Consider the following 70,588-nt stretch of genomic DNA (forward strand, 5'->3'; position numbering starts at 1 on the left):
AAGCTAAACATGACTGTCAGTCTCCCTCGGACTGGGGCTCCATGCAAGATCTCACCTTGTGGCGTATCAATGATCCTAAGAAAGGTGAGAAATCAGCCCAAAACTACGTGGGAGTAGCTGGTCAATGACCTGAAGAGAGCTGGCACCACTGTTTCCAAGGTTACTGGGGGTAATACACTAAGACATCATAGTTTAAAGTCATGCATGGCACGGAAGGTTCCCCTGCTTAAATCAGCACACGTCCAGGCCCGTCTTAAGTTTGCCCATGACCATTTGGATGATCCAGAGGAGTCATGGGAGAAAGTTCTGTGGTCAGATGAGACCAAAATAGAACTTTTTGGTCTTAATTCCACTCACCGTGTTTGGAGGATGAAGAATGATGAGTACTATCCCAAAAACACCATCCCTACTGTGAAGCATGGGGGTGGAAGCATGCTTTGGGGGTGTTTTTCCGCACATGGGATAGGACAACTGCACTGTATTAAGGAGAGGATGACCGGGGCCATGTATTGCAAGATTTCCCTCAGTTAGAGCACTGAAGATGGGTCATGGCTGTGTCTTTCAACATGACAATGACCCAAAGCACACAGCCAGGATAACCATGGAGTGGCTCTGTAAGAAGCATATCAAGTTTCTGGAGTGGCCTAGCCAGTCTACAGACCTAAACCCTATCGAAAATCTTTAGAGGGAGCTCGAACTCAGCCGCTCGCGACAGCCCAGAAACCTGGCTGATCTGGAGAAGATCTGTGTGGAGGAATGGGCCAAAATCCCTGCTGCAGTGTGTGCAAACCTGGTGAAAAACTACAGGAAACGTTTGACCTCTGTAATTGCAAACAAAGGCTACTGTACCAAATATTAACATTGATTTTCACAGGTGTTCAAATACTTATTTGCAGCCGTAACACACAAATAAAATATTAAAAAATCATACATTGTGATTTTTTTGGTTATGTCTCTCACAGTGGACATGCACCTAAGATGAAAATTTCAGGGCGTCAGGGTGTCTTCTACACTTCTACACTCTTTCTCACCTGGAGAAGCCCAGAGGCACTGTGAGAATCACCTTCTTTGATTTATCCAGTGCTTTTAACATCATACAGCCAGTGCTCATAAGGGCAAGATGGAACATAATGGCGTGGAGAGTCACCTGTCAAACTGGATACTGGACATCTCACTATCTCTCCTTAGGACTTTCTTTAACACAGTGGTGGCATCTGCCATCTTGTCTGGAGTGGTCTGCTGGGGCAGTAGCATCTCAATGGCAGACAAGAAGAGACTGGACACACTTATAAAGAGGGTCGGCTCTGTCCGGGGAAGCCTCTTAGACCCAGTGCAGGTGGTCGAAGACAGCTTCACTTTCCTGCTCAGCAAACATGGGCGGGGTTACCCAAACAGGCATTTGAAGGGTGACATGCCCAGTGCCAAATGCCAGAGAGTGTTATGAGTGTACTCAGCCCAAGATGACAGTGTTGTCTTAAGATGGGGGAAACTCGTCACAAAGTCCATTGATACATGAGACCAAGGATTGGCATTGGAATAGGTAAAGGGTGGAGGAGCCTTTAAGGCCGAGACCGGGGTGCTTTGCTTCCTGCTTATACCTCACAAGAAGCAATAAAGACATAGACAACGCTCTCTATTTCCATCCACCAGAAGCACTGGCGGAGGGTCCTGGTGATATCTGGATGCCCAGAGAAAGGGGAGGCATGCCCCCAGCATATAACCTGCTGGCGGACTACAGATTGGACATACTATTACTCAAAAGGTCCACACCCAATATTAGTGTCCTGCCATAGGACCTCCTGAATGGATTCCTCAATTCCCTAATGAAATGGAGCTAGGATCTGGGAAGTGGGAATGATGGGTTCTGGCAAAAGATCAGAACCCTGGGGTTCCCCCTGCCTTGACAGGGCATCATGTTTTAGTATTCTTTGAACCCACCCTAAATGACAACAGAAAGTTAAAGCCCCCCTCCCCCCCCCCCCCCCCCCCCCACACACACACACACACCCTTGGAAATGATGAAGCCCAAGAAAGGCCACAGAGTTAGCATGAAACACAGATTTCTCCAACTTTATGAACAGGTGGTTTTCCTACAGGAGCTGGAGAAGCCGCCTGACATGTGTCCCATGTGTTCCTCAAGGGACTGGTTGAAATTAGAGTCATTGAGGTACACTTACACAAACCTGTCTCCCTAACACCTCATTAATAAAACGTTGAAAGATGGCTGGCGCAGTCATGAGTATTACTTGGTATTGGTAATGCCCAGAGGGCGTGATGAATGCCGGCTTCCACTTGTCCCCCATTCTAATGCGGATGAGGTTGTAGGCACACCGCAGGTCCAACTTGGTAAGTATGGAAGCCGGCTAGAGTGTCTCAAAGGCAGTGAGCATAAGGGGAAGAGGGTAGCTGTCTTTTACTGTTCTTGCATTGAGACTGCAGTAATCAATACAGGGGCGAAGCCCTCCATCCTTTTTCCTACTAAGTAAAGGCTCACCCCTGCAGGAGAAGTGGAGGGTGTTATGAAGCCTCTCTGACATAAGCCACTGTCTGGCCTTCGTTCCCGAGCTCTCTGTCAAATACCAAATACCAATACCAATGGTAGAGTGGAGGGCAGGTCACATGTGGCCAGTTCATCATTAAGCCTTTTATTAAGTCCTTGCTGGCCATCAAGGCCTTCTGTTCTCTTCTCTTTACCTGTGTACCGTCTGCCCCTCTATAAAGGTAAAGCACTGAGCCACTGTTTGTGAGAGCTTTTATGCAGAGTTCAGAGTGCAGGAAATGGATCCCAGCTTTACTCACACATTCAGTTCAGAATGGCCTTGATTATTGCCTGATACATTGAGTAAGACATGTGAATGCCCTTCAGTATATCATCCTAATCAGCATTTTTGAACAATGACTCTATATAATATTTAGTTTAGATCAAGGTCAGTGGTTATTATTTACAAATTTGTGGATCTGCTGAACTGACACTATTGGGCCCTTGAAAAGGGTCCTTACCCCTCCTTTATTTATTGTGCTGTACTGTAGAAGTGTTGAATGCCTATTCTTCTTCAGTAGCTTTTGTTCATAATAATATGAATTGCTGTAATGGTATTTGTATGTCTATGTTTATATTCTCTTCTTGTAGGAGCAATCCTAATGATCCGGTTTTGGAGTGCTGGTATGCGTTGATACATGTGAGTAGGTGTGTTGGCAGTTGATCAACAATGCTGATATGAACCTCTTCCTCTTTGGATGTGGTTTCCAAACAAGCACACATGAGTTCTTTAGGAAAATATTATAGCATTTATTATATTTAGTTTGAATAAATTAACAACAGGCATATACAAATATGCAAAGTGGGTATGCAAATCGCATAAACAATATATTCTTTATAAAGAATAGCACATTACTACAAAAACATATTAAAGTTATTTATGAAATATATATTCTTGAAAGAATGTTAGCTTCAGCTTCATCTGATGTCTTTCTTCAGTTTTTTCTTTGTTGTGATTTCTTCTTCGTCAAAGTCTCAACTTTGTGCCTGAGAGAGGAAAAAAAAGAAAATTACAGTCAATTCAAGAATGTTTCTCAATAAATGTCTTGATAATTTATTATTATTATTATTATTATTATTATTCACATGTACTTAAATGTCAGTACTTACTTCAGCATCTGGATGCTCTGCATCACCCAAGTTTGAGAAGGATCTGCACACACATTCCGGCCATAGCTGGTGTGGAAACTAGAGGGGGGGAGGGGCAGGAGTTTATTAATTTCATAATAAAAATTTCAGTGTAAAGTTTAAATGCAGTGAATGACAGGTCGAGTGTGTGGGATAAATACTCACATGATGGCATCGATCTTGCAGACTGTTTTGATGGTCTGGATGGAGTATCCTCTGATGTGAGAGAAGGGGAGCACGCCTTTGGAGTATTTCCTGCAGCAGGCTGAACAGGTAGAGAAGGAACAGCATGCTGTTATTGAACTTCAAGCAGTTTCTCTCTTTTCTTCTGTCTGTTTGACCCTTGCATGTTGTTTAATGCAGCCATATGCAGAACAAATCTTCACACAATGCATTCATAAACAGTGTTTTCTGATTCTAATTTAAATTCCATTTTACAGATTCCTCTGAAATTCTGCTTACAATTACTGCAGGTCAAATTCGACTGTCTCAGTACATTATTACTCTCACTTCTTTAAATTGAAATGGAATAATTCCATATAATTATTAAACATGAACAATCTGTACATTAAGGGGGAAAATGGTAAAAAAAAAAAAAACAATCATAACTTTTAGAGCATCATAATTTTGTCACAACAAGCACCGGCAGACAAAATGTTAAGAAATGTTTAGTCATTTCCAGGTGTGTTAATGCTGTAAAATGCAGCTGTTGCATAGCCGCTTGACTATTAATGTATTACATAGATTTCAAGAATGTAGCTATACAGAGTGATTCTTACCCAAAGCTGTAGTTTCCTGACAGAACAGACTGACTGTCAGAACCAGCAGAAGAGTGAGTGTTGTTCCAGAAAGCTGGGCCATAGTCTCTGCGTCTCTGTCGGTGTAGGGAGCGTGTGTTTCTCAGACTGAGTGATGCTCACTGTGTGACAGTTCAGTCTGTCAGTAGTGGCTTTATACTGTGCAGGAGGGGAATTACCTGACCACCAGTGGATTTTCCAGAGCATACGTCCACATGCAGCACTCTCTTTCCACAATGTGGAGGAACTTCAGGTTTGGGATTTTGTTTTCAGTGATTTTTAGACTTCTATATTTAGAAGTTCAGTGGTTAGAGAACCTGGATGCCCTTTTAAAATGTCATGGATGAACATGGAATCATTGCATGAATGGATGCTTAGTTGTTTTTGTTTTTTGTTTTTTTTGTTTGTTAGTTTGTTTTTTGTGTATTGTTTTGTATTGTTTATTGTATTGTTTTATTGTGTTTTAAGTATTGGAGTAAAGTTGGTAAGCAGGGGAAATTCTGCTGAGCTAATAAAGTCAGCCAGTTGACATACACTGTTATTCACTTATTCTGCTAATTTTCTATAACTTTAAACACTACTATATATTTTTTTTAAATTACCTTCCATGTATTAGTTATTAATAACTTACACAATGTAAATAGAAATATAAGGTTTTAGTTCATAATTCATTTAATTCATATTTTGTATATATTTGCAAGGAACACTAAATACTAAGACATTAAAAGCAATTATCTACTTAGAATTATTATTCTGTCAAGGTATCTGCCTCATTGATTTGCCCATCATATTTATAACTTTCTTACAACTTACACGTGTTAATTATTATTATAATTATTATAATTATTAATTTCCTAGACACTATTTAAAAGGTGGAGGGAATCATATTATGATATAAAACCATTATTTCAATATACATAATATATATGTGAAAATTGTATTTGTGGCAGATCTTTAAATCCTGGGTCAGATTCTTATGCTTGCTCTTATTCATTATTTCTTACATAACTCATATTATCATACTGACTTTATCTTTACATATTCACATTAATATGGCAATCATATATCTAATCTACATTCCCCCTTGTTAAACATCTGCCATTTAATTTCTGGTTTCAGTAGATGAATTTAAGTACCCTTGTGAAATATTAAGCTCTTTTTCTTTACTACTTTTTCATCTCGTGTATTTCTGTATTTCATACTTTTGCTGCCATTGTTTCTATCTTTGTTTTTGTAATTCGTGTCGACCAGAGGACGATGGGTTCCCGTTTTGAGTCTTCGTTCCTCTTAATGTTTTCTTCCTCTTGCTTTGAGGGAGTTTTTCCTAGCTTTGTGACAACGTCTGTTGTTTAAAGTGTTAAATAAAAAACAAACCTGATCTGACTTTAGGGCAATTTTATGGTGGGCTAAATGAAAAATCTCACCCTTTTGACAGCAATGTAATAGAGATTTTAGTGAACTGTCATCACTTTCCACTAATAGCTCTGCTATCATCTGGTAGACTGAAGTTCAATTCCATGCCTGTGTAAGAACACTGTGTACCAGTAAGTGGCCTTGGGCATGACCCCTAGCACTGCATTTACCTACCTGTAGCATGATTATTCTGGGCAGTGCTTAAAAATAAATTTTGGTACACTATCTGAATTATTTTTATTTATTTATTTGCCAAAATCAAACTTTTTTTTTTTACTGAAAACTGGAGTAAGGCAAGTAATTGTGCTCAAACATTGGCATCTCTTTCTTTTATATAGGTTAGTATTTATTATTTTATTTATTTTGTTGTATACGTCTTTTTTGAGTGACAGCTTTAAGTCATTCATGGAGTGTAAATGTTGGTAAAACTGATACTCAGTGAGGCTTGGGTTTTCTTTTTTGGCTGCTTTTGAACAATTCCCTTTTGCTACATTTTTCACACCTTTTTACAGGCAATTTGTTAGCAAGATATTTTAAAGATGAATTCAAATCAACTCAATCTTTTTCTAAAGCAAGATCTTTTCAAATATTAAAGAAATTTTAAATATGGTGTGTTTAACAGTGACTTTCTACACTGTAATTTAATATAATAAATTAGACTTAGAGTTTGGTCTACTCAAAGGTTTTAATCAAAATGTTTCTACTAGCTATTGTAAGTCTCTTTTCACGACCCAGCACCAGGTATTTTTTGCAAGTCTAGCAAGGCTAGTAAGTTGGCTGTGCCATCACTGGAGTTCAGATTCAACTCTTGACAGTTGTGACACTTGGAGGCCTTGGACTATACTTACATGTCTGTGTTTGAAAAGATTTTAAGTAAATAAGAGGGTTGACATAAACACCTAAAAATAATTCAAATCAATTTAACCTAAGCTTGTGTATTTGAAAAAAACTAAGCTTTTTCTGTAAACTTTATTTTTTCACATGCTCATAGTATTAAAGAAGGCTGTGACTCCTCAATTTTTATTATTTTCAGATAAAAATGCCATATAGGTCAACATAGTTTGTACAGTAGCTGAGTAGCATTGGAAATCTAAGGTTTGAATGTAGTTTGTGCATTTGGACTGATGTCCCAAAATTTATTTAGAGTAAAATTAAAGGTAAGTGAAAGTAGTTATTGTTCAGTTGGAAGTGTTGATTGTCACATTTTAATCATGTATTTTTGAATATGGAAAATAAGGAACTGAAAAAACACGAGGAATGAAAAAAAAACATTGTGGGTTGATATTTTGTTACAGGTCAGTTCTGTAACAGTATTACAACCATTCCAAAAATAATTAATATCAGTCATATCATAACACAAACTACTGAATCATAAACAGCATAAGATCATAAACATGAACTGTGTAGGTTCAGATGTAGTCTTTAGCTGTGTATTTTCCATTTCAGTGAATGTCTGAAAGAAATGCTGACAAATGTGTAGTGAGAACCCCTTTTGCGGCCTTATCTTTATCACCAATCTGGATCTAAAGGCCTCAGGGGAAAACCTACAGACAGTAATATAGTAGTAAAGTAACTGATACTATGTTGGCGTTTCTTTTAATGTAACTACATTAAAGACTGACTTTACTTTTATGACATTTCTATTGTTTAAGTATCGTTTTAAAGGCAGTTTTGTAGACAGGTTAAATCTAATCTTGGACCAAATTATACTGCACTTTGTATTCATTTCCTATTCACTGGTAGCCTGGGATTAAGCATAATTTTTGTTGGGAAAACTGACGCCTTCTGTTAATAAGACTCATAAGGCGTAAAGTGGTGGGACTTGTAGGCTGATATGTGGGCTGCAAAGGATTTGTGTTTATTTTCTAGGTCAAAGGGAGACATTATGCATCTGCTCTTTAAAATCAAAGAGCAAAATGCGTCTTCTAACCCATTAAGTAGGTCAGGGCGGAGACAGGCACCTTTAAAATGTTTCTGTTAATTCATCATACTTCCTTTCCAAACCCACAGAATTTCCTACATCTTTAAGCATGAAATGTTACAGAATAGAATAGAATAGAATAGAATTATTATGTGAATCTTCTCATTTTCCAAGTTCTTTTTTTCCAAGTGACCTTTACATTGTGTGAACATTTCATGATGAATGGGCCAACAGAAGTGATCCAGAATCCTGCTAACATTAATGTACATCTTGGTTTTATTGCAGTTCAAAAATACATAATCAGGATAGGGATGAACATGGAGAACACAAAACATTACATTTTCTAGCAAAATGTTTGCTAAATAAATTCAACACTTAGTATTTTAGAAGACATGATATCGGTATGTCTTTCAAGCCTTAACAGGAGAGTCAATAAACAAAATCAACAGAGATATTAAAGGTAAATAAAATCATAAGTAATTCGGGACCACCAAATTTGAACGGATTTCTTTTTGTTTGTTTTTACCATAACGTCATTCAGAGACAGTTCGTATTGGGCTGTTTCTCTGTGGCATTAAGATTTCTAGATATCCTGTAATCAGATGTAATCAGAAGATGGCAGTTATTGATATATATATATAGTGGAGTTGGGTTTTAACTTTGATATTTTGAAATGATATTCCAGTGTTTCACCAAACAAAGTGGGAAATACAGTTTATTGAGACGCAGCACAATGTAAAAAGTGATACAATTTGAATTTAAGTGCTTTTAAAGTTTTTACTCAAGTAAAATGGGGCAGTGGTGGTTCAGCGGTTAGAGCGCCGGGCTATCGATAACAGGGTTGTGGGTTCGATTCCCGGGCTCGGCAAGCTGCCACTGTTGGGCCCTTGAGCAAGGCCCTTTACCCTCTCTGCTCCCCGGGCGCTGGAGTTGGCTGCCCACCGCTCTGGGTGTGTGTGTGTACTCACTGCCCCTAACACATGTGTGTGTGTGTTCACTACCAGATGGGTTAAATGCGGAGGACACATTTCGCTGTACACTGTACAGTGACAAATACGTGCACCTTTAAATGTTGCTTTTGTTCATCTGGCCTATTTATTATGTTTTGTATTGTTTAAATGTAAAAGACAAAACTTGTAAAATCAGTTAAAAAGCTGAAATACATTAAATACATTTTCAAGCTGATCTGAAAAATGACACTGTATAAAGAAGAAACTTATTATAATCACAAAAATTATTTTGCTAGGTTTATGTACAGTAGTGTATTAAGTATTTTTATTTAATAAAACTTGAATACTGTCCTCAACAGAATTTACACTGTAGTAATTTACACAGAATTTACACAAATTATAATTAGATAGATTTAAAATAATACAAAAACTTACTTAACAAAATTCTCGGGTTTAACTCACCTCATCAGCAAGTTTTCTAACACAAACTGCTTATGTTGTAAAAATGATTCATCAGTTAAAAAATGACTTAATGTGGTATTAAACAATATAGCTAGTTTCATTCAACTGAAATGGAGCCCATTTAATTTTTTTTCAAAGTACATATTTGAGTGGCATAAATTCAGTTCAGTTTTTGTTACTTCATGAATTACTTATTCAAGCTACCTCAGTTAGGTAAACACTGTGGAGGGCACAAGTACTGGTCACCTTTGACTTGAATGGAACATCTCCTGATGGGGCAAATACTCAGAGAGTTGCACTGTTTTTAGGCTTGGCAAAAAATCAGTTTTGCAGATACAGGACAAGTGTTGGACTAAATTAAACTAAAGTAAAAGTGAAAGTATTTGTGTACATTAGAGGTTGTTATATACATGGTAATAGTTAATTCTCACACAATTTTCATATCAAAGATTCCGTTAAATAGAAATCCGAAATCCCATCATCATCAATTTGGTTTTTTAAAAAAGTCTAGCTTTTGGCACGTAATGGCATTCTAGGAACGGAACATTCACTGGTTGACCCAAATGCAGCTTCCCCTTCATCCGAAAAATCCCCCCCGCTTCCTCTACCTATAGAGCAGTCCCAAAAATTTCCCCAAGTTAATGTATAAAAGCAGAAAATACAAATGCCTGGTGTTACAGCGAGTTTGGCAGATTTTGAAGTGGATTGATCTTCACCTTAATCACCGCTGCCATCATCTTCGTCACCTTGTTTGGTTGCTCTCTACATCATCGACTGACTCATTTCAATACACAATGACCAAACTGTTCCTCGTCCTGCCTACCGTACTGGTGCTGCTGTGTATTTGGGTGTCTCTGGGAGAATCCAGTAAGTAGACCATGACTTTTGACTTCAGTCACTACTGTACAGAACTCCCTGGCTGAATGTGAATGGCCTAGTTTAGAATGAAGTTACGAAGTTCTTACGCTGTACCTTCACTTTGATGAAGCATTCTCGGAATTACAATATGACCCATTTGTAGCCATATGGGCATGAGGTGAAATGTAATAGCTTAGTTATTTTTACATGTATAGATTTAGGATATGCAACATTCTGCTGTGAACTGCTACTCTGAATATATGGTTGATTCTGAGATTTCACTGCAGGGTTTTACACCTTACTCTGTGGTTTTGCCTGATGGAAGCTAGGAATCACATTTCTTTTCTTTGTTTTGGTTTATTACAATATGTCACGGTTTTAAGTGTAAAATATATACCTTTATCTGACCATATGCCTCCCTAAGGTCTAGCATCTATAGAGCTCTCAGAGCGTGTGTAGAATTCAAAATTTAAACACAAAAACTTTGGTATGACTAAAATCAAATGTTAAAATATAACCGTTCCATGCAAGGATGGAAAGACAATATGCATACAAGCATTATTTTTATTTATTATTATTTATTTTATTTAAGTATAAAAAAAAAAACCATAAAAATACACAATACATCTCATCAAACCCAGGATGACAAACGTGACCAATGTGGCAACAAAAGCCTTAAAGTACTCTACTAAATATTATTATGTATTAATTTTATATTATCCTATTAATCATAAATGTATTTGATCAAAATGTTTAGATTACTATTATTAATACCATTTCTTTATATGTATTTCAAAACATAGTAAAATAACCCAGCATTGCATAAACACAAGTGGTTCTACAGGCCTTAAACACAGCTGTATAAACCTTGGTCTTAATCAGTGAGTGGTCTGCATAGAAAGCTAAACAGACCTGGATGGAAGTGACTGTTGTTTCACAATAACAATAGTTTTGAATATTAAAAAATGTCATCACCAGCTGGTACACATCCTTAGTTGGTGTCTGACTGTGGGGTGGATAGACGAATAGATGGATGCTATGATGTAAGCAGATGCTAGCAGTGCATGTCCACTGTCCTGTTCTAAATCTCTATTTTTCTCACCCTTGGCATCATGTAAGCTTTCCCAGTATGATGAGATATTGCGTTCAGTTAATGTACAGCATGTTGTTCTATGTGCAGGTCCAGTGAAGTGCTGTACAAACTTCTCCCCAAACCCTCTTCCTCTCAAATGGGTGAAGCATTTCAGCATACAGGATGCCAATGGGGTGTGCCGGCTGAGCTCTGTGATGTAAGTAAAGGATAAGTTCAGCTCTCTTAACACTTTGCAAATGCTGTGCTATGGTGGCTCGGTGCTTAGAGGGCTGTGTTATTAAAAAAAAAAAAAAGTAAAGGTGCACGTATTTGTCACTGTACACTGTACAGCGAAATGTGTCCTCCGCATTTAACCCATCTGGTAGTGAACACACACACACATATGTGTTAGGGGCAGTGAGTACACACATACACCCAGAGTGGTGGGCAGCCAACTCCAGCGCCTGGGGAGCAGACAGGGTAAAGGGCCTTGCTCAAGGGCCCAACAGTGGCAGCTTGCCGAGCCCGGGAATCGAACCCACAACCCTGTTATCGATATCCCTGTACTCTAACCGCTGAGCCACCACTGCCCACTCACAGGGTTGGGGTTGTGATGGGAGTGATTGCAGATGCCCTCATCCGTCCTTTTGGGACGTTCATATCATTTCATTTAATAATCAGTTCCGGCACCAACGATCAACGTTGGGCCGTCTACTAGTCTACTAGTCTACTCTAGTCTACTCTTTTCTGTTGTTGCCCCGAGGAGAAAAGGATCCCCTCCTGAGTCTCGGTGTAAAGATACATCTTTAAGAGATATAAGACCAATTTGTGTTCATCTGGAAGTGGCCGTTACGCTCGTAAAAGTGGATGACAACATGTTAATTGGACACTGTTGACGTAGCTTATTGATGGATGTTCTTGATCATTAGCATTTAGTTAGTATTAAGGTTTTAATGACCAATCATAGGGGTAAAGTTGTTGTTGTTTCATTGAAATTTGAGTATAACTGTTAATGCGCAGACACTTAGGAGTTTTAGGACTTGTAGGACTTTTAGGATATTAACACATTTAAAATTAAAATGATCTTTTATATTATTAAAACAATATTATTTTCTAATTTTGTTATTTTACTTTGAAAGAAATAACAAAGAATAAGTAACTTTGTAATTAATTCTTTGGTATTGAAACAGGCAAAAGTTATTATGGCCCTATATAGAACTACTGAATTTATTTTTAGAGTGCATTATATAAGCTTTAGTCTTATTGGATAATGCGGTGGGTTAACATGCAATGGAAAGTGATAGTAATGGTAAAGTTGATGCATTTGCTTCCATTTCCCTCTCTTTGCAGATTTACAACAGTGAAAAACAAAAAGATCTGTGCCAATCCTGACGCTCCATGGGTTAAGAATACTATCAGCCACATCAGTAAGTTCACCACTGTAGAGATGGCTACATAATAGCATAGCTGATAGTTTTATAAATTAAAGAACATAAGCATCTAGTTTCAGCAAGAACATCAAGAACTATGGCTGAATAGTGACTGATAGTACTAGCAATACAAATAGTTTTTCCATCTTCTGCTTTGAACTGGTTGACTAATGAAACCATGTTTCTTTCAGAAAATAAGAACAAACAAACTGAGCAGCAGTCTGAAATCTGAAGAGTGTCTGATCATCAGCTGGGCTTCCGCCTTACAGTTCAACCATCTCACCCAGTTTTAATTTAAATTTCGATTATCTATTGAATGTACGATTGTGATTGCACTTATCAGAAGTACGACTGGAATAAAGGATGTTACCTCAGAACCTGCTTTTGTGGTTTTGTGATCTTAAGATGTGATGAGGAGCTCAGTGCAGACTCCTCCTGTAGTCTTTCTCTGTGGTTACAGTACTGCTCAGTACTCAGGGCTGCAATACCGCTACCGCCCTTCAGGTGGCGGAGAAGACACCATGTGACGTCACTCGGTTGCCAGTACCACAGGAAATAAGCGCTGCTGGTTTAAAACAAATGGTTATGTTATGGTTAAAATGAATATAAAATTATGCAGCCATGTTTTTTTTTTCTCAGAATATTACTCCAGCCCTCAGATCTGTACACATGCTACTACACTAAAGTAAGAATAATTATATCCCTGTTAAAAGAACATGGGGTGCAATGTTGCTGGACAATTCATATCCCTAGCATGATGCAGAATATTTACATTTACATTTACATTTACGGCATTTAGCAGACGCTCTTATCCAGAGCGACTTACAAGGTTACTCGTATTACAGAAGTGGGCCAATGTAGTGTTAGGAGTCTTGCCCAGGGACTCTTATTGGTGTAGCGCAGCATAGTCACCCAGACCGGGAATCGAACCCTGGGCTCCCACATGGTGTTGTTGTAACGCAATGGTAGGTGGTGGTGTTATCTGTTGTGCCACACCAACCATATATCTACAGTAAAGCTAGTAAAATTAGATATGTGGACCCCATACTTGTCATTTCCAAAGGCTTATATGGTTTGTCTTTTTGCAGCATCAAAAACAGTGAATCTATAAGATTGAAGGCAAATGTACAGTTGCATACAGTTGTATCTTACCAACAAAAAAAAATATGGTAACAATAACCTAAACACACCAAAACATTACATTAATGCAAATGCTTATTTACACATAGTTACAACTGACCAGCTGCAATCAAGCTGCATAGCCAGATACTTCAGCTTCTGGCAATGTACTTGATGAATCTTAGCTTATTCCTCATGGACAGTGGCCTCCAGCTCACTACAATTCTTGGGTTTGCGTGATCACACCAAAGATTTTTTATAGGGTTCAGTTCAGGCCACTGTGATGACCTCTCCTCCAGGACATCTTCTGAAACCAAGCCCTGGGTTAGATTCCCGGGCTTGGCAAGCTGCCACTGTTGGGCCCTTGAGCAAGGCCCTTTACCCTCTCTACTCCCCGGGCGCTGGAGTTGGCTGCCCACCGCTCTGGGTGTGTGTGTGTACTTACTGCCCCTAGCTCACTAGTGTGCGTGTGTGTGTGTTCACTACCACAGATGGGTTAAATGCGGAGGACCCATTTCGCTGTACAGTGACAAATACGTGCACCTTTACCTTTACCTTGGTGGACTCTGATGCTTGGGATCACTGTCCTGTTGGAAGGGCCAATGATTCCCAGGCTTCAGCTTCCTTAAAGAAGGCATGATGTTATCTCCTAGGATTTCCTGGTACTTGGTTGAATCTGTCTTGCCCTGCACCAGCACTGCAGGTTTTCAGTGTTTTTCAGGTTTTCCAAGTATTGCATAAGTTCAATAAATGATATGTGCTTGTAAAAATTTGTTTTTTGTAGTCAGATGGGTTGGACAATGTATTATTATAAATTACTTATTTGAAAACATGTACATTTGAGCATAGCAAATGTTGGAGTTTTCTTATTTAGTAATTATTTTTTATACTTTTATAAACGTAAAACGTATAAACACACATATATAAATATATTTACACTTACAAATGTATTTTAAACTTAAAAATCTTTTAACTGTTCACTCAAACCTTTAGCAATTCTCGCCACCATAAGACTCGACCTGCCTCGACCTGCTCGTGCTGCTCAGTCAGTGCTAGGGGTGTCCTACAGGAAGGCATCTGGCAACCCTGGCTCAGAGCGGGGATGAATGACAGCGCTGTCTGCGGAGTGCGTCTCTCCGGAAGCGACGCTGCTGCTGCAGCTGCAGCTGCAGAAAGTAACGTTTGTGTGCTGCACAGTGTACTGTCTTAATAATCGTTGTTTTCTGCGTTAGAAAGCGACTGAATAGTCAGATTTTATTCCGTGCCAGTTAGAAGTATTGCCAGGGTTTCTTTGCCACATGAAAACTGTCGGCATCCAAGCAGTTAGCTAGCGAATTAGCAGCCCAGCTAGCTCTGCCCGAGGTGGGCTCAGTCATTTCAAAACACGAGGCTTATCCCGGAGCCTGTTCGGTGTTTTGTGGCTATTTTTGAATGCATTTGTTCTTAAAGTAATGTTTAAGGTTGATAAAGTTGATATCTCACGACAGGGCACAAATGGAAAAGTGTAGGTTTCTCTACATGGGTTTTTATAGGTTTGGGCAGCTGTGATAAACTGTGAGACTGGGCTCTTCTAGACGGTTCTTCACCCACAGTACGCGATAAATATACCGTGAGTGGGCTTAGATGAAACCTGTACTGCCTCAGATATGTCATTTTATTATTTATAGAATTATTTATTTCTATTATCTAAAGTCATGCTCCCTAAAAAAGCGCGAGACATTTTATAACCCAGGGTTTTTGACCATCATTGATTGACAGGTCTGGTTGTCATGGAGATGGAGACTGAGGAGGATGCACTGTTTGAGGATGCTGACTTTGCTGCTGTTGACTCCGCCCTCTTCGCCGACTATACCACGCCCCTGTCCAGGCTTGTTGGCCAGGTCACCTGGCTTCGCCCACAGGTATGATGTGGATTCCAAAAGTATCATGAACCTATTGGCATCGTGCATTAATGTCAGGTGTGAGCTATAACGTTATAAAGCTCCCCAGCAATTAGCTGTGGAGCAATGGATCTGTGTTTTCTGATATGATGGTGGTGCTCCATCCAGTCCGTTTGGGATGAGTTGAGGAGCAGGAGATTTAACATCCTGACCTCACTAATGCTCTTGTCGCTGAGTGCAATCAATACTCCAAAATCTAGCGGAAAGCCATCGGAAAGCCGATACAGTGCATTATAAGCAGTACAATTAAAGCATAATTACTCACACACAGCAATAACACAAAAACTGCCCAGCACTGGAAATAACCCAGCAAAACCCCAAAAGAGTCTACACTGGGGTTCATTTTAACCAATAGAGGGGCTAGTTGTAACAATACCGTAATGGTGTATTGGTACCTTATTAAAAACTCAAGTGTTCTTTTCAGTGCTGTGTTGTTGCTGATTTTCAATCTAAACACTTTTATTAGAAAATAAAATATTTGCATTCAGATGTGGTTTGTGAAAGATAGCAGATATATATATATATATATATATATATATATATATATATATATATATGGCTGTAGATATAAAATGTTGATGTAGCATCTGATGTCCAGTAAACATACACAGTCTTGCAATGCCTAATCCATTCATAACAGTACAACACACATGTTACTATGCCACTACAAATATGTGGTTGTCCAGTGATGGTCTTTTTTAATTGATGGATGGAGTAAAGGGGGCTGGTAAATTGTCCAGCAACAAATAGGGCTACAATCTATATCTGTAAAGCTGCTCAGTGCAGCTATATGGTATAGCTAATACACAGGGATGTATGAAATGAATTGAGCAGTTTGTACACTGATGTATTTACAATTTTCAGTGACTGTGAATATTTAAATTGCTGTTGTACAGAGTTGTTTCTGTGTTTGTACACAGCATATCTGTAAGCATCCACAACTCTTCCCTGATAACCTTACTGACGCCTACCCAAAGCAAGGCATTCTGGGAGACTGCTGGCTGCTGTGTGCATGTACCATGCTGCTGAAGAGCCACCATCTGCTGGCAAAGGTAACAAATACGTATTTGACTGGTTAAATTGGTTTGGCCCTAATTCACTCATGGGTGCCAGCTATGTGGGGATATAGAAATCACAGAATGTTTTTTTAAACTAGTTAATAGTTAATATACACTATTTGTCACCCATTTTAATTGGTGAATTCATGGCTACTGTAATGTAACTTTAATGTGGCTGAATGCAGTCAAATGCTTAATGTTCCATCATCTAGTGAAATAGCCTTCACAGCAGACTAGAAGCAGCAATTGGGGACATACTCTCGATTTATACCCTTGATTTCAGAGGAAATGTTGGATGAGCTGGTGTCTACAAACCTTTGGACATATGGTGTATCTAGCTATATTTAAATCTATCTAGAAAGGAGCAAGTGTGCCTGTTAAAGCCACCTGCCAAAACAGCAAACAGTATAACAGTATAAAGAGCTTATAATTGAAAAGAATCCATTCACATCAAAGACTGTTTAATGACTCTGATGCATTAATTAGTCATTAAATCTCCAAATTAAGACCTTTATATCACCCCTTCCCCAAAACAAAGAAATGTTCTTTCACTTTTCCTCAAAATCTGAAACATACTATTATACATTCAGATAGAGATCATAACACAGGGTGCCTGGAGAGATACGATTCTGTGGTTTTGCTGATCTAATATGCTGATACCAGCTGGATCAGGAAGAGTTGGAGTTGTGTTACTATGTTTACCCCTAAGTGGAAGATTGGAGATAGGTAATCAAATGGAAATGCCTCTCCCAGAATATCACCTGTTACAACTTTCAAATCTTTTTCCAAGATTCCTGCCGTGGAGAGTTTTGTTGTTTTGCTAGCTTAATCTTGACGGAGAAGTGTTTTTCCAAATGGAACATTAACATTAGATGATCTAATGTAAATTCCTCTTTTGGATACAAACAAATTCACATACGTTCACATACTGTCCTTTAAGGAGCCTTGGGCATCCATAACCTTGTCACAGGTTCACCAGTTATCCTCCCTTGGAACACCAGCAACACTTCTCAAGACCTACCAGTTTTGGAGATGCTCTAACCCAGTCATCTAGTCATCACAAACTTTGAGAACTGACTGTTTATTTACTGTCCAATTTAGTCCACCCTTGACAGGAGCCATAGCAATTAGGGATGCCCCGATTAGGTTATTTTGTGCCCCCCAACCCCAAAGTGTCGGTTGATCCAGCTCAGACTTTGTGTTTGTATAAATTAAACAGTCATAGGGTTTAGATAAGATGTGCTGCAGATTAATACTGAGATAAAATCAAGCAGTTCTGTAGTCTGCAGTCTGTAATGAGACATTCTGCACTGATTGATTGAGCTTAGTGGAGACGTTTGGAGTGTTTAATATCCGATAATCCAGTCTGACTCATCTCCCTCACCATTCAGCACCTAGCTCATTAAAAACACTGCAGTCAAGTCACTTTGTGTGTGTATGCTGGTACACACCTTGGATTGTTATCTGTTAGAGTGCATTAGAGTGGATTTCGGATGAACCAATCTTATTTAAACCTCAGACATTTAGCTTGGTTTGCTCTTGATTTGTAAAGTGAGTGTATTTACCATGGTGAGATCCAAAGAGCTTTGTGGGGCCTTCAGATGCAAATGAGTCTGGGGAGGGACATAAAAAATCTCAGAACAATTAAAATTAGCTGTTTCATGACATGATTTTAAAGACATTACATATAATATAATAAAATATAACGATATAATAATAAAATATATATGTTATATTACATCCATATCCATCTTATCTATCCATCTTAATAATCTTTAAATGAAGATCAAATATAGATCAATATATTTTAATATATTTAAAAAGATGTATGCACATAAGCACAGTTAAAGTTAAAGTATAGCCCTAGACCGAGGCAAAGTTTGATGTTGGTAAAAGCTGTGTTGTGGTTTCAGGTGATGCCACCAGGACAAAGTGTATGGGGGGAAAGCGGTTACCGTGGTGAATTCCAGTTCCGGTTCTGGAGGAATGGACACTGGGTGGAGGTTCAGGTGGACGATCGACTGCCTTGCATCAACAACACACCCTGCTTCTCCCGCTGCCACAGTCCTACTGCATTCTGGGTGGCCTTGCTGGAAAAAGCATATGCAAAGTAAGTTATAAAGGGATGTCTCATTAGTCGGATTACAATTAAGACAATTTCAGATTATTCCATATTTGGTGTCATGGTCTTCCTCAGTTGCCCTGATGATAAATCTGGAGCGTCTGTCCATTTTATTCTCGTAGGAGGTGTGCAAGGAGAAAACTGACAAATGATAAAAAAAAAACATCAGGTCAATATTCAGGGCAATAGGACTCAATATTCTTCTGTCCAAAGCACATTAATCCAGAAGTACCTAGTCTTGGTCTGTGTTCTCTGGCAAAACATTTGCTCTGATTTTTTCATTTTGGCAGCAAGGGTTTCCTCCTTGCACACCTCCCATGTAAATGTCTCTTTCTGATAGTAGATGCTGTACTTTAACATGGACTGTGGCAAGAGCTTACTACAGGTCCTGTAAGGACATTTTAGGGTCATTGGAGACTTCTTTACACATCTTGTGATCTGCTCTTGGCCTGAACTAGCCATGTCCAAAAGCTTAATGTTAGCCTGCATTTATTGATTTCACAACCACCTTTCATATGTGTTGGGGGTCGGGTTTATGTTGTAACACCCAATTGTGACCAAGTTTAACTGTCTAGCTGAAGCTTCGATGTTATGCAGAAGAATTCTGAGTAATACTTCAAAACACAATACTTGGTTCCACTGACAGCAAAACAGACCCAGAGCTTGATTCTGCCACCACCATGCTTAGCAGTTGGTGTAGTATATTTGGGGTGGAATGTCTGTTCTTTCCTCCTACAAATATACCTATGGGTCTAACAACTTAGTCTTTGTATCATTTGTATATATGCTGTACACTTATTTTGCCCCAGAAATCATTGAAAGCCCAATATTGCCATCACATGCACTCATGTCCAAGATGAGTGTATGCAAAAGTCGTAGAAAGGCTTTTACTTTGTTTTGTAGCATCAATACATGGAAGATCTAGCCTAGCTCTATCCTGACATACGGATAGCAAGGACAAAATGTTGGTTAATATGTGAGCTTATGGAACTTGTTTGTTGAGTTTTTTTGTTTTCTTAACAAAATGAGAAGCTTTTCCTTGAAGGTAACTAGCTGTCAAATTCTTGTGCTGTATAACCGGAAAGAACATGAAATGATCCTGTTCATTTGTTTGTTTTTTCTCAAAGGCTGCATGGTTCGTATGAGAACCTGTGGGCAGGGCAGGTATGTGAGGCCATGGTGGACTTGAGTGGAGCCATGGCTGAGCGCTGGAGCTTGAAAAGGGCTACTGACACACCTGCTGGGAAGAGCTTGTTCCCTAAACTTTCAGGAGCGATGAGGAAGCGCAGTTACATCAGCTGTTGTGTACACAGCACCCCTGCAGGTGAGGGACAGAGAACTGCACCACAGCATGTGCTCTTGTGTGACAAAGTTTAAGTAAGGGCACAGACATATCAAATCGGTGAACAGAAGCCTGACTTATTGTGGATTGAATATTATTGTGCTTGGTGTATTGGGTTAGTCATTAAAAAAAAACAAAGTGTCAGGACAATGTCATGCATTGTGTTGAGGCTCAGGTTAGCGTTAGGGTTCAGATCACTCTGGAGCAGGATAGCAGTAAATATACAGAAATAAATGTACAAAATACGTATACCTATACCAAACATACTGAAATGAGAGGGCCTTTATGTATGTATGTATTAATTCATTAATTCATTCATTTATCTATTCATATTTGGACAAAAGGCAGCAGTTGTGTTACTATGAAAGTGCAGAGAGAAGACTACAACATCAACAGAATGAGAGCTCTTCTGTTCTGTGACTGATGGTGTGTGTCTGTACATTTAAAGTTCTTGGTGATAGTGTTCATAGTAGTGATATCATATAGTATAATAACAAAGTACTGAGTGACAGAGGGACTAGGGTATTGGGTACTGGTGGACCAATCTCCAATCATTTGTAGTGATCAAGGGCGGGGCTGGATTCCACGTTAACATTTTCAGGCGAACTCAGTAATGCATGATTATGCAGGGCTTCTGTAGTTTTCTCTGCCCTATCTCTCAAGATAAAAAGTGCTTTACTTTTTTTTAATCATTCTCATTTAAAATATTGTTGAACTCTGGTCTTTGCACCTCTGCTGAGTGCTGAGTGAGGTCCATATTGCCATCCAGCAATTGAATTCTGTGATCTAGGAGTCTCGCGCAGAGCTAAAGCAACTCACGAAACGTGGATCATATAATCCATATAACAGCTCTCAGGATCGGATAATTTAGAGAAATATTGCAGATTACATAGCCAGTCAATCTTTTCATCTCCAGTATTGGGGATGGATTCACAGCTTCACGACGATCAGTAGCTTAATAGCCGGTGAGTGGATTTTTTTTGCCCATTATTTGAAGTTATTTGAGGTTTCTCATAAATCCTTTCAAAGCTGTCAGGAGTTCTTTTGGTATAGTGACAACACCTACCCTGCTTAGAAAGACTAATGTACACGGACTGCATAAATGGTGCTGGAGCCTGTGAATTTCAGTGCTCAGGGTTCACTGACTGATACGTTGTAGTTACACGCTGTGCTACTGAACCATGAATTGCCACAAACATGACTGACACATTGTTGGTCCTGTTGTTTTTGTAGGTAGCTGCTGTATAAATTACTAAATCCTAGTTTTGAATAGGGCTGTAAATGGGGTGTACACAAGCCAGAATTTCCTTCGTTGGACAGGTCTGACAGGATCTGTCACCTGTGTGTGCTGGAAGGAACAGCCTAAGGAAGTAGTCTCTCACTTCCCCCTGGAAGACCTTGCGTGGTAAAAATCTGGTTTATGTAAGCACAATGCTGGCGGTTGTTTGTTTAGCCAGACAAGAGATCTGAACATACCATAGCGTGGGAAAAGGGGGAATTTCACTTCTGCATTTTATTTGATCAGTTTGTACTTTTTTGGCCGTGGAATTCACACTCTGTCCTTAACAATGGTATGCATTTATAGCATGTACATCACGTCCTACTGAACATGCATAATGCATGAAGTGAAAAACTTGAAGGTGCACATCATAGTACAAATTAAGTATTGGTGGTAGGTCAAGTTTATGTTCTGTGTTATGCCTGTAGTAATTAAGTAATTAAGAATACATAAAACTGAAATGTCATTATGCATCATAATAAACCACTTTCCCATGACATGATATAACACAAGTAAAATGTCCCAGCCAGCGTGTGGGAAAATGTAACAATGATTTTTTTTGTTTGTCCGTTTTGTACTTATACTTTAGTACTTTATTGATTTATTATTTTATTGATTTATTTATTTTTTAAGAGCACAACAGGCTACCAGGGACCAGAGAATAATATAAGCAGACCATAGGTCACTAGTTATCTTCCTGTAACAGCACAATAATAGTATTCAATAAAAAATAAACCAACAATAGATGAATTCACATACCAAATAGGTAATGAACAGACATAAAGTATAGACAAGGGGGAAAAAAGAGACCAGGACTGGTAAGGTATCCTTTTACATTTTTTGTCATTATCTTTGTTTAACCTCAAGGTAAATGTGAGGAATTCCATCTAATATATCGCATTGATAATATCCTTCCACAGATCTATAGTTAGGAGGATCTGTCTGCATCCATTTACGGGCAATTTCTTTTCTTACTGTCTGCTAAAAAGACCTGTATCATATATCTGTCTGCAAGTTCCCTAGCTAAGGCTCTAAAACTCCTTAGGAATATCCAGACATAAAACTGCAGTAATGTGAGCTCAGGCTTTGTCCTAATTGCAGTGGACTTTGTCCCACAAAATCACACAAAAGGTCAGATGGCCTTACCTAGCAGTAATAAAGACCAACAGAACTCACATCATATTAATTTCCAAATATTCCCAAAACCACTTGTAGTTCTCTTTCCCCACCCCATCTAAACATAATTGGTTCACTCATTTTTCTCAATATTTTTAGGTTACATGAATTGTTTTATTATATATATATATATATATATATATATATATATATATATATATATATATTGGTATATTTAAATATGTACAAGTGGAACACAGTTTTAGTCATCTTCTATTCGCACAGCAACATGATTTGTGGACAGAGCCCATGTTTGGACAGACTTTTTTATTATTATTTATAGACATTTGTAAGTTGTTATTTTACTTTGGTGGCTGGAATGGCTGGGATACCTTACAGTGAGAGCTAACCACATGCTAAGGTTAGTTTTAAGGCAGTGTTACAATTAAACCTCCCAGAGAAACATTGGGTAAAGTCCATATCTCATATAAATGTATCATAGTTCAGTGATAGTTGTTTGCAAGTATTTAATGCACAGATTCACCAGAAATTCAGTTTTAGCATGCTGAGATTAACTGTTACAAGACAACACAAATGCAGCTAGTATCTACCACAACATCTAAATAAAAGCACTGTTCAAAATAAACACTAATAAACAGAAGAGGGTACTAGGCAATACATTTGAGAATAAATATATTAATATATAACACAAGACAAAGACACCCAGTTACCTCACCGGAGAAAGTAAAAATGGTGTTTAAAAAAAACTTTAAATGAAAGTCAATGTAAAATAACAGTTTATTTCAAGAATTTCGAGTATTTCTATTGGTCTATTTATCTAGAATTATTACCAGTGTAAAGAGCAGCTACAGGGGTTACTAAGAATGGAAAAAGATGGAGACATTCATGTATTTTTTTATTGATCAGTAGCGATATACACTAGTGATCACATACAAAGTGATGCAGTGGGCAGGCAGGCAATGCTGTAGGAGCTGGAACTATTTTTCACTTGTAGCAGATAGGAGGTGGTTTGTGTGAGAGAAACTGTGCTGCAAGTTTATCTGTAAGGTTTTCAGTAGCAGTGGAGTTTTATTTCCTCCCTCTTCCAACAGTTACACCTGAGCTGGGTCAGTTTCATGCTCTGAGCGTAATGGAATGGACAGATGTAAAAACCAGTGATGGACAAGAAGTACAGCTGCTGCGGATATGGAATCCCTGGGGACGGATGTGTTGGGGAGGGGCCTGGACCAAGAGGTGGGTACCATTTCAATGAGGTCATTACTAGGACCTGATAGCAATTTTAAGGTATCAGTACTACCTTATGAACACGTAGTACTGACTGCTATCATTTTATATTTGCACTGTATACTCTATTTAAAGTTTTTTTGTGTTGCAGTGTGTTCTCATTAAAAAAGGTTAGGTGAGGTAGACCATATAATGACGTTCTTGTCATTGTGCCACACTATTCTTTTCATGTTTTAGTCTGAATCTATGTGCTTTGATTAAAAGGGAGCGTAATTAGTCCAGGTTAATTAGATTTAGTGCATTGCTGTATGTGAATCGTTCAATAAAAAACATTGTACTCATAATGGTGTTATTTAAAAGGCCCATTTTGTATATTTTAATTCCGTCTTATATTTTAAACTGGGGTTAATTTGAACCATTTGTGGTTTTATATACTAATAATAAATCATTTTTCAAAATGTATTCACTTTTAACCTGTCTCTAGCCTTAGAATTCAGACAGTTACAAAGGGAAATCATATGTGTGGTGCACAACAGATGAAAGCCTTACTTCCTTTCTGTGTCTTTTACCTCTTGCTTTCTCTCTCTAGTAGAGCCGGGTGGAGCTCTTTGGATCCATCGTGTTCTATGGAGCTGTTGGGACGCACCCAGGAGGGGGAATTCTGGGTTGATGAGAAGGAATTCCAGCTGGAATTTGATGAGCTCACTGTAGGTTATCCAGTGAGTGATGTTGGCCATCTTCAAAGCATCTACACAGGTAATACCCAATGGCCCAAAACCAATATGTGGAAAAATGAACTATAAATAGTATTTTTAGCATATACACTGTATAACAGTATACAGTGTCAGAATCCACATAAGCATATGTAAAATTACTTAACTCAACACTCTTTTAGGCTTTGCACGCCATCATGAGGAGAGCTGTGGTACCACAGTCATCCATTGCTAGACAAGAAAGCATAATTTTCCTTGCTCTCTCTAGGTGGGTAGGATGGCTCTTGCTCTACCCTGTTACTCAGCATAGGCATCTATGAGGGGAGGGTACCTAACTAGCAGGTGGGAATTGTACATGACTGAAAGTGGGGATAGAACTGGGTAATAAAGTGACACTGTTGCTGTGTTTCCTGCTCTTACAGGATCCTTTCTAACTCACACCCAGCAAATAAGGGGCCGCTGGGTCAAAGGTCACTCTGCAGGTGGTTGTCGTAACAACAGTAGCTACAGCAGCAACCCTAAGTTCTGGTTAAGAGTTGAGGAGGGTGGGGAAGTGCTGCTTTCGGTGCTGCAGTGTGGACCATGGAGAGCCCAGAGGAGTTGCTCACAGCAGCCACTAGGAGGCAGCAGCAGCTCTCAACAGCACCCGCACTACCAGGCCATAGCACTGCACTTATGGAAGGTGAGAGGGGGAAAATGACACCTAGCTTTTATTATTGTTTGTAATAAATAGTTGGTTTTTGGTTTTTGATTTTTGTTGTTTTTTTGGAAAGTTGTGCAGAAACTTAATGGGACTGTCGACTGATTTTGCTTAAGTTGTTTTTTTTATTTTATATCTACAGGGTCCTGCATGAATTTAGTAAAACATTTTGTCATTTTGATTTAAAAGTCACCATAGTCTGTAATTTTCTTGTATTTTATTTAGTTCACTTGACTATGTTTTTGATACTGTCCTTTAAAAGCCCTATTCAGACAGGATTAAATTTACAAGCAAAATCAAATCAGCTGTTTGTTTTTCTTTTGTTTTTTTTTTACAGGTGGAAAAAAAGCGTTTTAACCTCATGCGGACGCTGAACTCCACACCCTGTGCTTCCTCACGCACACACGCATATGAGCGGGAGATTGTGGTACACACTCATTTAACTGCTGGGTTCTACCTGCTGGTGCCCAGCACTTTCCTACAGGGAGCAGAGGGGAAGTTCCTGCTTCGAGTGCACTCGACCTGCCCGACCAGACTCAGGTGTGCACACATGCATGCACACATTCACAAGAAGACATACTGTTATTATATACTATAAAACAATTGTTCAGATGTTATACTTTTTATAGAACATTAGCTCTTAATCATAACCTATGATTTTGTTCTTTATTTGATGATGATGAACTCTAGTACACAAATTTACATTCTCAACAGATGGACATTTAGCAGCACTGAAGTTCTAATAGAAGGATTGGCCATAAATAAACACATAATAGAGAGACTGAGTTATACAGTTATTCGGGAGACTGCATTAGTATCTTTGCCTGTTGCTTTACTGTACGCAGCTCTTCTACACCTTTTTTGCTCTAGTTCTGTGTAGCACTATATTGGCATGATTATATGTAATGATTACGTTTATTTATTTTTTTATTGTTTATGGTAGGTGAGTTAATAGCAGATAGAGAGGCTTTATACATTCCTACATACATTTATTGTGTTTCTACATTCATTTCACAATGTGACGTAAACTGTAAATGTCTACTGTCAGTTCCGAGTATACTGTACACACAAGAGTACCATTTGAAATTCAGTTTCTATTATTCTTAACTTTCTTTCTCTCTCTTTCTCCTCCCTTCACCTCTCTGCAGTGAAGTAAAGGTGAGCGTACAGCAGGAGTGTGTGGGTGGAGAGTGGGAGACTGTCAGTCTTTGTGGCAGCTGGATCGCCGGCTCTACAGCTGGAGGGGGTCGGAACTTTTCCTCACACAAACAGAACCCTCGTGTACCCTTTACTGTGACCTATGACCCTGGAGGCACTAATACTATTGTCACCCTACGGCAGCACAGCCCGGAGAACAGCCTCCATGCCATCGGCTTCCATATTTATAAGGTCAGGACAATCAAATATCATGTTAACATGTCATAAACACCATAAAATATGTTTAACTGGCAGCTCATGGCAATCTCAGAGGTCTAACGTCATACCAAATTGGCTCTAGATTTTTTTATTATTATTATTATTATTATTATATGTTTTTATTATAAATAGTTTTTATTATATGTTCAGGTTTATGTCATGCCAACATAATTTACATTCATTTAAATTGTGACTTTTCAAATCAGTGCATTGCACATAGTACTTCATAACTTCATAACACTCATTGTCTCAGTGCGGAATCTGAATAAAATATTCAGATAAAAAATGAAAAGGCTGATTTTAAATATAAGCATGCAAATAACAGTTTAAAACTATTAAATGTATATTGTACATCCAAGCTGCTGATTTAGTTGCTAGATGTGAATGGGTGAATGACTTTACAGTCTCTTGCATACCAATGTATTTACACATACTTTGTGGTGTGTGCACACAGGTCCCTGACGGCAAAGTGGACTCCATGGTAATTTCCAGTGCAGTGTGTCCAGTGGTGAGCTGTGTTCCTCACTCTCACTCTCAGGAGGTCAGTGTGCAGTGCAGACTGCCCCCTGCTGTTTACACCATCCTGCCCTCCACTTACGAGCCTGATCACAGTGCAGAATACACAGTTACTGTTGCACGCAGGATACACAGGTAAACACACACGCTAGAACTGTATGTATGACATTCCAAATTAACAGATACAATTACACATACTAAGAGGGTGTGCACTGTTTGTGTTGGTTTAACTGTAGTTCCAGTTTTTCATTTAAACTTACTTGTGTTTTAAACCCACTCTACATCAGATCTGACCTCCAGGTTCATTCCCTGCTCTCTTGTTCCTTGATTCTGCCTGATCTGTAACTCATGGTTTCAGTGTATATATCCATATAGAACAACGCCCTGTGCACAGAGTAGCAGATGTCATATAAATTCTAAAAATTCTATTTACATTGTTTTGGTATAATCAAATTTACTTAAAGGGCATTTAAATGACAAATTAAGCACAAACCCTAAACTTGGTTCAGCCTCAAAAGCTTCTGGTTTAGAAATAAATATATATATATATATATATATATATATATATATATATATATATACAGATAAACAGATACAGAAACAGTGACATTGTGTTACACTCCATATAAGATTCAGCACCAAAGTCTGCTGGCATATAAGCTTGTTTATATCTTTCCTGTTTTCTCTTCCCAAACAGTTTAATCTCCTAAAATGCAGTAAATATTCAATAAAATATTCAGTAACTACTGTAATATAATATAACTGCTAATTTTGTACACTACAAATAAGGGTTTTTTTGTTTGGTTGGTTTCCTCTTTTTTCCTCTGACCATAAAACCTTTGTGCAAAAATTATGTTGGTTTCAATAAAAATAGGCCATTTGACATGACATGTAACACTGCTGGAGGGCTGAAAGATAGGGACAATAAGGCAAGTTGAACTCCTTAAAATGGTTCTTCAAATGGTTTAAAACAGCAGTCTACCAAACCTGCCAGTCAACGGTGAAGATTTGTAAGTAAGTAAGAAATCCTCCAACTGTGCTGGGCAATAGTCCTCTACAGCCAGCAGAGTTCAACACCCTGCTTAAAAGGACTGAAGTAACTACTGCTTTTTCTGACTAGTTATTTTCTTTAAACTCCAGCAGTCAGCAACAGAACATCCATTTTTTTCGTTGCAAAAGCCAGTGGTCCTTAACTTGGACAGATCCAGTTGTACAGGCTGAAAGTAATGGGTTTTGATCTGAATGAAAGGGTTCTAGTCTGGTCTCTGATGTTGACACTAAAAGTGCATGTTGTAACAGGTTCATTAGTTTTAATTGCCGTACATTTAGTATTTTAGTCCTTTGTGAAGCGAATGTGCTAAGTATAGCCTTTTTTGTTTGTTGCTTTTGTTTATGCAGGAGAGTAATGAGCAGTCAGGAGCGTTTGGGCCAAGTGGTTCAGGAGGTGAGTTTGGATCTCTCATTGATTTCTGCTCAAACCTTACAAGATAAATGTGAGACCTTTATTTTTGCTGTGTGGCCAAAACTTGATTAAAGAAGAGTTTAGCAAGTCATTAGCTGTGTTTCCTTCGACTTTCTGCCCAATTTACACAAAAAAAATCTATAAAATAAAAATCTCTTTCCAGCAGCTCTTTTCCATTAAACTGCCTTTTTATGATAAAAACGCTTTACATAACGACGTAAAACAACAAAGTTGTGTTGTGTGATATTTTCATCTCTAAGGTTTTGAAAACATTTTTTGGTACAGACAAACTGCTTAAATCTGCTAAATCTGCCCATGAAATAGGTTTGTTAGCTTTCATTAAATATACAGAGATATTTCTTTTTGCTGGTGTGTTGTTTATTGATTGATTGATTTTTATTTATTTTATTTAGTGAGTGAGGTCTCACCAGTACAGTGACAAAACATGCAATCTAGGTCCCTCACTCTCTTCCCACTGTCTATCGCGGTTAGAGAGCAAACATCTGAGTTCAGATTCATGCCATGACTGTCCTACCTTTAATTTTGAGACTGACAGACCTGGTTGTTAGCTGGTCACAAAGCAATAGTAAGTTAAGAAGGTCAAAGGAGTGTAATGAGAGGTTGCAGCCAGAAGGTGACAGTGTGTGATGTCATGTCTGATCCAAACTAAATTTGTCTGCTTAAAGGAGTCTGTACTGTAAATGAAAAGCTCATTTAAAATGTTCTTAAAATTACCACTGTCATTAGCACTTACACCCATAACATTGGCATCACTGCCAGGTGAAGTGAAAAACATTGATTTTCTTCATCTATGGTGACATATTAGCCGGCAAGTGAACAGTCAGTTCTTGAAGGTAATGTGTTAAAAGACAGAAAACTGCAAGCATAAGGATCTGAGCTTCTTTGACAAGAACCAAATTGACACCTAGTTTAGAACATCTTCAAAACAACAGGCAGATCTTGTGCCTGGACAAACGGTGAACCAGCAACCAACAGTGTCATGTGCACCTAAGGTTTATTGATATGATCCATTGAGGCCCCACCTCACAACTTACAGTCTGAGGTCCAGAGTTGGAGTTCATGCCTTTTTTCTCTTTGCATTGCAAAACACTGACAGAATTACACTCCTGATGTTCTATTGCATGTGAGCCTTGTGTGTGTATATATGTGTGTGTGTGTGTGAGACCACTACATTCTCTGGTTTTACTATTTATAATCAATGTGTTTACGGACATTAACATTTGCGGTGTATTTCATAAACCATGGACAACATTTCCCCTAAATTGGAAATGTATTTGCATGTATTTGCAGAAATGACAACTGCTTAAAAAGAACTGCTCAAATAATGCAAATTAATAATAATAATAATAATAATAATAATAATAATGCAATATAAACAACAGTACTAATATTTGAACTTCAACAATTCAACAATCACCATGGTGAAATAACCTTGGTTGCCAGTTACAGCTTTCATGTCTTGGCAGGCTCTCCACTAGTCTTTCTCATTGCTGTTGGGTGACTTTATGCCATTCATAGTATGCAAATTCAGGTAACTCCTATATAATGTCTATCTCAGGTTAAATCTCTCTCTGTCTATGTCTCTACTTTCCTAGATCTCTCATGTCTCTGTGATGGGCCTTTAGTTTGGGCAGGGGGCGTCTCTCCCCACCCGAGGCTGACGTGGGTCTCTGTAGCTCTGGCCGGAGATGAAAGCAAGCCGCCCTCCTCCAAAAGCTGGAGGAGCAGAGGGCTTTGGCTAGCGCACTGGCGTAGCCTTTAGCACATCACAGTCCCGTCCAGTGGCCTGACTCTAATGGAAGCCGATGGCGCCCAGCCCCGCTGCCCAACGGGAGCTTTTGAAGCTGCCGCCCCAGCCACGGCCTGTCCCACCAGAGCGAACAAAGACATCACTCAGAGAGAGAGGGGCCAGCCTAGCGGTCGACCCGTTTGGACCCGGTGTGCCAGCCAAGCCGCGGCACAGCTAAGCCAACTTTCAGGGGGAGGGAGGCACTCTGTCCCCTCTAAAGTGGCCGACGACGGCTGTGTTTTGGCTCTGCCCTCAGTTGCTGCTGGTCGGCCCCGTTGGAGCGCGTGCTCCAGTGCGTGGCTCGAGCAGCAGTTAGCGCGCTCAGCGCTGAGCTAGTGACGAAGCAGGCGCACCGCCGACACACAAAGAGCCATTGTGAGAGCAAAGTACTTGCTGTTGTGACCTTCTCTTTGCTCTGTGTGCGTGTGGCCTGTGTATTTGGCTCTTTTTGGGGACCAAATGTGACCAGGATGATGGAAAGCATGAATGATTTTGACACAATGGATACAAACTTTTATATATATATATTTTTTTCCCTAAATATTTCCTTTTGCTGTTTGAGGTTAAGGTTGGTTTAGATGGGGGTACAGCAGCATTCAGCAACAGAAGACACGATTACAATATTGCTGTGCTTGTATTTGTGTGTGTGTACAACTTCTGTATGCTTTCAGACTGAGAACCAAATAAACCAGTGGACTAAAAATGGGCATTCATGATTTCACTCTGCTATTACACTGTAATTTGATTGCCTTTCAAACACGCTCCCATACGGTACAGGGCCCCAAGCCACTAGGGGGCACTGTGACATTGACTGTGAAGAGAATAATTTGAAAAATTACATTAAGATATTACAATAAATTAATATAAATACACCGTTTGAATTTCTAAGAAGGTTAAGGTTTATTTATTTATTCATTTATTTGTTATTTTTTCCCTGCAGGGTAGTGGAGGGCCTACATGCAAATAGCCCCCAAGGAAAGGTGAATTTCAGATTTACTGTGGTTTTACCAGTATATAAAACTTATGCATAAAGTCACTGGTCATTTTGCATAGTAAATAAAATGGCTACATTTGCATTGTGGGCACCACAGTGCATGGTTCCCATTACTACTACTACTATAAAGAAGTCAGAGGCGGTAAGTTTGGGGTGTTGAGAGCTCCAGTTACCCACCAACTTAGTCTAGGGTTATGCATTTAATCCAACCATTTAGTCAAAGATCCTAATGTATGTGTATGGATTCATGCTATATGTACAAATGTTTGTGGACATGCCTTCTAATTAATGCATTAACCCATTGCTGACACAGATGAGTAAATGTGCACATACACACAGCTTGCCTAGTCCCTGTAGAGAAGTATTGCCCGTTAAATAGGATACTCTTTGGGCTAGAGGGGTATAAAGCCTCCCAGCACTGAGCTTTGGAGCAGTGGAACTGTGTTCCCTAGAATGATGATGCTCCATCCAATACTTTTGGGATATAAGTCTGTATTGCCCCACCCCTTTTTGGGTGAAAGCAGTCCTCCCATTTGACTTAAACATTTGTAAATAGCATAAAATAAGAATAGCCAACTGATTTATATCTAGTAATCCAAAGTCAGGCATATCTGGTATATCACATCGTTGTATCATTTACAGAAAATGAAATGGTCAAACAGTTAGACGTTCAAAGATGATTTGGGGTTGTTTTGCTGCTTCTAGCACTGGTTGACTTGACCGTGTACATCTGAAGACCACCAAAGAGCTTTGGAGCACTGTGTAGGGCCCAGTGTCAGAAAGCCGGTTCTCCATCAGAGGTCATGGGTCTTCCAGCAGGACAATAACCTAAAGCATACTTCAGAAAGCACCCTGAAACAGTTTAAGACAAAGTACTGGAGAGATCGGCCGGTAATGAGTCCAGATCTAAATCCTATAGAACACCTGTGGAGAGATCTCAAGACCGCAGCAGTCCCAATCTGAGAGAGCTGGAGCAGTTGGCAACAGAAGAGCGCTCCAGAGGTCCAGTAGAGAGGTGGAAGAAACGGATTCATGCTTACAGGAAGTGATTTGATTTTCAGTGAGTGGTTTCTAAAGGGTGTGCTACCAAATATTAAATTGAGGGTGCAAAAGATTATGTCCAGTCCATTTCTGGAGATCAGTGTGGAATGATGTCAGATTGACAGACTCTGCTTTTTTGTGGCGTTCCTATGCAAACTAGATTAATGCAGAAACATTGGTAACTGGGGTGCAGGGGGTGCCAATATTTTTGCCCATGACTGTCACCCTTTTGTTACAGATTAAAATAAATCTGATTTCCTTGTTTGTTTGTTTTTGGTCCTATGTACTACTCTTTAAATGCAGCATCAACCATTCACTACTTTGACCTTTTTATTATCAGAACATTAGAATATTATAACTTGTCTTTAACATTATTAACATCAAATGAAAAAAAAAACACGAAATATATATTTTTTTATTTTTAGAAGTTCAGATTATTTACTGCTTTCGGCACAAAATGCTAAAAAAAAAAAAATCTATTAAAATATTGCCTAACGTCCTAAATACAATATTCACAGCAAACCTTGCCGTGTGCGCACCCCTGTGGGGCGCGATGCTCGTGCCCGCCGCGAGGTCGCGCGCGCGCGCGCCGCTCTTCCTGCGGATTCGACGGGAGCGCGAGCGGAGCGAGTCCAGCCCGGAGGATAATGAACAACAAATTTGACGCGTGAGTAAAACTAAAGCCCTCACTGCGCTACTGCCCAGCCGTCCTTCACCATACTGTCCCCGAGCTGTCGGGCTGAACGCCGCAGTGTGCGGGTCCCCTCTCTGAGCCTGCTGGGGAGAAGAGGTGTGTCTGACACGAGCGTGTGTATGTGTGTATGTGTGTGCGCGCGTGTGCGCGCGTGTGCGCTTAGGGCTCTGTTGGGCGCATGGCAGCAGCATATCTGTGCAGCCGTAGTGAATGTGGATTAAGAGCAGGCGGTAAACAGAGCCTGAGCCTCTGGGCTTGAGCGGGGTTGGTCTGCTGTGTGAACCCAGCGGCTGCGTGGCCTCGCAGGCCGGAGCCTGATCCCCGGGTTAGGAGTGTGTGCGTGGCGGGTGCAGAGGCTCCGGGACGCGGCGTCAGCGAGCTCTCCTCGCCGCGCTTAGCTTCACATATGGCTCTGTCCTTCAACCTGACAGACGGGCTTCTTTTTTTTTTTTTTTTTTGCCAGTGTGTCCTGGCAGCTAGACAGCTTTCGGTTGAATCAGCAGTTTTAGAACTTTTTGTAGGATGACATGAAGCTCACAGCCAGTTTTAATGAGAATTAAGGACTGATATGAAGTGAAACAGGAACGCCCATGTTGTACTACAGTAATCCTGTGTGCTGGACAGTGCGTGAGGTGCTGTGAGGTGCTCTGCATGCTCAAGCTGTCTTGCTCTGGTGGACACAATGATAAAAACACAAGAAGACTGAATATCTAAATGATAATTACAATAACTACTTCATAAACGAGTAATACTAAGCATGGACATCAGTTATGTCCTACGGTTTCTAGCTACGTATCCTATATCCTCATTTCCCACATATCACGCACCTACTCTATATATAGACTGAAAAGAAGAATAAAAGTGGCCATCAGATAAATATACTGTCACAGATAGAAATACGGATATATAAAACTACACAGTGCAAATTTGGGCTCCCCAAACTGAGTAGAAGATGACTTGCAAAAGGCAAAAGTTAAAAATGACTACTTCTCTATTTTCATTTCCATCCGTTTCAAACTGTCAATAAAGGAAAAGGAAGTAAAGGTTTGGGAACCCTGTATGATTAGTACACGACACGATTCTCAGTCTTTGTTTTCTCTGTACTCCCATGTTCATAAATGTTCTTGTGGACTTGTGTGAAACGTCCTTAGTCGCTTTGCTCGTGTTATTAAAGATGCATTAGTAGGTGACTTGTGTGAAAAGGATAAAGGATAAAGGTGCACATATTTGTCACTGTACAGCGAAATGTGTCCTCCGCATTTAACCCATCTGGTAGTGAACACACACTCACACACACACACACACACATGTGTTAGGGGCAGTGAGTACACACACACACACCCAGAGCGGTGGGCAGCCAACTCCAGCGCCCGGGGAGCAGAGAGGGTAAAGGGCCTTGCTCAAGGGCCCAACAGTGGCAGCTTGCCGAGCCCAGGAATCGAACCCACAACCCTGTTATCGATACCCCGGAGCTCTAACCGCTGAGCCACCACTGCCCCACTAGGGATTGTCAAAAATCCAGACTCCTAAGTTATTATTGTAGGTTATCATTTTCAAAATACTACTGTTGTGTCACAGAATTAAGTTATTGTTAATAATGTGTGTTAATATTAAGTTATTAACAAATAAAAAAAAGTGTTATTTAGAGTCTACACAGAAATGACCTTTACGTTTTTAGAGATGCAAGGTCCCAGAATCAAGAACGCTGCTGTTTTTGACTAGGGTTGCCCAGACATTTGCATGCTATTGTACATCCCAAATCTTGACATGCACTTTTAATCATCTGTAAAAGGTCACAATGTTTTGGCTCTTAAGCTGTTTTTACCCACCAAAATATCAAGAGATATAGTAGTTATTTTTGTTCTTAAGCATATTCAAGTATGCTCAGGTCACACTGGAATGAGCATTATATATATATAACCTCTGAATTTGCTCTGAACCACCGTTGTGGTTCTGAATTTGCTCTGAACCAGGTTGTTCCTACCGATTAGTAATCCGTAGGGTATGATACAAGTCAGGGAGCATTAAAGCAGGTATTGTATTGTTTATCAGAGTATAAAATGGTTCTGTTAAAAGTTGAAATGCTGTAGATATGATGTTACAGTGTGAACTTTTTCTCTGTCTAAAACTCTGTCAGTTTGAAAGATGACGATAGCGGAGATCATGACCAGGACAACGGCTCACCGAAAGACAGTGAGAAGGAAAAAGCTGACGATGAGGAGAAGGACCAAAACACTACCAAGAGAAAGGTGCCTGTGTGTGTGGATTTTTGTTCATGCTACTTTGGCTTTTTCCTCTCCTATTTAGTAATCTAAGTAATCTCTAAAGTTTTCTCACTATATAATGCGTTTTGGTGTTTTTAAAGTAAAGAATTTCTAATGATTTCTAATGATCCATTATTAATTAAACTAATGTGGGGGAAAAGCAGCTGGAAGGTTCTGCAGTGGGGCTGTAATGGAAAAAAGTAGTAATGCGTCTTGTTCTCCTTAGTAGACCTGACACAGTGGGCAACTTGTGTACTCACTGAGAGGACAGGACAGGACAGTTATACAGCTATCCTCCCTGATTCCCGCACTGATTCTGTGACAGTGATTTTGGTCTCATTGTAGAATTTTGTGGGTTCACTGTGTCAGTAAAATGTCTTAAAGACAGGGCTTGCTGTATCTTGGCTCCAAAGTGTGATGTCAAACTTCCCCCCTGATTTGGATCTGTTATTGTCGAGGATGTGCACCTGTATTGAAGCCAAAGTGCTTCCAAATGCTAGCTGTTAATGCAGATGGTCGAATTTCACGCTCATCAATCTTGACTTTTGAGATCCACATTTTGCACTCCGTCAACATTACGCTATTAATTAACATTTAGAAAATCTCTCTTTTTTTTTACGCTTGTGAATCGATTCAGAATCGTCCACTTCTGCATTGAGATGCATCTAAAAATAGTTTTTTTTCCCACCCCTACTAAAGACACATGGAGGCAAGCACTATCTGCCAGTTCTTTTACCTCGCCAAGCTCCTGAAGTGCTTATGATACAGAAATTGCCTATCCTAAGATGATTCTGGGCATTAAACATTTTTATTGGTTCACTGAAGATAAAATGTTAAAACAATGTAGATTTAGAACTGAATGTAGGTGAAAGTGATTCTGTCAGTTACAAAATAATAAAAAAGATTAAATAACGTTTAGTTTCACATTTTACAGTCATGTCATGACCAGCTGTTCTAATTATAGCATGTGGGTCGTAGGGTGTGTGTGTGTTTGTGTGTGGTATTTCTGTACTTATCATGACCAAGCGTAAAATGTGACAACAGCTGAGATTCTCAAACAAATATTTTAAAGTAATGTTTTGATGGGAAAAAAAAATATATCAAAAATAATCCTCACTGATTTCCAGTTCTTGTGCTTGTGTGTGTCTGTGTTTGTTCATTCTAGCCTGTTGTTCCTGGGGCAGGGGAACACCCTCTGCAGTATAACTACACGTTCTGGTACTCTCGGCGAACCCCAGGCAGACCAGCCAGCACACAAAGCTACGAACAGAACATTAAACAGATTGGCAGCTTTGCTTCGGTAAACCTCTCTCTCTCCTGATCTTCCTTTCTGTCTTGATCTTTCTCAAAGACTCAAGATTCAAAATATTAGCATGAATACAATATTGCCAAAGCATTACAACAATAACAACACAAATTACTAGTACAGTATCTCTTCCCTCTCCCTTCTCTCTCTGTCTCTCTCTCTGTCTCTTTCTCTCTCTGTCTCTTTCTCTCTTTCGTTTGCACGCACACTAACTGTTGTTTCACTGTAATAATGATGATCCCAAAGCTTTTTTCTTACAGTTGTTAAGTAATGGTATACCCTTAATCCCATTTTAACCTTACTCTTTAGATAAAATATATAGAAAGCTTTTTTCAAGCTTCCAGTGTCTGTTCTTAATCTACAATAGCTACAAACTGTTCAAACACATTGTGTGCATATATAGTGTGTGTATGATGTTTAATATATTAAATGTATATATAATATTGCATGGTTAATAAAAAGTGAAACAAAAATAATTCTTAGACAGAAAGAATTGGAGCCAGACAATCATACCAGAAATCACAGTCGGCCAAGAATATGGCAGTTTGAAATGACTACAGTAGGTTACCTAGTCAGCAGTCTTTGCCTTGTTAACATTATGTTTCTATTGGCTTTTGATTAATGTTGACATATAACATATCATCACTGTCCCGCAAAACCTGTGTTCTGTTCTACAGGTGGAGCAGTTCTGGAGATTTTACAGTCACATGATCAGACCTGGCGATCTAACTGGCCACAGCGATTTTCACCTTTTTAAAGAAGGAATCAAACCCATGTGGGAGGTGCGTAACCCTGTAGTCGCAGTGAAGCAGACTGCCACTTCAGTTAGATTTAGTTTAGTTTAGATTAGAATTACTTCACAATTTATGCTAAATGAACATTGTTCTGCCATTTATTCCTCATTTAACCTACACTGGTGAGCCAAAACATTATGACCACTCACAGATGAAGCGAGTAATGGTGCCTGTCAGAATATATGTCTGAGGAGGGACAAACCATGAACCTGCGCTATGATGTTAGGCTCATTAATGTCTATCCCATCAAAATTGACTGAAGCGCTACTGTGGTACAGGTCATTTTTAATAATAGTTTAGTACTGCAACAAACCATTATGTAGATAGTCAAATAATTTGTTGATTATTTATGCAAATAATCGATTATTCAGATTATAAATCGCTAAATTGTCAGATAACTCTCATGTAGCTATCAGCTTTTAAATTAATCTTGAGGCTCTTTTATGCATTTGCTAACTAACAATAAAGACAGTAAAGAAGTATACTTTATTTAGAAATTGACTATTTTAATCAACTTTCCTGCGCATATGAGAAATAAATGAACTTCAGTCATTTTATGGCTTTCAAGTATGGTTTGAAAGTATTTTGTGTTTGTGCTTTGTTTGTAACCAGCAAGTTGATTGACTCTTTTTGTTGAAGGGCAGGACTTTATCTGAAAAAAGCGTTATGAGAACTCCCATTCATATTTCAACCAGTAGCCAGTTTCCTCATTTAGTCTGTGTGTTTTTAGTGCAGCTATGCAGCCAGATTGAGGGAATTAATACTTACTGTAAGAAGTAGCTGCGGTAGTAACTGTATTCCACACTGTTATGGTTAAACTTTGCTGATTAATTGTCTAGGATAACCTAGGACCATTCCCAGTTAGCACAAGAAACATGCGTTGTCACCAATTAATAGACTATTACGTTAATTACCAACTAATTTGCTCCAACTGTTTTAGTTGACCAAGTCGATTAGTTGTAATTTAATAGTTATAATAGTTACAGTTGTGGTTGGAATGCATCACATCACACCCGGGGCTGCGGTTCATGCAGACTCTTGTTCACTAGTTAAAGTGCCTATGATGGGCAAGTGAGCGCTGGTATTCGATCCGGTGGAGCATCTGTGGGCTGTGCTGGAACAAATGTGATCTGTAGTGGCTTCTCCTGCATATTAAGCAGGTGGTCATAATGTTTTGGTTCATTAGTGTACATGTAAAATGGTTGTTACCATGCATTTTATGTAACTGTTTTTATTGAAATCCATCATCACTATCATGGTTTTTTATGTTTCTTCTCTCTCTCTTTTTCTCTCTTTCTCTCTCTCACACTCTCACTATCTCTCTAGGACGATGCTAATAAAAGTGGAGGGAAGTGGATAATTCGGCTGCGAAAGGGTCTAGCCTCACGCTGCTGGGAAAATTTGATCTTGGCTATGTTGGGGGAGCAGTTCATGGTGGGCGAAGAGATTTGTGGAGCGGTCGTCTCTGTACGCTTCCAGGTACCACAACTCTGTGTTATAATCCACAGCCTGATCTTTCTCCCAAGGCAATCCTTCCTAAAACATTCAGACAAGATGGGCAAATTACACTATGTTAAGTATCCAAACATTCCTCTATTGAGTGAATTTTGGTATCTTCTGATCCCCCATAGCTGATGTGGATGTTCTGTTATGAACACACAACCTTCTTTATCTAATTAAAGCATTGATAATGCAATAGGATGTTCTAGAGCAGCAACACATGGGCGTAAAACCACCGTTCCCAGTACAGAGTGAAGGCTAGAGGCACTGTGAACTCCATGAAATCTTTGGAATGAGCTGGACTGGAGTTTGTGATCCAGAACGAACATCAGTACCTCACCTGACTAATGCTCCTAATGCAATCAGATCCTCAGAGCAATGTTCCACCATGTAGTGTGAAGCTTTCAAGAAGAGCAGAGGCTGTTATTGCAGCAAATGGGGACAAACTCCTTATTAATATCCTTTATTTCAAAAGAAACAATGGACATTGTGTAAAGACAGAGTTATAATTTTCTTTTCGACCATTTTGTCTCTTCTATTTTTTCTCCACCTTGAATGACCTAATTGCAGAGGGCCACAATACTAACTGGACAGTTCCCCCTCTGAGTTGGAGTGTTGGTCTGATAAGTTGTGTTAATGTGTATAGGAGGACATCATTTCTATCTGGAACAAAACAGCAAGTGACCAGGCCACTACTGCTCGCATCAGAGATACACTGCGCCGAGTCCTTAATCTGCCCCCAAACACCATCATGGAGTACAAAACGCACACAGACAGCATCAAGTGAGTTACTGGACACACATACACAGCTATGGCCAGTCTCAAAATCTTAAACCAGATGTTTTATATTTTTGTGTAAATTTGTGTTTTATGATGTGTTTATGTGTGTGTATGCATGTGTTTTCTCAGGGCCTGGGAGGATTTCCATGGTCTGGTGAACGCTAGTGGCGGCCGCTAGCTCTTCATCTTCAGCCAACAATGCAATGGGTAGGAAGAGTGCAGCACACCAAAACACCACTAAAATGTCTTTGTACACAGGCAGTTGAAAAGAGTTGGCTTTTATTTTTAAACATCATAGATGTACATAAAAACTGCCTGCCAGTGTTCTGTAAGTGCCCTTCTAGTCTTGATACCTAGTCTCATACCACTTTGTCATTTTTCTATAACATTTTTCTTAAAATGATGAAATGATGAAAATGAATTGGCGCTCACACATTCCTACAGATTCATCTGGTCTGTTGAATCCTCTTCTGTAGCTCACAGCCTTGGTTTTGAACCCTATTATTTGAACTCTATATTAAAGGACTGTCTAAAAGTTCTTTCTTTTACCCTAGTAATATCAACAAAAAAATCCATGAAAACTATTGCAACCTTTAAAATGTTACTCATATCACCCTGGTCTTTCAACAGTTACATCGCCTCTGTATTTCATTTCATATTCAGTTCAAAGTCTTGCTTTTGACATAAGATCTTGAATGACCTATATTTCTGACTTCCACCTATCTATATGTAGAACAGCTTTACACTATATAGAATAACCTTTCCCTTTGATACTAAAGTTCATTTAAAAGCAAGTACTTTTATATTCTAACTCCAGTAGAAACATAAACAAATGACCCCTACATTTTAATGGAGTAATAATAAAATATATATACAGTATAATATCTAACAGAGTTTCTCTTGTTGCTGATTACAATTAAATGCTCACAGCAATGTTCCAGAATCTAGTAGAAAGTCTTCTGATTTTAGAAGCAACAATGAATGAGCAGGCGTCCCAATACTTTTGCTCATATACTGTGTGTGTTTTCTTTTTGTTTTTGGTGTTTGTTTTTTTTTTGTCTAAATGTTTTTTTTTTTTACTTCCACCAGGTTTGGTTTCATGTGGATGAAGAGGATGTTTCTTGGGGACTCATTTTTAAATTATCACCATTTTTAAAACTAAAGAAAAAATGGACACTGACTTCTGATGAGACTTCTGATTTTGTGTGGGAAAAAATGCGGACTCTCTTTTAAGTGATTAGAGGAGCTGAAATACCCCTGAATGCTCCTTAAAACAAGGGTTACACAGCCAGTGGTTACGCAGTGGGCGTTCCAGTTGACTGCAAGCTCTCATTTTGGTAAGCAAAGGTAGCCTGCAGAAATGGGTCGCGAAGACTGCGGCTACCATGGCTCGGATTGTACAGAAAAGTCACATTTAACTGAATTAGCTTGTTATTCATAGAATCTTCAGCGACACATGTAACCATCCTTAGAAAGAGAGTACTTTTATTTTACATTGTAACGAACAGGGTTACATTTTACTATAGTGCAGTATTTTAACTACAGTGTTAAGAAAGAAATGACAATGAATTTAGAAATGTACAAAACGAAAAAAATATATTTGTAAAGTTATTTGAAGAGGACGAGACCTACTCTGGATCTTGTTCTGTTCTGAGCTGAGGGTATTGAAGCCTAAGAGGCGTTGCTGCCTATCGCACTGTGCCTGGCCAGGAGAGGCCTCTGCTGGAGTTTCTGTTATTCTGCCATGGAAGGAGAATCTGGTGACATCATGCCTGTCACTAGACCCTGTTTCTGTGCTCCGGTCTTTTTTCTGTTTTTTTAAACCCAACCCAAGAGTCAGTTGATCCAGCCTGTGTCTCCTTCGCCGTGTAGAGCTAAAGAATGGTGGGGGTTCAGCTCTCGTGTGTCTACATCTCTTAACATACTGCCTGGAATTCAGTGATGGTGCTGAAATTACTGGTGTTTGAGGTCATGTTTTGATTACGACTGACTGATGAAAGCAATAAATGTTGAATATGCAGCTGCTGCTAATTCTGGACTGAGGAGTGATGCACTTTCGTCTGAGTTTGAGATGATAAATTGTTAAAAAACGTTTACTTTACGTCTTTTTAGTGTTTTTATAGTACACTATAAACATATACTAGATACTAATGCTAGTACAGAGTACTTCTAGTCTGGGCTTTAGTGCTGCCGTATTGTAATGCACGCATAATATCGTCCAGGTCTAGTCTGAATAAACATCAGATTTTTCCAGGCAGACGCCTCTTGTTAGAAAAAGAGCTTTCTAGCCCGCATACCGGGATGGTAGAACTTGGTTTACTTTCTTTTACCTCCTTTTTACACTGGGAGATCAGAAAAGCTAAATTATGCAAACTGAGCAAAGGGACGATAACAGTTCACATAATCACAGTACTGTCATCAACATGTTTTTTTTTGTTGTTGTTTTGTTTTGTTTTTTTGTTTTTTTTAGAAATAATGATCACATGGTCATGTGATCATGTGTGATGCAAACATCTGGGGTGCTTTGTTCTCTGAAACCTGAACTGAACAAGGACTACGACAGTCAAACCTTGCTGTTGACATGAGCATTAGTTACACTATCCAGCCCCGTCCACAAGTATTGGTTTTAAATGTATGTGCTGTTTTTGGTGATTGAGGGTGGAGATTTTTGAGAGCTCTGTTTACAATGTTTCCATATGGACGAGCAAAACACAAAAACACTGACATCATGATGTTATTTGCACATGCAAAATGTCCTGTGCTGAAAAAAATGGCAAAAACCGTCCTTTTCTGCCTGATCGGGAGTGTGTGGGTGATTCAGAGACAGTGCCCCCAGCCTCAAACCCTTGATTTTTTGCTTTTGTCCTGGTACAAATCATGTCTCTAAGTTTGTGTATGGGACAAAGTGGGTGCCTGATGTTTCTCAGTTCAAGGTTATTTTAAGCCGATGTTCCTGGTTAATCCATAGACTTTCACAGGGATTCTTCTTCTTCCTCTGGTTCAGCTCATTTCAAAAAACATATGATTCTGCAAAGCAAAAAGACCGTAGTTTGATTTAATGTTCACACAGGATTCTAAAATCATGCTGCATTTGGATCTGTTAAAGAGGAGGAACTCACCAGGAGAAACGTAGCAGCAAGCAGCAGCACTTTGGTGTTTACACACAAGCTCTGAGGGACTGAGATTGAGGGAGATGAAAAAGGAGTCAGGACTAGCAACTGACATTAACTAGAAATGTATGAACCATCCAGGATTTTTTTTGTGTGTGTGTGTGTAATATAATTTTATAGCATTCCTGATGGTATGAATCACAAAAACCAATATATTTACATGTATCTCCCTATTAAGCCAACACACCTAGGCTGAAGTCCTAAGCAGTGTTTCAGTCTGGACTGTGGGGAAATACGGGCCAGCCATTTAGAACAGAGTGTATTTACAAATGTCAGACTGAAGGACAGTAACTGAATCCTCCAGTTCAATTCTATGAGATAAAGATTGTGTGGAAAACAGTCAAGACTTTCCAGACAAGACACAAATATACGGGAACCTTGGTGGGTCAAAAATAAAAATCAAAAAACATGTAGGATATGGGCCCTGTAAAAAAAAATGCTGGCTTGCAGCATTCATCAACAAGTTAGAATACAGTCTGGATAGCATACTTATCTTAAATACTGTGGATCTGTAAATTGTGTTTATTTTTATAGTTTTATTTTTTTTTTTTTATTGGGTTTATAGATCTGACTGGGCAGTTATAGGGAATTAAGCATCTGGATAATTTCCTTAGATTCCCAAAATGTCAGCGTCATACAACAGTATAACAACAACAACACAGTGCTGGATTCATTTCTGTGAGGCCAGTTGAAACATTACTGAGCGTTCTGGATTAAGCTTCATTTACATTTATGGCATTTAGCAGACGCTCTTATCCAGAGCGACTTACAAGGTTACTTGTATTACAGAGGGTGGGTCAGTGTAGTGTTAGGAGTCTTGCCCAAGGACTCTTATTGGTGTAGCGCAGCACAGTCACCCAGACCAGGAATCGGACCCCAGTCTCCCACATGATGTGGTAGCTCAGTGGCAGGTAATGGTGTTATCTGTTGCGCCACACCAACCATTACAATAATCCTGTGTCAGACTGAGAATTATTATGGTTAAACTTACTGTCCAAGCCAAAATGTTCATGGTCCATGTTACACTCCTCATTATAGCCTGGCCACTTTTTCCATACTGTTCCAATGTGCTCACCAATCATGGAGACAACCTAAGGAGGAACAGACAGTATAATGGAACTAGGTTTTATGGTCAGGTGAGACAAAAATTTAGATTTTTGGTCAGTTAAAAGTGCTATGTGTACGGAAAAGCTAACATTCCTCAGCAAACACAGTCGCAACAGTGAAGTATGGTGGAGGCAATAAGTGGGATGGACAGATGGATGGATGTATGGTTCAAAATACGGAAAGACACTGCAATATAACCTGCTTCAGGCTGCTAAGAACTAAAGCTTGGGAGAAACTTTACCCTTTTTCAGGACAATTAGCCAGCTTGAACAAGCGGGAACAAATCTGCCAGAAAGAGGGCTTCCCAAACCGCGTCCATAGCTGAAGGTGTGGAATACTTACGCAAGCAGTATTTTTCTGTAATTGTTTTTATTATTATTTTAAAGATCTGCTGACAATTAATTTTGCCTTAAGATTTTACCTTAAGAGCAAAATGTTTTACACTATAGTGGTGTTACTATTACTACATGCCTGAAGCCCCTCAACCTAAATCTAACGTCCTATGAATTTCATCTCCACCTTGCTCATGTGACTGCTGCAAAGGGTGTGTCCCAATTGCATACTAATACTAATACTATGTAGATTTTGAGTATTACGTATGTAGGATAGATAAAGATGACAAAGTTGAGTCTACTCAATTATCCACGATACACACTCAGAACCAAGCACTTCCTACCAGAATGCAGAAGCCACCTGAACTCCAGCCCAATGTCCTCTAAATTCTCCCCCCTCTTGCAGCCTTCTCCCAAGCCATCATAAGCTGAAGGCATGGTCCGCACTATCAAAACTTTCTGGAACTTTCTGGAACGATCTGCGTTGTGTGTTATTCAGATAAATCCAAACTTCTACGGGGATTTACTTTACCAAGGGATTTTACATTTGTTCAGTGAATTGACTCAATTGTCCCAATTGACTCAATTGAATGGATGTACTTGAGGCACTTTTTGCCCTTGTGGTCTAGAGGCCTTTGGGCCTGCATCTAAAGGAGCAAGGTTGGACATCTCTATTGGGCTATCCCCACTAAAAGGAAAAGAAAAAACATTGGTGAGAAAATAGAGGCGAAGTGCATTAGTTTGGCTTGAAGGAGCCTCACCTGAAACTCCTGGTCTGCAAGGCAACGATTTGGACAACATGAGCCTTGTATCCGTATGGAGGAAGAGCCTGTAGAGTCACACACCTCAAAGTATGGTGTAAACATACTCCACCTGACAGATAGAGGAAGACATGTTCTAGCCATGTGCAGCAGATATTTTACTACACAGTGCAACATTTGTACGAAGCAACAGTAAGTAAACTACGTAGACATATTAAATATAGTTATATTTATATAATATTATAAAGTTGTGTTACAGTAGTCATATGACCGTATGTTACGTTACGCACTAACATATATATATATATATACCAGAGTTCAAGCAAAAACTGTAGGAGTGACCAAATCTTACAGTCTTAAAAAGAAAGAATGCACTGAGAAGTGTAGTAACTACACAAGACAACTAAAGTAGATGATCACAGAATTCTTACATTGGTAAAGAAAACCCCTATTCAAAATCGAAACAAGTCTAGAACACTCTGAAGAAGGTAGGCCCGATTCTTTTCAAAGCCTACAATCAAGAGACACCATAATGAAAGTGAATACAGAGGATGTACTTCATGATGCAAACCACTGGTAACACTTAGGGACGGAAAACTCAAATCTTAAAAAGTCCAGTTCTGCAACAGGATGTTTTGGACAGATGAAACCAAGATTAACTCCAGTACGAAAAAGAAGAGTTTGTGATCTGAAACAATACCACGTCAACTGTCAAACATGTTGGCGGCACTGCTATTGCATTGACATGTATGGTTGGTGATGGAACAGGGTCACTGGTGTATATTGATGATGTGACTGCTGATAAAAGTAGCTGGGTGAATTCTGATGTGTGTACAGCTCGACTTTTTGCTCAGATTCAGTCAAATGTAGCAAAAGTGACAGGATGCTGCTTCACAGTACAGATGGATAATGACCCAAAGCACGACACAAAAGCAACTCAAGGCAAAGGAGTGGAAGTCAGTCACTGGACCTTGACCCATTTGAGCATCTCTTTACTTACTGAAGACAAAGCTGAAAGCATAAAGACCCACAAACAAGCAGCAACTGAAGGCGGCTGTAGTAATGGTTTGACAAAGCATTTCAAGGGAGGTCCAATTACTTTAGTGAAGAGGAAGGACTAGAATTCCGGTTAATGCAATATTTATGTTAAGCCCATTGAGTTCATGCTGAAAGTCTACACCTCAATCATGTCCCGGTTGCTTTATTTCAGATGCAAAACTACAGGCAAAATTACAAACAAATCTGTCACTGACCAAATACTTATGGACCTGGATATAGAACTGTTTTTTGGCTCTTAAATTACTCGCAGACGAGATAAAGACAACATCTAAATGTTGCTGCTCTGGTGTCCTGAACTGAAGGTTATGTTGCTGTTTTTATTTGCCAGAGTTAAAAAGATCACTTCGTGTTTAATTGCATCTCCACAGTTAGCCAGAGAGAGGAGGAGAAAGAGAGTGAGAGCTATATGATGACGCAGAAATCAAGTTCACAAAGACGACCTTATCTGATCTCACAGAATGGCTGGCACTGGAAGAAAGAGGAGAAATGAGGGAGAGAGGGAGAGGGAGACAAAACGGGTTGGCAGATGAACGAGAAGAAAAGAGGGTTTTGTCCGTGATGGCACTCTCACTGGAGCAATGGGGGCTGTTTTAAAATGGCTAGAGACTGAGAGTGATGTAACATGGGGTGAGCAGAAGATCAACAATACAAAGATATTAACACCTCCTCCCTCTTACACAGCTAGAATGTGTCCACTGGAGTAGCCATAATTTCATTTTAAGGTGGGTGGGCTAGCAAACGTTGTAACCCAAGAGGCATGTCAATAGTGAGGATGATGTTATCTCTGCGTGATTCCACAACTGACAGTGGTTGAAATTAATATCCAGGGCTGAGGGTAACAGTTTTGTAGCATAGCATTACACACCAAATATGGCTGATATAGCATCTGTGCCAGTGGAATATGGGGAAATTTAAGGGAACATGTGGAAAAACTCACTTTCCTATGAAACATTAGCATTTCACCACACACCATCTCAGACATCCCACATTTCTTAAAATTTCCGGGAGTGTCCCACATTTTGAAAGCGGCTCCTTGATACCTGCAAATTATATACACAATGGCTGTGACTGAAATGCATCCCTGCTCCCTTATTAGTATTGCACTATATAGGGAGATTACTAAGTAGCACTAGATAACTATCACTTTGCTTATCACTAGCAAACTTTGTCTGCTCCATTTTGGTCCTCTGTCTGAGACTCACAATGCATTTTGGTCCACATTCAGCCGATGTAGTGAGCTACGAGTGCATTGAGGAGATTGTAGTATGTAGCACCCTTAAAACCACGTTTTGAATTTTACTTCACAATTCGGACACTCATTAGATATTCATTAGTGCCCTAAAATATGAACAGGGAGCCATGCTGTCACAGCCATATCTTTTTTTTCCAAGAGAGACAGACAGTATGTCAACCTGTGGGATTCTCCTTTAGAATCCTTTAGAAGAGCACATCTTAGGTTAGACAAGTGAACTCTTAGTGAGTCCAGATCTGACCACTTGCAGTTTTAGCTTATATGGCCTCCTTGACTAACCCCCAAATCAGCACCCACCACCCTCTCATCGTTGGATTATACATTTGGAGAAAAAAAAAAGAAAAAAAAAACGTTTTTGGCAATAAAATGGAAGTTAACCAAACATGCATTATCATGATGTGTAAAATTATATTATATTACAAGCACATTATTTGTAATAGCATAGCAAGTGACTTACCAACATAGACTCAGCCTTTTCATCATACCAGGGTTGCAGCAGCATACTATTGTTAGATACAGTGTATCACAAAAGTGAGTACACCCCTCACATTTCTGCAGATATTTAAGTATATATTTTCATGGGACAACACTGACAAAACGACAATTTGACACAATGAAAAGTAGCCTGTGTGCAGCTTATATAACAGTGTAAATTTATTCTTCCCTCAAAATAACTCAATATACAGCCATTAATGTCTAAACCACTGGCAACAAAATGGAGTACACCCCTAAGAGACTGCACCCCTAAATGTCCAAATTGAGCACTGCTTGTCATTTTTCCTCCAAAATGTCATGTGACTCGTTAGTGTTACTAGGTCTCAGGTGTGCATAGGGAGCAGGTGTGTTCAATTTTGTAGTACAGCTCTCAAACTCTCTCATACTGGTCACTGAAAGTTCCAACATGGCACCTCATGGCAAACAACACCCTGAAACAGCAGCACAGTGGCCAAGATCATCCAGCGTTTTGAAAGAGCAGGGTCCACTCAGAACAGACCTCGTGTTGGTCGTCCAATAAAGATGTGTGCACGTGCTCAGCGTCACATCCAAATGCTGTCTTTGAAAGATAGGCGCAGAACTGCTGTCAGCATTGCTGCAGAGATTAAAGAGGTAGGGGGGTCAGCCTGTCAGTGCTCAGACCATATGCCGCACACTACATCAAATTGGTCTGCATGGCTGTCACCCCAGAAGGAAGCCTCTTCTGAAGTCTGTCCTCAAGAAAGCCCGCAAACAGTTTGCTGAAGACATGTCAACAAAGGACATGGATTACTGGAACCATGTCCTATGGTCTGATGAGACCAAGATTAATTTGTATGGTTCAGATGGTCTCAAGCATGTGTGGCAGCAATTAAGTGAGGAGTACAAAGATAAGTGTGTCATGCCTACAGTCAAGCATGGTGGTGGGAATGCTATGGTCTGGGACTGCATGAGTGCAGCAGGTGTTGGGAAATTACATTTCATTAAGGAACACGTGAACTCCCATATGTACTATGAAATACTGAAGCAGAGCATGATCCCCTCCCTCCGGAAACTGGGTCGCAGGGCAGTGTTCCAGCATGATAATGACTCCAAACACACCTCTAAGATAACCGCTGCTTTATTGAAGAGGATGAGGGTAAAGGTGATGGACTGGCCAAGCATGTCTCCAGACCTAAATCCAATAGAACATCTTTGGGGCATCCTCAAGCGGAAGGGAGAGGAGCGCAAAGTCTTGAATATCTGCCAGCTCCGTGATGTCATCATGGAGGAGTAGAAAAGCATTCCAGTGGCAACCTGTGAAGCTCTGGTAAACTCCATACCCAGGAGAGTTAAGGCAGTTCTGGAAAATAATGGTGGCAAGACAAAATATTGACACTTCAGGTGGTCCAGCAGAATAAGGCCCTGTCACTATGACCAGAGGATTGCTAGTTCAAATCATGGTCATGCTGCTAGCCATTGGCAGCTGGGCCCAGAGAGAGCACATTTCACATTGCTCTCTTCAGTGTGGGTAGATGGCACTTTCTCCCACATCACTCCAGTGCGAAGCTGGCGTTGGCTGGCCAATACTTTAGAGCTGTTGGTTGCCCGGTTATGTTGCATCAGTGGCAGCTTGGAAAAATGGTTCCGGCTGGTTATGCACGTGACAGAGGATGGCTTGGGTAATTGGTGATCCAAATGAGTAAAAATAAAACATAAATTTACATTTAAACTACTCTTTAAAAAACCTATGACAATTGATATAGACGCAAAACCTATTGCAAAACTTTGATACATCAAGACATACATCACCACTATGCAGTATATGTGTTTGTACTTTAGACCGGACAAAATTTGCAAGCATGGAGCAAAAGTTGACACATTGATGAATCTTAATAGGTCCACTGTCCAGTTATTCACTGTCATGAGACACTTAAAGTTATCTGCCAAGCAAGATGTCCTGTTTTGTGAGACTGCCTTCTGGTGGGTCTTGAGTCTTTGACCACCTAGTTCAGCTCAGCAGGTAATTTCCTAAAACTGAGTGTGGTATAGTGTGGAAACCCAGCAGACTGATGTTTGGATGAAGCTGTCTACTGGCCAATAAGGGGAAGTGGGGGTGTATTGGGGTTACCTCTGGTGAACGGTGCCAATGAGCTCCCTCTGGGCTGTGTACGCTCTTATTTCCATCAGGCAGCATCCAAAGCAGCACGACTCAGCCCGCAGGGGTCTTTCAAACTGGAAGATGTGCTGGCGGTCCTGGTTGAAACCCTGGAGAGAGCAAGAGCGAGCAGGCCCACAGCACTGCACACACACACATGAGGTCTCTGGGAGAGGGAGAGAGAGGATTATTGTTGTTTCATAATCAGCACCATTTTACACACACTGTATCAAAGAGCTTTCCAACTTTATTTTCTGATTGACTTTTTATTCTGTTTCTGAGCCCTGATAGTCAGTCACTAAGCTGAAAAGGTAGATTACCACACAGAACCTTGCCAATATGACCTTTAATATATAAAGTACTACTAATTTCCACATTAAAAACATTCATCTTAAACCTTTTATTCCTAATTTGTATCAGTGTAGCTCCCTCTGATGCCACCTCCCCTTATAACCAAGTATGACAGCCCAGCCAACATGCTCATGTGGGACTCACATGGGTAGAAAGTGGGCTAGAAGGTTCAAGATAGCCATAGACTCTGACTGGGTTTGTACATACCTTTTTACTGGGACCCAGTTTGGCTTTTCCAATTGGTCCCATCATTACAACTCACATTTACCCCTCATGCTTCCTAATCCAGACCCCATATGCAGTGTAAAACCCAGATGAGGCCCATGTTTAACCCCTGCTGGTCCCATCACTGACCCTGGTGGGCATCCATATGTATGGACAAACATGGAACCTGTGGACAAAACTTTCTGGTTTCCAGTCGGTCTACCCACACAGTGCCTTTCCGCACTACTTCTATCTGTGTGTTTCTAGTGCGCCATCCAGATATTAACAGTACACCAAATCCTGTTTCATTGGACAGAGTGACCTTCTACCTGCACTGAAAGTGGCTGGTACACTATGTTGTACATTGGTCTTCAATGAGCTTTTGACATCGCTTCCTGTAATTACCTTCCACAGCCACAAACAGCTGCTCTCTGGTTTCTGTAGAGATGCTGTAGGTTCTGCGGGCTATGCACCGGGGGCCTAAAAAGAGAAGTAACAGCAGTGAGGGGCTCTGAGTGGTCCAGCAGACTAAGGCACTACCACTATGAACCGAGAATTGTTGGTTTGAATTCTGGGTAATGCTGCCTGCCATCAGCAGCCGGAGCCAGAGAGAGCACAATTGGCCTTGCGGTCACCGGATGGGTAAATGGATCTCTCTCTCCCCACATTAGTCCAGTGTGATGCTGCTAGCCAAGCATGTTGGTTGCATGGTGACGCTGCATCACCAACAGTTCAAAAATAGGCGGTTGCTGGGTGCATATGTGCGGGAGGACTAAATGGCCTCCTAACACTCATATGCAGCCGACAGAAATAGGGTGATAGAAAAGGTCCAAATGTGGGTGCAGAAAATTAGCTCCCCTTTGCCCATGGGGGCATGTTTTATACACTTACTATAACGCAGTAAGCCTCCTTTGCTTTCAGATGTATCTTGCATCTCTTACCTTGGAGCTCAGGTATGGCAGTGATTTGCAGCTGTCTGACTGTTCTCAGAACAGCAAGACCAGCTGGTAATCCTGCAGCGATCCACTGCTCCGCTTTATCCACACTGTTCATCTCTGTGCCTGATACCTGGACCCTTCCACCATCACTGGACCCGGCACTCGGGGAGGTGTATGCAGGGTGGTCAGGGAAGGGGCCATATCTGTGGTTAGGTGGGGTTGTAAGTTCCTGAGGGCTTGTGGAGGGTCTCCACCTCCTGCTAAAAGCCCTGAACAGCATCTCGATGTGCTTCTCTCTCTCCAGGCCGAATGGCAGAGGCTGAGCTGTTACAGTGGACATAGTCTGTAATATAAAGAAAAGTATGTACATGATACATGTACTGTATAATAAATGTATTATTATTTATTATGATTATTGTCATATGGTTTTACATTTCATTCATCATCACAGTGAGGTTTAGCAGACTTCAATTAAGGCCCACATTAAGACCCACATTTATACACTATATGGGCTATAAAGTATCAGGACGCCTGTTCATTCATCATTTCTTCTGAAATAAAGGGTATTAAAAATAGTTCATCCTGCTTATGTTGGAAGGCTTTCTACTAGATTTTAGGGCATGGTTAAGAGGATTTGATTGCATTCAGGAGCATTAGTGAGAGCATTAGTGAGGTCAGGATGTTGGATGATCACCACCCCACCTCATCCCTAACTCCCCAGCTCATCCCAAAAGTACTGGGGGTCTTTATACCTCTCTCTAGTCCATGCCTGGCATTAGGCTTGGTGCCAATAGGTTCATGTTTATCTGCTCCAGAGAGTCCTATTCTAATGCCAGAACTTCTCTACAGGGACTAGACAAGCTGTGTGTGTGTGCATTTGCATATCTGTGAAGGCAATGTGTGCATCCTAAAATAACTAAATCCATTCATTAGGTGGGGTGTCCACAAACATTTGGACATATAGTGTATATTTATGTTTATGGTTATAGCACATTACATCAGACTTCAGGAATTGGATTTAGACATCTTTACCTTTGAAATTATTCATGTAGAGTGGGGAAAAAAAGTATTTAGTCAGTCACCAATTGTGCAAGTTCTCCCATTTAAAAAGATGAGAGAGGCCTGTAATTAACATCATAGGTAGACCTCAACTATGAGAGACAAAATGAGAAAGAAATTCTGAAAATCACATTGTCTGATTTTTAAAGAATTTATTTGCAAATAATGGTGGAAAATAAGTATTTGGTCACCTACAAACAAGCAAGATTTCTGGCTGTCACAGACCTGTAACTTCTTCTTTAAGAGGCTTCTCTTTCCTCCACTCATTACCTGTATTAATGGCACCTGTTTGAACTTATTAACAGTATAAAAGACACCTGCCCACAACCTCAAACAGTCACACTCCAAACTCCACTATGATGAAGACCAAAGAGCTGTCGAAGGACACCAGAAATAAAATTGTAGACCTGCACCAGGCTGGGAAGACTGAATCTGCAATAGGCAAGCAGCTTGGTGTGAAGAAATCTACTGTGGAAGCTATAATCAGAAAATGGGAGATCTACAAGACCACTGTTAACCTCCCTCGATCAGGGGCTCCACGCAAGATCTCAGCCCGTGGGGTCAAAATGATCACAAGAACAGTGAGCAAAAATCCCAGAACCACACGGGGGACCTAGTGAATGACCTGCAGAAAGCTGGGACCAACGTTACAAAGGCTACCGTCAGTAACACACTACACCGCCAGGGACTCAGATCTTGCAGTGCCAGACGTGTTCCCCTGCTTAAGCCAGTACATATCCGGGCGCGTCTGAAGTTTGCTAGGGAGCATTTGGATATTCCGGAAGAGTATTGGGAGAATGTCTTATGGTCAGATGAAACCAAAGTAGAACTGTTTGGTACAAACACAACTCGTTGTGTTTGGAGGAGAGTGAATGCTGAGTTGCATCCAAAGAACACCATACCAACTGTGAAGCATGGGGGTGGCAACATCATGCTTTGGGGCTGTTTCTCTGCAAAGGGACTAGGACGACTGGTCCGTGTACATGAAAGAATGAATGGGGCCATGTATTGTGAGATTTTGAGTGCAAACCTCCTTCCATCAGCAAGGGCATTGAAGATGAAACGTGGCTGGGTCTTTCAGCATGACAATGATCCTTAACACTGCCAGGGCAACAAAGGAGTGGCTTCGTAAGAAGCATTTCAAGGTCCTGGAGTGGCCTAGCCAGTCTCCAGATCTCAACCCCATAGAAAACCTGGTTGAATGTGTGCTGATCATCATCTTAAAAACATTTGGTCCAAATGCTCGCATGACCATATTTTGTTTTTAAAAAAGAGAACACTGGGGACACACAAGTATCCATCCAAGTTAAAATGTCATGGCTGGGGGGGTTCAAGTAGGTCTAAAGTGTAGGACCATGGCAGTGTGTATGTGTGAGGGTGGAAATACCTCTTAAGCCAAGCAACTACAGTAACCTATATTAATGTACATTAATATGGAAACTTATGGAAATTTAATAAGACCAATAAATAGCCTTACTAGCCTATATGACCAAATCATCTACTGTCAATTCAAGATACCACTAAGGCCTACTTGAAAACCCCCAGCCACGACATCCTAACAATGGTGAAACCTATGTGTCCCCTGTGTCCTCATTTTTAAAAACAAAATATGGTCACCCTAGCTTTTGCATACAATATTTTTAAGATGATGATCAGCACACATTCAACCAGGTCTGAAATGTGAGAGTTTAAAATAAATACATAAATGTATTATTATTTATTATTATCTTCATGGTGTGTCCAAACTTTTGACTGATAAGAACTGTTTCTGTGTGTGGGTAATTTTACCCCAAGAGTCAAAGTGAAAAAAAAGTCTTTTACCAGCTTCATCATGAAGAAATCAACATTTGAGTTAAACAGCTGAAGGTCTTACGTCCTGGCTTCTCCTCGGCTGCTTCTAGGCTTGGTTTTGGCTCCACCTCTGCTTTTTCTTGGTTTCTCCTCGGTTGCTCCTTGACTCCTTGAGCTGCACCTCAGCTTCTTCTCATCTGCCTCTCGGCTTCTTCTCAGCGTCTCCTTGGTTGCTCATCAGCTTCTTGGTTTCTCCTTGGCTTCCCCTTGGCTTCGCCTCTGGCTGATGTAAAAGTCTCAGCTGCTACAGAGTGAATTAGTGGATGTGGGAAGTGGTGAAACACATGCAGATCTGGGAAAGCTCTTTTTGTTGATGGTGGGGTATCCAGGCAATCCCTAAAGACTGCAGTACAACGTACTGAGTGAGTGTTTGAATGTTTGTGTGTGTGACTCCATCCTCTCCTTTCCCCCTCCAGTCCAGGATCTGTTCTTTGTGGGACCCCACTCAGGCATGTAATTTACATCCTGCTCCTGAGTCTCAGTGCTTGCACACACACACACACACTTAAAACACAGAGATTCTTTGCATGTGGACACTATACCAGTAGCTGGGCTACTGTGCTAAAACATCTACATTTTATTCATTTTACTGTGTGTGTAAAGCCACAAATATAAACATTATATTACCCTGTAAAGCTGGTCCTTATGAGCGATGTCTGCATCAGCATCCATGGACACACCATATGTCCAAACGTTTGTGGACACCCCTTCTAATGAATGCATTTAGCTACTTTAAGTTGCACCCATCGCTGACACAGATGTGCAAATACACACACAGCTTGTCTAGTGTCTCTACAGAATTACTGTCAATAGAATAGGACTCTCTATACAGATAAATTCAGCCCCCCTCAGCATTGAGCTGTGAAACAGTGGAGCTGTGTTCTCTGGAATGATGATGCTCCATCCAGCATTTTTGGGATGAGTTGGGGAGTTGGGGATGGGGTGGGGTGGTGATCATTCATCATTGTTGCTGAATGCAATCAACTCCTAACAGCAATGCTCCAAAATCCAGAAAGCCTGGACTTTCACTGGACAGCAGGATAAACAACAAAGGCAGGATAAACTCTTTTTAATATCCTTGATCCTTGAAACAATGAATGAGCAGGTGTCCCAATAGTTTTTTCCCCCATATAGTGTAAATAGTGTATATGTGAAAGAAAAATATTGAATATTAAAGTTCAGCATCAGGGACGGAAACTAGTAAAATAACTGTACTTTCTTATGAAGCTTACAGTCTTATGCAAAAGTTTGGGTGCCCCTGGTCAAATTACATGTGTTTTTGATTTTCTATGCAAAAATAAGGTCACATCCTCTAGAGAACACATTTCTGCAAAATCTAAGGCACAATTACTAAAGACTAAAAGTCTTTATTATAATAATTATTTTAATATGTTAAATTGAGAAAATAAATTGTTTCTAAAATGTGCAGAAAAGGATTTTCTTTCATTCAATTTCACAATGTGAATGAACAAAATGTGTAGTTTGACCAGGGGCCCTGTGTCCCTGTATCAGTGCTTGGTTTGACCAACACCACAGACAAATCATCTTTTAGAAGAGGTTTATGCTTATTTATTATTATTATTAAGCATGAAAAGCCTAAAAAAAGTTCATTTCAAAAACAAACACACCATCTGCCTCATATTGACTGTAACTAAGATACAGACAGACATGATCAATTGTAATAAGTGCAGAATGGCTTAATTGGAAAAAAAAGCAACAAGCTCCAACAATCCTACATTACAAACAAGTTACAAAATTGCAAGAATGAGTCCAATTCCTTAAACACGGGTAAACAAGGGTACTTCAGTTCAGTCACAATACGGTGATGTGTGATGGCCTCTCACCACATGAACCACCCTGGGCGCTCCAAGCCACCAGGGGGCCCCATAAGCATGTAGTATTTACTTAGTTTACTTCTTATTGTATCTTTTTTCTGACCGCTTTCACAAGTATCTCCGAAATGGTAACTTTACAGGAAAAAACCTTCTTAACCTTCTTATCATATATGATAAGGATGGATGGGGCCCCCAAATGAGATGTCCCCTGACTGTTCAGAAACAGCCATTTTGAGGGAGTTGAACTGACCACTGCTGTCCGATTCACTGTGGTCAGACAGAGCTCAGATATGCCTCCATATATGCCTCTACATGGCCTGGTCAAAGTCAGCCCGTGACGTTCACGAGGGACATTTCAGGCAGGTATTTTTTGGGATCGCCAGGGAAGGGCACAGACGGAGCTTGGTTGAAATGGCCCATGAGGAAGATTCCAATGGTCCCCAGAGCAAACAGCATTGCCATGGTGATGAAGCAGAGCCGGTCAATCACCCTGGCAACCAGGACCCACTCCTCATTCTCCTGCAGAGAGAGCAAAGCCGGATGATTCACAGTGTAAACATCCTTTAAAGACCTCAACAAATCCACAGGTTTCCTGATCCACAATCCAAACATCAGCAGATCAGACATGACTTTTAAAAGGCATGAGCTGTGCTGAAAACCGTGCCCTGTTCACTATCCCCTGCATGTGAAAATCCAGATCACTGTATAAAGCACTATCATAGATGGATTCCATAAGGTAGGGAACAATTTCGGGCACCTCATTATGTGTGTGAGCTGATTGCTGTGTGCATCGCTTAAACAGGCTGAATGTCGGCCTTCCTTAGAGAAGCTACGTGTGCATCTTCAAACCAAACAATGGGATGGATTATGGGTACTCCATGTCTGGTTAGTGTACATCATTTGTGCATTATATATTGTGAGGCATTGTGGGATTGTTACAGTGCACTGATAATTTGCCACTCTGTTTTCAGACACCACTACAAAGTGGCAGAACCCCAAAGTAGTGCACTATATAATGAACAGGGCACAGTTATGGACAGTTTATTTCTACATTACTGTTTTATAATGATAAAAAAAGAAGAGCCTGAAGTAAAGGTAGTAGATACAGGTGCATCTCAAAGAATTTCAAAAAGGTAAACTGTCTGAACATACTTGTGAAAAGCTGGACACAATAAGTCTAATTTCTTTAGATGCAGCTGTAGTAACACACTTTGGCAAGTAACAGCTTGCTGTTTGAAGCAGCTAAGAGTTTTTTTGTTCTTGTTTAAAGAATGTTTGCCCTTTTTTCTTGCAGACAGCTTCAGGCTCTATGAGATTACTTCAGGCTCTATGAGATTATTCTTGCTGCACTGCTCTTCTGAGGTCTATCCACAGATTTTCAGCTTATACTTCTTGAGAAAGTCTATTGTGTATTTTCAGTTGTGTGTAGGATACTTTTCCTGCTGTGGAAGCCACCCTCGCTTCATCTTCAGCTTCCTTTTACAGACTGTGAGATGTTTGCTTTCAGAATTTGCTGCTATTTAACTGAATCCATTGTTTCTTTCTGAACAAATTGACTGTAATTCTGTTGAGTTGAAATGTATGATTATATTTGCTGACTGGAACCTTTAATATTAAAGTAATATCCAGAGATCAAGATTATTTATACTTTGTATGTATTCAATAATTGTATGTATTATACTTTATAATTTTTATTGCAGTTCTGCTTTACTGGAATGTTGTGTGCTGCTTGTGTCTGCACTCACGCTCTGGAAGTCATTGTGCCGTTTGGTGCTCTCAGCAATGTGTTTGCAGGACGCTACACACTGCTGCACCTCTGGTGAAGCCATGGCCAGACTGGAGCTCAGATCCTGCACCGTGTCTCCCTCTAGGCTGGTCTCTGGGGGTCAAAAAGTACACTTTATGTCCAAAAGTATACAGATACCCCTAGTTAGAATATCAATGAGTTCAAATACTTTAATGTGCACCCTCTGCTGCCACTGCAAAAACACAGTTTGTATAATCTCAATAAAACAGCATTATTAGTAAAATGGGATGTTCTAGAGTAGCTGCACATCAGCCACAAAAGCCATCAGGTCACCATGTCTAATAGCAAGCATCAGCATTAGACTGTGAAGCATTGGTAGAGCCCCATCCAATACCTTGAAGGGTGTACAAGTTATTGGAGAGTGTTTTTATGTTTTCTGCGGCCATCTGCCAGCGTATTACTGTAACTGTTTTACTTGATTTTAAATTCTTTACATTTATTTATTTTTGTTTACTTATTATTTATATTCTTATGCTTATTATTTAATTCTAGTACTATTATTTTAGTCATTTTGGTTAGTTTTGCCTTATTTTAGCTTCCTTGTCTAGTTTCCAATCTTACTATAGTATTTTAAAATGTATAATGTCCTTTGGGTGTTTTAAAATCTTACTTAGACCTATTTATTTTAACATAAATTTAAATTTTACATTTTCTACCTTAATTTAATTTTTGTCATTTTGGCTTATTCATTCCCTTTTCATCTTTATTTGTGTTTTATTTTAGCTCTCTTGCTAATTAAAGTATTAAATTAAATGATATTTGATCTTTCATATAAGTTATGCAATTTTTTTCTTTTTTAATGTTTTTAATTTGCTTTAATTTTTATTTACCTCCATATTTTTAGGTTAGGTTGATTCAACTTTTTTCATTTGTATCATGTTGTACATGCCTGGCTACACAAAAATTTGCGTCACATTTAATGTGCTTCCAAATGAATAAAGGTTGACTGATTGAAATACCATGGTATGCATGATTGTTATGTGTGTGTGTGTGTGGGGGGGGGGGGTGAATATGAGGGCATTTCCAAGAAAGTAATCAACATTTAAATTATTCATCATTCATTATTCAAATTACATTTATTAGTAAAAATTACAAACTTTAAATTCACAAATTCAAGTTCAAATTTTCTTCCCAATTTGGATCGCCAATTACTCAACCCATACCTATCATGCACAATGCTCCCGACACTGGGAGGGTGAACACTGACACACAGATGTGCACTGCACTGGAATGATGTGGGGAGAAAGTGCCATCTGCCCACCCTGAAGAGAGCAGGACCAGTTCTGCTCTCTCTGGGCCGGGCTGCCGATGGCTAGCAGCATAACCAGAATTCAACTAATCCTCAGATATGACCCATTTAAATAGCTCAATACTAACTAATTTAATAAGCGTTTTTTAATGACTATGGCAGTCTCATTATTATTCAACCCCCTCATGACATGCAAGGTACATAGCTTGGTGAAATGCCTTAGGCATAATTTGCTATGACGATGCTATGGTATGTTGATAAGGTGTGCTGTGTGTGTGTGTGTGTGTGTGTGTGTGTGTGTGTGTGTGTGTGTGTGTGTGTGTGTAAAGCTCACTGATCTTCTCCAGAGCACTCCTCATCAGCCCATCTCTCTCCTTCAGCTTGCTGAACATCAACTCGGAGCGTGCCGTCTTCAGCACATATTCATCCGCCTTCACAATTAACCCCAGAGAGCTGCGTCTCCTCATAGGAAGAGTGGATCCATTCACAGTGCCGTTTACTTCATCATGTGGAGTCCAGCGCTGCATCCTCATCCTCAGCATGCGTGGAAGAATGTTAAGCAGCACCTGAGGAGCACCACGAAGAAGAATTAGCCTCCGCTGTTACTTCACTGCAGCAGAGATTCCCAAAAACTATAATGGTGTATATGAGTGTGTGTGTGTGTGTGTGTGTGTGTGTGTGTGTGTGTGTGTGATTACCTTCCTGACTTTATCATTCATAGGGTGTGTGTTGGGAGTTCGCAGAGAGACATTTAAAACCACCACACAGTTCATCACTGTGATCATTGTCACTGACATCACAAATATCAGATACCTGAGCAAACCGAGGACAAGAAGACATGCAGTTCATCAGCACATACCCTACCACACAGCCTGAAGAAGAAGAGTGAGGTTTGGAGCTCACACAGAAAAGCATGACAGTTAAAGAAGTGTAATCTGCTTACTTCCCAATCAGCGGCACAGCCTGCGAGGTTTCTGGGACTTTCTTGGCGATGAGGATAAGAAAGACAGTCTGCGCCAACAGGATAATGATGGACATGGTACACTTCTGACCTCCAGCTAATCACACACATACAAACACACACAATCAATCCAATCAGTGGAGCTTAAAGAATCAATAATAATCAAAACACAGATGGAGCTACATCAATTTAATAATACAGTTCATGTATCAGCACCTTCACTTCCATTATGATTGTGAAGAAAATGATAAACATCAAATTTAATTACATTTTTTTAGCACATAAAAAAATGTGAATAGTTTTGGTACATAGAAGAATAAGAACATTAACAACAGGGTGGCCTAAAGGTTAGAGAAGTGGGCTTGGGACTAAAATACTACTGGTTTAATTCCCTTGGCTAGGTAGGAAATGGGAGGTGTGGGGAGTGAAGGAATAGCAACTGCTTCTCTTTCAACATTCATGACTGAGGTGCTCTACACCTAACCACTAACTGCTCCCTGGGCCCACTGCTCTGGGTGTGTGTTCCATTGTGCTGTGAGGAAATGGCTGTGAAATGAGTTTCTAATTCTACTGATACACTCATTTATTATTATTATTATTATTATTATTATTATTATTATTATTTATTGTTGTTTTATTATTGTCAATATATGCTATATACACGGTATGCCCAAATGTTGGGCACCCCTTCTAACGTATGCATTCAGCTGCTTTAAGGTCCTGTTTTAACATGCATTTTGTAACCAGATAGAATCTGGATATACTTTGACCGAAGTCTATTTACATTCTGAGCACAATGAGATCAGATTGTATTTTCCTGCATAAAAAGCACAACACATTTATCATTTTCACTTTACTCCCTGTAAACAACGAAATCCTCCTGCTCCGACACTGTGACCAGTTTAGAGCAAGGGTGGGGGTCCTACAATGCCATGGAACAACATGTGGTTCTCTGTTTAAACCACAAGGGAATAAACTTTGTAATACTCTCTCATGTACCAGTAACTGAGAACTTGTGTGGATTTCAGTCTGACTAAACAGAGACGCATTTGACCACCAAGTGTAAATGCATGTGTATAAAATCTTATCAGAATACAGACTAGATACTAGTCCTATGAAGTGATCAGGTGTAAATGGGTTGCACCCATTGCTGACACAAATTACATTTTCATATGGATTAATAAAGCTGTTTGAAAAAAAGGCTCCACACACACATGAATAGATGATGTTGTGAGGGAGTCAGAGTGAATAAGGGCAGAGACCAGGAGAGTGTAATGGAAGTTATGTAGGCCAAATTTAACCTCAGGGTCAGTGCTTTAAAGATCATGATTAACATCAGACTGTGGAGAGTATACGGTTAGTGTTCGCCACTAGCTGCTATTTATGGCACATTTCTCCATTGGTTCCAGTCGAGTACAGCTAGAAAAAACACCACACAATACTAAAGTTTCCATTCGTTTGGAGCTATCAGGGCCAAACAGACAATACACAGTCTTGGACAATGGGCTTCTTAAGTACTTGAACAATGACAACTCAAACCATCTGAGAGATGAAACGGTACTTTACCTGGTTAATGGTTCATCATCATGATGGAAAACCTTTGGAAGATGGTTCTTTATCTTTTAACAAATGGTTCTATACAGTACCATAAAGGGTTCCACTACTGTTATGAGAAAAACAACCCTTTTGCTCCTTTTGAGTATATGCTGCAGAAGATTCTGAATTTAAACAAATATTAAAGAAAAACATGATAAAGGATAATGGTATTCTCTAATGAATCATTTTTGAGCCGGCCAAGTGGACATTCTTTGCTGTTCTCTCACTTGATGATGTTCCCTGACCAGTTATATTCTTAGAGACCTGAAGCCACAGCTGGTTTGTTGCACCATACTTGGTTCTAGTTCACAGGGTACTCCTATGCAGGATGTCTCTATGTGGAGTTTGCCGGGATTGGGATCAGAAGTTGTTTGAGAACCACTGCACTAGAGAAAGATTTCTTAAACTACATGAATTCCTTCAAATATTATGTTTCACTATTATATTTCCAGTCCTGCAGTAGTCACAATATAATGCTTATAACATTGACTGAATTTTGGCAGGAAATGGGTATCGATTTTATTCATTGGAAAAGACGTACATGGGTGTGAACAGTAACCTAAAGCCATCTGGAGCAGGTGTGATCAATCAGGGTCCTGGAGATCTTGCTACCATTTGAATATTAGAGGCAGATTTAGTGTTATAAAGGGAATTTTCAGGGTGGAGGATCACTTATACCAGGATTTCGGCATCCCTACTATCAATGTGCAGAATTTAAAAGATTTGTTATCTAAGAGTAAAAGAACATTTTCAGCACCCAACCTGTGTAGAAGTACACAGTTCTACATTTACATTTAAGGCATTTAGCAGATGCTCTTATCCAGAGCAACTTACAAAAGTGCTTTGCTATTTACCCAAGGATAACCTCAGCTAAGTTTAGACACTACTAAACACAAGTCAATAAGGTGACCACAAGTATTCTCGGAAGAGGTGGGTCTTCAGTCTGGGTTTGAAAACAGCGAGCGACTCTGCTGTTCAGACACCCAGGGGAGAAAAAAGACTGGACGCTTGTCTTCCTTTGAATTTGATGTGGGCAGCTACGGAAAGCCAGTGAAGAGAACACTGTACTAAACACTGAGTAACTTAAAGAAGTGAAGCAGAGTATCTTAGCTAGCTAGTACTATTGTTAGTGGCTACATAAAGTGTTTAGGTGGCTAGCTAACAGCATAAGAACTGATGTTTACTAACCCGGTAACTCACGTAACAAAATGAAATTAAACACAAAACTAATAATTAACCACATCTTCAACATTTTAAGCAACAGAATGTTGCATTTATTTCCTTAAAATAGCAGCTTTAAAAACATGTAAATATATATGTCTAAATAAAAATGTATAATATTTAAGTTAAATCCTTTAAAGCTACTTTACTGCGTCCATCCACATGCTTCTTTTACTTTTAGTGACGGGTCGGTATCTCTCAGCTAGTTCAGAAATGCTTGTGTGCTTTAGTGGTGGTGCAAATTCTGCTTCCTGACTGTAAGGGGAACCTAGGTACCAAAAATGCCAATTCTCGCATAATGCTGCTTTAACTGAGTGACACCAATGTCTTCGGGTGCAAAACATAGATTATTTTCCCTACACGTAAAATTGAGTAGAGCTAAGTAATTGGGAAAGCATGTATCCAAAGAAAACATATAACTGAACACACATAAATAGTTACTTTCACCTTTGGTTCTGAAAGGGTGGTAGTTACACAAAAAGTAAAACCTGGAATGTTAATGCAGGGAACGCATCCCAATGTATAGGATAGAACTACTGCAGGACTGGGATTAGGAAATACTATACTTATTCTTTTAAAGCGATGCCACTGTAATCCCTGTAATCCAGTAAAGCAGTGGACCTCAACTTCAACCTTAAGCACCCACTGCCCAGCAGACTTCAGTGTTCCCTGGGTCTAAACACAACTGGTATGACTAATGCAAAAAAGGCATCTCCTGAAGTAGTAGGGAGAGAAGAAAAAACAATGCAAATAATTCCCCTGAGAACCTTCCAAAGTTGTGTATTGAGCGCATTGAGTGCATTAGACCATGCACTTACAGCTTTGTCATGCAGTTATGCAGTCTGACCTTTAGCGGGCAGGAAGTAGACCAGCAGTCCGAGCGAAGAGAAGAGGACACAGGGCACGATGATGTTGATGACGTAGAAGAGCGGCTTCCTCTGGATGATGAGGAAGAAGATGATCTCCTGATAGTCCAGCTCATCTCGGCTGTATTGCTCATTTATCAGCTTCTTAGCTGGCCGGTGCTTTATTATCCATTCACCATTCTCTAGTCGGCCAGAGTACACAGGATGTCATTTAACCTCCTAACGCAGCAAGGCTTATGACACACTAAGGAGTATTACTCACTTATAACTACAGGGACTTCTGTACAAACTCTGCTACATAACATTGACATTGATGTTTTATGAGCACAAATGCTGCCATGGGTTGTTATTATAGATAATGTTCAGTAAAATAACAGTGTCTTAAAATAATTTCAGGTTACTGTCATGATAATACTGACACAATGTATAAATGCTTGATGTCAAGGTAGCATGGTAGTGTTACATTAATGGACATAACCTGCCAGGAAATGTAACAGCATACGACATCTGCTACAACATGTTTATGGCATGGTTATGTTAATGTTAGTTCCTTTCTGGATTGTGGGATATACTACTCCAAAAATACTACAGATATCACAGGGTATGTAAAGTCTCTTACCATTAAAAACTGTGAATGATTGAAGTGAAGTAACACTTTGTCCTGAGCTGTCATAGCTTATTATGTCCTGAACTCTAAGCATATCATTACCAGTAACTGTTGTGACAGATACTGATATGTTTGATATTAAATTGGCATGTGACATAAACTGCTGTGACATCAGGTAAAGTCTGAAGTTAAGGGTGGAAAAAGATCACATACCCGTGAAGGCCTCTGGGTCAATCTCAATCCATTCCACTATGCTGTTCTCTTCATCCGTCAGCTTCAGCTCGATCTCGTTAGCGCTGTACGTCTGAGACCTGCAACCCATTCAGTATCAGAGTAGTAGATTCTGAAGTCATTTGGTGATTGAAGCTTAATATTTCATAAATAATTTCATTTAAGTGCATACACTATATCTAGAGAACCAGTGTTAGTCTATTGGTCAATGAGGAAGTGTTTCATTATTTAACAGATCTATACCCACTCAACTTCAGACTTCTAGACAGCACTCCTCAATATAATGTTCTTATATTCATCATATCAGTTTTAACTCATAAAGTAATTCCTTAACCCTAAAAAGCACCCAGGAATGTTAACACCAGAGCACACCCACCAACAACAATCTGCAATACCAATAAACCCAAACACCAGGGTTCTGTGTGAGTATTCCCTGCTGAAAAATTCCAGTTCTAGCTGGTAGCTGGTCTGTGATGGTCAAGGTGGTTGGAAAGCTTGGAATCCAGGTGAAAACATGGACCTATGCCTGAGGCCAGTAGGTTAAGCTGTTTGACTAACTTTGTGTATGTTTTACGTTTGATGGACTACCTGGTATATCAGCTAGCTGACTGGTTTGGTTAACGTGGTCAGTCTGGTTGACTAAAGTGATCAGGCTGGTCTTACTGGTCGAACAGCATGGTCATATTGTTTGACTACCTTGGTCAGATTAACCATGCTGGTAGATTAGATAAACCCTTAAAACTCAAATGGAAAAAAGCCCTTATGCTGGTCAAAAACTAGGCTGATCAACCATCTTAACCAGCTTGAGCTGTTCAGGCCATTTCTTAGAACAAGGTTGTGGGTCTATACAAAGCTCTCAGTCATTCATTCTGGTTTTCTGAAAGCTGTCAGCAAATGTTACAGTTGCTGTTTGATAATCGGGTTGGTGTTTGCTGTATTGGGAAAGACCGTTAGGGTTAGTGTTCAGCATTGTGCGTAAGTGAGCTCCACCTGAAGACCATGCTGCAGTTCTGCCAGTCAAAGGGGAAGTAGTTCACTTTAATGGCACAGGCGCTGCGGTAGATTGCTGGAGGCAGCCAGTAGACCAATCCATCTGGGTCTACCAGAGCGTTGGTATAGAGCGTGATCTCAAAATGCCCATCGACACTGCACTCGTTCACACACAGGAGAGAGATTTTCATTATTATTCTTGATTTTCTAATCATTGCTCGTTCTGGTTCTTTCTGCTGTTGTGGGACTCACTTGTTCTCCAGTATAATATCAGGAAGCCAGATGGATTTGGAGGGAATGCGCGTGCGTGTGATGTTCTCATAGGCCTCAAACCCAGGCCTGTTAGCCCACCCTAGTCTGTAGTCATACCACTGCTGCAAAGAGAGACAATGAGGACAGTGTTAAGAGGGAAACACAGTCAGAGTCAAATTCAGTTCACTAACAAATGAGCGACCAAACCGACCTGAGTTTAAATGCTATGATTCTGGAGGATGCTATTCCAGCTTAGCTGCAGTAGCAATGCAATTACTAACATACATTGTGCTCCAAGCCATCCAAGTGATAAGTTGTTTGTTTTTATGTTGCTGTCTTAAAGCTTCAATCACATGCACTATATTGACAAAAGTATTGGGACACCGGATCATTCATTGTTCCTTCCGAAATCAAGGGCAGTAAAAAAAGAGTGTATCTTGCTTTTGTTGGATCAACTGTCTCTACAGTCCAGGGAAGGCTTTCTACTATATTTTGAAGCAGCATTGCTGTGAGAATTTGACTGCAGTGACAAGATTATTAGTGAGATCAGGATGTTGGATGATCACCACCCCACCTCAAGTATTGGGTGGACCACCATCATTCCAGAGAACACAGTTCCACTGCTTTAGGGGCTTTATACCCCTCTAGTCCACGCCTGGCATGAACCTATTGGCTTGCATGGCGCCAAATAGGTTCATGCTTATCTGCTCCAGGGAGTGCTATTTTATTGGCCATACTTCTCTACAGGGCTTAGACAAGCTGTGTGTGTGCATTTGCACATCTGTGTCAGCAACGGATGCAACTTAAAGTAGCTGGATGTTAGATTGTGTATGACACAATCTAACACAAGAATTTTCCATGTAGTTAAATATTTCCAAGTCTTCTTATATATTATCATAGCAACACCATCTGTGAATGTTGGCCCTATTCAGGCAGATATTTCTCCAGATTCACCCTGAAGACTGAACCATGTACAAAGCCCACTGGGCTAGCTTTAGCTTAAGCTTTAACAAGTAGGTCTCCCAGAGAAACAATATACAAACTCTATTTCCCCGTCGAAATTACAAAAGGTTAATTGTTTAGAAGATTGCCTGTTTTCTCTATGATATGGATACAGATTTGGATGCAGATATTTTATATGTTTAAGTTGAAAAACTCATTTGCCCTAAATCATGGAATTGTACTGAAGCAATGGTTTGTAATAATAAATATAATTGAAGTAGTTAATAGTAGTAGTCACTTCTTGGTGACATACAGACATCCCACACCTCAAAAAACAATTTCAAGAAGGTAGCACCACCACCCCAACCCCTTCAATCCCCTCTCTGATACCCCAATTCGACCATAAATGTATGTGACATTAATGTATGTGACATTAGAATACATACTATTATATTATATGACATTATATTATACTATATATATACTTGCTCTCTCTCACTCCAAAACACTTCCAGAATAAGAAGTTCAACCAATATTTTTTTAGCTGCAGAGTTTCTACTACATGTTCATATCATAGTGGTCGTATTCTCTGTGTATCCGAAATGCTTACAAATACAGACAACATAAATAAACGCAGAGTACTGACAGAACACTCCGCCTGTATCTGTATTTAACATTAGGCATATAGACTCATATTGAGCAGCTTTTTGCACATTTTTTTTGTTGGTTCACAATATGTGCTCCATTTGTAACTCTTCAGTGGTCTGATAGCATTGGGTTAAGGTTTGATGTTTTCAGTTCTTACCATTTCTACCCACACACATGTGGTCAGCGTCTCCTCCTTCTCATTCTACAGAAACACAGTGGAGAAAATGTTCAGCAGTGTAGCATTAGATTGATAGTAGTCATAGAGACACACTATCACCCTTCTCACAACAACATCCCAATTCCCCAATTCAATCTCGCAGACTGTGAATATTCACTGCATGTCCAAATGTTTCTGGGCAGTTGCTCATACACTGCTTCTTCTAAAATGAAGGGTAATGATAGAAAGTTAGTAACAGCATCAACTTCTGGCCCCGGGTGGTCCAGTGAAATAAGGCTCTGTCGATGATCAGAGGATCGCTGGTTCGAATCCTGATCATGCTGTTAGCCATCAGCAGCCGATGCCCAGAGAGAACACGGTTGGCCTTGCTCTCTCCAGGGTAAGTAGATGGCACTCTCCCCCCAAATTGCTTTGTTGTGGTGGTGTCTACAGGCTGGAGTGTTGGAGCTGGGCATGCAACGCTTTCCTCCAGATGCTCTTTGGCAGTCCGAAAGGGGGAAAATCTGATAAAATTTATATTAAAAAAAGAAGCTAGTAACAGTATCAACTGAAAGGGTGATTACACTAGGTGTTGGAACATGGCTCTGACGATCTGATTGTATTCAACCTCAAGAGTATTAGTAAGGTCAGGTACTGAAGTTGGTTCACAAACACTACTGCACATCATCCCAAAAGTATTGGATAAAGTGTCATCACTCTAAAAACACTCTGCTCTACAGCTCAGTCCTTTATACCACTCTGGCCAATATGCTCGGCACTGGACATGGTTATGAGCGTCCCATTGAATCTGTAATCCTGTGTCAGCAATGGGTGCTCCTTAAACATTTGGACATATAGTGTAGTTGAACACACACAGATATACACACACACACACACACACAGAATGCCTCACCAGAGAGATGAGGTTTGTGAGGGTCATCTTTAGTTTGACTTCTGTGATGTCATCATTGTTCTCCATCGGTCTGATGTTTTTGTTGTATCCTTCCATCAGGTCACTGTGCAAATCTCCCTCCAGATTACACACCACTCCTAGAGAATACACACCCACAGACACACACACAAGTAAAACATAAATACAATACAGTATTTTTCAGTTTTTCCCAGAGCATGATGCTACCACCACCGTGCTTGACAGTTGCAGTGTTTTGGGGTTAAATGCCTCACCCTTATGCCGCCAAACAGACCTCTGGTCATTGTAGACAAAACAACTCAGCTTAAACAAAAAGACCTTCCTCCAGAAGTAGTAACTATCAGGAAACTTCTGTCCACAATATATGTTTGTTCATAATCAGGACATGTTTTTTCACATATACAGTCTATAAATGTCATACAACCCCCCCCCCCCCCCCCCCCCCCCCAATTTAGCACCCTGGCAATACGGCCCCTCATATAAAACTCTCTTACATTCAACAAACACTATATCCACAATGCAGTCTGTACAATGCACACACGCAGCCTGTCTACTGTCAATAGAATAGGACTCTCTGGAGCAGATTAAGCATGAACCTATTGGCATCATGCCTAATGCCAGATGTGGATTAGAGGGGTAAGCATTGTGCTGTGGAGCAGTAGAACTGTGTTCTCTGGAATGATATCCAATAATTTTGGGATGAGTTGGGAAGTCGGGGATGAGGTGGGGTGATGACATCATGACCTCACTAACACTCTGAACATGCTGAATGCAATCAAATCCTCAATCAAATCAAATCCCCACAGTGCTCCAGAATCTAGTTAAAGGCCTTCGCTGGACAGCAGAAATAGTTACTCCAACAAAAGCAGGATAATCTGTTTTTTAATTACTTTGATTTCAGAAGAAATGAATGAGCAGATGTCCCTAAACATTTAAAGTCCATTTACTATTTTTGGATGCATATTCAAAATAAAACTGAATTAAATGATTTTTTTTTCATCAATTCCAAAGTATAAGATACTTGGGGAACTTTTGGAGGTTCCTCAATTTGCAACTGTGAAGGAACCTCTGCTTTAAGCATTTTAGAAGAAAAATGTTCTCTAAAAGTCCCTCACAGATCTTATTCTTATAACAGTGTATAAACTCCTCTGTATGTTACAGTTAACTACCACCTATTGGGCAAGCTGAAACGCCTGAGCATACCCTGCTTCTGAACGTTGCTTTCATTTGGAGTAAAGATGTATAGTCTGCTTGTACATAATGTCATCATTATTTTGGGTGGAGAAACATGTCTGAAGCCCTTCCTCCCAATCTAACATCTAAGAAATACCATCTCTACCTTGTTCATGACATGACAAGTCTGACAACCATCCACCACCCCATCACTTCTGTTTAACTTTGTCATCTCTCATTCCTAGCTCCAGAGAGGGGGGACTGGCTTCCTACCACTGGCAGAAGCTGCCTGATCTCCAGCCCAAAGTTCTCTGAGTTCTCTTCCCTTCTCTTCAGTCTTCTCCGAAATCATCAAATGCTGATGACTGAGTGTGTATGATGTGCTCTCACTTATCGTGAAATAATGAGTTGAAAGAACAAATGAAGAATGAAAGGCTTACCTGGCAGAAGGAGGCTTAGTAGTGTCCACACACACACAGCTGGTACCGATAGTTCCGTCATGGCTCTACTGCTCAGCTCAGATCAGCTCAGCTCAGCTCAGATCAGCTCAGCTCAGCTTAGATCAGCTCAGCTCAGCTCTCACACTTTTCCACTTCTCCCAGATCATACCGTATGTGTGTGTGTGTTTGTGTGGGTGACAGTAGGC

The 70,588-nt window shown here is 40.0% G+C and overlaps 5 protein-coding genes and 1 long non-coding RNA gene across 8 annotated transcripts; 3 read left to right on the forward strand and 3 right to left on the reverse strand.

Moving 5' to 3' along the window:
- Positions 1 to 3,449: 3,449 nt before the first annotated feature.
- On the reverse strand, positions 3,450 to 4,528 carry LOC140546052 (C-C motif chemokine 20-like). The gene is made up of 4 exons (XM_072669174.1): positions 4,447 to 4,528; positions 3,833 to 3,932; positions 3,650 to 3,727; positions 3,450 to 3,526 (listed from the first exon to the last, which is right to left on the reverse strand). Exons 1-4 carry the CDS (start codon positions 4,526 to 4,528, stop codon positions 3,475 to 3,477), a joined length of 312 nt encoding a protein of 103 aa, XP_072525275.1. The 3' UTR covers positions 3,450 to 3,474.
- A 5,517-nt stretch (positions 4,529 to 10,045) lies between these two features.
- Positions 10,046 to 12,777, forward strand: LOC140546171 (uncharacterized). Its single transcript, XR_011978308.1, has 4 exons — positions 10,046 to 10,077; positions 11,249 to 11,357; positions 12,491 to 12,567; positions 12,762 to 12,777. It is a non-coding gene; the product is annotated as an uncharacterized lncRNA (long non-coding RNA).
- Positions 12,778 to 14,806: 2,029 nt separating this feature from the next.
- Positions 14,807 to 31,094, forward strand: capn10 (calpain 10). Of its 2 annotated transcripts, none has more exons than XM_072669172.1 (13): positions 14,807 to 15,298; positions 15,448 to 15,590; positions 16,550 to 16,681; positions 18,601 to 18,797; positions 19,937 to 20,133; positions 23,659 to 23,800; positions 24,381 to 24,547; positions 24,927 to 25,186; positions 25,542 to 25,744; positions 26,353 to 26,593; positions 27,075 to 27,271; positions 28,535 to 28,580; positions 30,215 to 31,094. In XM_072669172.1, exons 2-13 carry the CDS (start codon positions 15,459 to 15,461, stop codon positions 30,242 to 30,244), a joined length of 1,944 nt encoding a protein of 647 aa, XP_072525273.1. In that variant the 5' UTR covers positions 14,807 to 15,298; positions 15,448 to 15,458; the 3' UTR covers positions 30,245 to 31,094. The 2 variants fall into 2 exon arrangements, with proteins under 2 accessions (XP_072525273.1, XP_072525274.1); XM_072669173.1 differs by having other exon boundaries at positions 24,384 to 24,547.
- A 1,934-nt stretch (positions 31,095 to 33,028) lies between these two features.
- Positions 33,029 to 41,812, forward strand: eif4e2 (eukaryotic translation initiation factor 4E family member 2). 2 transcript variants are annotated; one of them, XM_072669218.1, is made up of 8 exons: positions 33,029 to 33,110; positions 35,275 to 35,392; positions 36,567 to 36,701; positions 37,385 to 37,489; positions 38,828 to 38,980; positions 39,648 to 39,784; positions 39,911 to 39,988; positions 40,871 to 41,812. In XM_072669218.1, the coding sequence occupies exons 1-7, from the start codon at positions 33,091 to 33,093 to the stop codon at positions 39,957 to 39,959; spliced, it is 717 nt and encodes a 238-aa protein (XP_072525319.1). In that variant the 5' UTR covers positions 33,029 to 33,090; the 3' UTR covers positions 39,960 to 39,988; positions 40,871 to 41,812. The 2 variants fall into 2 exon arrangements, with proteins under 2 accessions (XP_072525319.1, XP_072525320.1); XM_072669219.1 differs by having other exon boundaries at positions 35,275 to 35,386.
- A 581-nt stretch (positions 41,813 to 42,393) lies between these two features.
- On the reverse strand, positions 42,394 to 54,544 carry LOC140546078 (phospholipid scramblase 2). The gene is made up of 8 exons (XM_072669210.1): positions 54,499 to 54,544; positions 51,570 to 51,909; positions 51,034 to 51,108; positions 50,047 to 50,239; positions 45,152 to 45,263; positions 43,943 to 44,042; positions 42,901 to 42,959; positions 42,394 to 42,808 (listed from the first exon to the last, which is right to left on the reverse strand). Exons 2-8 carry the CDS (start codon positions 51,904 to 51,906, stop codon positions 42,782 to 42,784), a joined length of 903 nt encoding a protein of 300 aa, XP_072525311.1. The 5' UTR covers positions 51,907 to 51,909; positions 54,499 to 54,544; the 3' UTR covers positions 42,394 to 42,781.
- A 1,996-nt stretch (positions 54,545 to 56,540) lies between these two features.
- Positions 56,541 to 70,456, reverse strand: chrng (cholinergic receptor, nicotinic, gamma). The gene is made up of 12 exons (XM_072668851.1): positions 70,383 to 70,456; positions 68,752 to 68,888; positions 67,839 to 67,883; positions 66,092 to 66,213; positions 65,840 to 65,995; positions 64,832 to 64,929; positions 63,993 to 64,193; positions 60,311 to 60,425; positions 60,066 to 60,180; positions 59,702 to 59,933; positions 58,057 to 58,190; positions 56,541 to 56,830 (listed from the first exon to the last, which is right to left on the reverse strand). The coding sequence occupies exons 1-12, from the start codon at positions 70,441 to 70,443 to the stop codon at positions 56,639 to 56,641; spliced, it is 1,608 nt and encodes a 535-aa protein (XP_072524952.1). The 5' UTR covers positions 70,444 to 70,456; the 3' UTR covers positions 56,541 to 56,638.
- Positions 70,457 to 70,588: the final 132 nt, after the last annotated feature.

The sequence above is a fragment of the Salminus brasiliensis genome, chromosome 23 (genome assembly GCF_030463535.1).
Source record: "Salminus brasiliensis chromosome 23, fSalBra1.hap2, whole genome shotgun sequence".
NCBI classification, from domain to species: Eukaryota; Metazoa; Chordata; class Actinopteri; order Characiformes; family Bryconidae; genus Salminus; species Salminus brasiliensis.

Excerpts from the sequence above, each read along its gene's own strand:
- LOC140546052 (XM_072669174.1), bottom strand. The coding sequence starts at position 4,528 with ATGGCCCAGCTTTCTGGAACAACACTCACTCTTCTGCTGGTTCTGACA. Across the intron at positions 3,933-4,446 it reads TCAGGAAACTACAGCTTTGG|CCTGCTGCAGGAAATACTCC; the intron begins GTAAGAATCACT and ends CTACCTGTTCAG. Across the intron at positions 3,527-3,649 it reads CAGAGCATCCAGATGCTGAA|GCACAAAGTTGAGACTTTGA; the intron begins GTAAGTACTGAC and ends TTCCTCTCTCAG.
- capn10 (XM_072669172.1), top strand. The coding sequence starts at position 15,459 with ATGGAGATGGAGACTGAGGAGGATGCACTGTTTGAGGATGCTGACTTT. Across the intron at positions 18,798-19,936 it reads CTGGAAAAAGCATATGCAAA|GCTGCATGGTTCGTATGAGA; the intron begins GTAAGTTATAAA and ends TTTTTCTCAAAG. Across the intron at positions 28,581-30,214 it reads TGGGCCAAGTGGTTCAGGAG|ATCTCTCATGTCTCTGTGAT; the intron begins GTGAGTTTGGAT and ends CTACTTTCCTAG.
- eif4e2 (XM_072669218.1), top strand. The coding sequence starts at position 33,091 with ATGAACAACAAATTTGACGC. Across the intron at positions 35,393-36,566 it reads CTACCAAGAGAAAGGTGCCT|CCTGTTGTTCCTGGGGCAGG; the intron begins GTGTGTGTGGAT and ends TGTTCATTCTAG. Across the intron at positions 39,785-39,910 it reads ACGCACACAGACAGCATCAA|GGCCTGGGAGGATTTCCATG; the intron begins GTGAGTTACTGG and ends GTGTTTTCTCAG.
- LOC140546078 (XM_072669210.1), bottom strand. The coding sequence starts at position 51,906 with ATGTCCACTGTAACAGCTCAGCCTCTGCCATTCGGCCTGGAGAGAGAG. Across the intron at positions 51,109-51,569 it reads TGCCATACCTGAGCTCCAAG|GCCCCCGGTGCATAGCCCGC; the intron begins GTAAGAGATGCA and ends TTCTCTTTTTAG. Across the intron at positions 44,043-45,151 it reads TTGCAGACCAGGAGTTTCAG|GTTGTCTCCATGATTGGTGA; the intron begins GTGAGGCTCCTT and ends GTTCCTCCTTAG.
- chrng (XM_072668851.1), bottom strand. The coding sequence starts at position 70,443 with ATGACGGAACTATCGGTACCAGCTGTGTGTGTGTGGACACTACTAAGC. Across the intron at positions 68,889-70,382 it reads ACTAAGCCTCCTTCTGCCAG|GAGTGGTGTGTAATCTGGAG; the intron begins GTAAGCCTTTCA and ends TGTATTCTCTAG. Across the intron at positions 64,930-65,839 it reads AACTGCAGCATGGTCTTCAG|GTCTCAGACGTACAGCGCTA; the intron begins GTGGAGCTCACT and ends AATGGGTTGCAG.